Source organism: Geotrypetes seraphini, chromosome 1 (genome assembly GCF_902459505.1).
Source record: "Geotrypetes seraphini chromosome 1, aGeoSer1.1, whole genome shotgun sequence".
Classification (NCBI taxonomy): Eukaryota; Metazoa; Chordata; class Amphibia; order Gymnophiona; family Dermophiidae; genus Geotrypetes; species Geotrypetes seraphini.
Genome location: NC_047084.1, coordinates 245,868,668 through 245,940,756, shown reverse-complemented (window position 1 = coordinate 245,940,756; position 72,089 = coordinate 245,868,668). Strand labels below are relative to the sequence as shown.

The window sequence follows — 72,089 nt, the reverse complement described above, 5'->3', positions numbered from 1 at the left end:
GACTGTGGGTAAATAAAATTCTTTAAACCCGGCAGATGAATAATCTAATAATATAATGAACTGCCAGTAATTTATACTTCACGTAAATTTCATAGCTTCTTTCAAAAAACACTCTTGTTCACTATACAATATATTCAATCATTCATTCAATATAAGCATCTTACATGTCTCAGAAGCGGCAAAGTAACAGTAATAATTTACCCAACAAAATTCATTCAGCCGCAAGCTTCCTCATTGGCTTAGATGCATAATCATAAACTATATACCAAACTCTGAGTCCAATTTTGCTTGTTATGTTCATTCAATCATATGTTTATAAAAGTGTATTCTAATTCACTTATCTTTTCAGTTTATCTTACGAAAACTGTCTTCATCAGGGCTAGATTTGTCAATTTGCTTTCACCATTGCTATCATACTGCTCATACTCTGAAAATGGAGCATAACTATAAGCTATGAAACTTTCCTGAATTATAAATTTTAGTCTATTTATAGACACATAGGTGCCTATGTCATTTTATTTAAAAAAAAAACTAGGGATAAATTGGCAGAATTAGGGCTAGATTCACAAAGAGCATGGATCGGATCCGATCTGTGAGGGATCCGGTCCGATCTGTATCCGGGGGAGCTGATTCACAAATTGCCCTCATGCAAATGAGGGCGATAAGAAACACTCCCACTGTCGGGATCGCTGTCTAGCAATCCCGATGCATGCGCAGACCATCTGTAGATAGTCTGCGCATGCTTAAGAGCAGCATCCGTTTTTAACTTTATTTTTAATCTAGCTGTTTTACTTTTTCTTTGCGAGCCCATGGTTTTAACCTGCTTTAAACCCGTGGGTTAAAACCATGGGCTCGTAGTGTGGGGGAAGGGCAGGAGAGTCAGGGTGAGAGCAGGGCAGCAAGTTGGGGCAGCAGGAGAGATTTGAGACAGGCAGGAGAAAGCAGGAGAGATTGGGAGCAGGCAGGAAAGGAGATTTGGGACAGGCAGGAGAGAGCAAGAGAGATTGGGAGCAGGCAGGAGAGGAGATTCGGAGTAGAGAATGACACGGTGACAAAATTCATCAACGTTCCCGTCCCCTTGGATACCGTGGGAAATAATCCCATGTCATTTCTAGTGTCTAGTTTCAACCTCAGTCCTTCTACACCAGCATTCTTCAAAGCAAAGCTTGCGGGTCAGTGGTTGTGCCCAATTATACTCTGATTCTTCCCTCTCTCCTTAAAGAATGACATGAAGATGGTTTCCCCGCGGATAACCGCGGGGACGGGAACGGTGATGAATTTTGTCACCGTGTCATTCTCTAATTCGGAGCAGGAAGGAGAGGAGAGAAGATTCGGGGCAGGCAGGAGAGAGCAGGAGATTCGGAGCAGGCAGGAGAGGAGATTCGGGGCATGCAGAAGATCGAGGCTGAGAGCAGAGAAGCAGGGCACAGAGCTGGGCGGCAGAAGGCAGGGCAGTCGGAAAGGACCTCAGCGACTGGTCCTCAGCAGTTGCTTATTCTTGGATTGGCCAGCCCAGTCAGTGTTGCTTTTTTATTTTAGTGAATCGTTTCTTGCCTGCATTTGAATGCCGTTCCCCTTCATTTGCATGCGTGGATCGGAGGACGATTGGGACAGTGATCAGGGAAATCGGGTCGTAAAGGGTCGCTAAGTGGTCAAAAGTTGATCGATGGGCTTAGTGAATCTAGCCCTTAGTCACTAGAAATGGAAGCCACGGACAGTCACACCTAATCAGGAGCAAGCATACATGTTAGCACAGGAAGTATGCAGTTATGTGCATATTTTATGAAGAAATTCACCTCTACCCACGCTCCACCCAAATTCCACCTCAGAAAACACTTATACATGGCACTACTACTACTACTATTATTAATTATTTCTAAAGTGCTACCAGACATACACACCGCTGTACATAGTCACAAAGAAGACGGTCCCTGCTCAAAAGAGCTTACAATCTAAACAGACAAGACAGACAGACTGTATATTTTATGCATGTAACCCCAGTATAATTTTGACAGGCCTTTTACATGCTTTGCAAAGGCCTTTTTGTGCCCCCCCAAAAAAAAAATCCTTTATAAAATTACCCCCCAAAATGGGGAAATTACAGGAACACTGTCGGATAGCCGCCACTCATACTTTGCAAATATCTGGCAATTAGACCTTTTCTCTCAAGTAATCACAGGATAAGACTGGGCCTCACCATGTTGCAGGCAGTTCAGAAGTCTGTCTGCCTCTTCTGAAAAAATGAAGCTGAGCCACCTCCCTTCATACACAACCTTCAGCTTTGCTGGGTAAAGCATCACGTTGCTAATTCCTCTCTTCCTCAGAAGAGGAACACGGCTGTTTTAATGTTATATTAAAGCTCTGTTTCATTTGGAGGACTGAGAAAATGTCATGAAAAATCAACTTATTTTTCCCTTTAAAGAGGGTATCTGCAGCCTGGTACGCTACACTTCATTTTATCCTGAAAGCTGTGCACTATAAAAATGAGTGCCCTTGTTTTTCATAATTGCCAACACAGGAGAGTATATTGGGACTGATCTACTCTGACCAACCCTGATCATGCCTTCCATTACCAATTCCTAGGAAAGACAGGTGGAGAAGTTCTTCTGTGCTTTTGATTCTCCTTCCTTTTCATTGAACCCTGATCAGCCATGTATTTCTCCTGCAGTTTCTAGTTTCTTTTTCCTCTTGTTTTTCAGTCAGGTAAATTTTCTCTCTAACATGTCAATTCTTATGTTATTAATAGCCGTGATGTCTTCCAGTTCACTGATTCTGTTCTCTAAGGGGTTCTTTTACTAAGGCTGCATTAAGCAGTTAGGGGGATAGTTATCAAGATACGGTAAAAGGAGAGATTTTACCATATCTTGATTTACCAAACGAGTCATCAGCCTGTGGAGCTCTGTATTGCAGGTTGCTAATTCCTGTGATAACGGATTAATGCTGCTTTCGAGCCACCTTACAGTCACAAACAGTGTTAGTCTATTTACCCGGGAACACCGGGCCACCAAGCCATAGCCTTATGCTCCTGGGCCACATCTTAAAGGGACTGCTGGCTGGTTCCTCTAACCCCTCCTCCCACCAATGAGAACTTGCATCTCAGTCACATCACAACTGTCCTTGACAACCCTCCAATCTGATTTCCCCTGACAAGAAACCCCTCTCCCCCCATCAGAATCCTCCCACCCCAATGTGAACCCCATCCCCCAAAACCCTCCCCTTCTTTGTTCAGGCACTGTACCTCAAAATTGTACCTCCAATGGACGTCATGGGGCTACTGGCAATCTAGCAGTATGGCCTCTGTTCAAATAAAGAATTACCGCATTACATACAAAATACTCTTACTGACTGTTAAAGTCTTAATGATAGATGAACCTCTCTATTTGGTATGTTTCCTGAATTTATATGTACCATCAAGAACACTTAGATTGGAGAATCAGAAACACCTTATACTTCCATCTCATCAAGAAATAGTTCATGAGCACATTAGGGCAGCTACCTTCCCTGTAATAGGTCCACAACTTTGGAATTCTGTACCATTAACACTTCAACTAATACCAAGGAGGGGGCGGGGGGGAGGTCCGCCCCGGGTGCACTCTCCAAGGGGGTGCACAGCTGGCCACCCTCCTATTCTGCCGCTGTTCCCTTTCCTTAACCAGCAGCAGTGGCAGTAAACAGGGGTGTCCACGGGTGCTCACCGGTGTTGCTGAGCTTCTGGCTGGTTCCCCTGCTGAAAGCCACGGGCGTCTGCTCCACGCGCGATCCGTGGCTATGTCAGAGAGAAGGCTTCAGATGCAGCTGTGGATCGGTGAGGTGTAGACACCCGCGGCTTTCAGCAGGGGAATCGGCCAGACATGCTGGGCAGGGAAGGAGGGGAGGGTAGGAATTCTGTACAGGGAAGGGGGGAGGGTAGAAATGCTGGGCAGGGAAGGGGGGAGGGTAGAAATGTTGCACAGGGAAGAGGGAGGGTAGAAATACTGCACAGGGAAAGGGAAGGGTAGAAATGCTGCACAGGGAAGGTGGAGAGTAGAAATACTGCACAGGCAAGGGGGGAGAAATGCTGCAAAGGCAAGGGGAGACATGCTGCTGCTGCACAGGGAAACGGGGAGGGTAGAAATGCTGCACAGGAAAGGGGGATGGAAGAAATGCTGGGCAGGGAAGGGGGAGGGTAGAAATGCTGGGCAGGGGGAGGGGAGAAATGCTGGGCAGGGAAGGGGGAGGGTAGAAATGCTGCACAGGAAAGGGGGAGGGTAGAAATGCTGCACAGGAAAGGGGGAGGGTAGAAATGCTGGGCAGGGAAGGGGGAGGGTAGAAATGCTGGGCAGGGAAGGGGGAGGGTAGAAATGCTGCACAGGGAAGGGAGAGGGTAGAAATACTGCACAGGGAAGGGAGAGGGTAGAAATACTGCACAGGAAGGGGGGAGACATGCTGCTGCTGCACAGGCAAGGGGGAGAGAAATGCTGCACAGGCAAGGGGGAGAGAATGCTACTGCTGCACAGGCAAGGGGGAGAAATGCTGCTGCTGCACAGGGAAGGGGAGAGAGAAAATGCTGCTGGCAGCAGCACCCAATTGAGGAGAGAGAGGGAAGGAAGGGAGAAGGAAGACAAGGGAGAGGAACCAAAGATGACAAGTCCATGGGAGGGAAGGAAAAGAAAAAGGAAAGGGAAGGAGATAGAGATACCACACCCATGGTATGGAGTGGGAAAGAAGGAAGGAAGGAATGGAGAAGAGAAAGAGAGAGATGCCAAAGCATAGGGGAGGGGGTGGAGACAGAAAAATGGAGAGGGGTGAAGCTGAAATGAACCATGTGCAAAGGAGAGAAGGGACCCCAGATATACAGTTTATTGAAGGGACATAGAAAGAGGGAAGATGCCATATGGAAGAGAGAGAGGGTGGACAGTAGATGGAAGGGGCAGAGAGAGTGTGGGTAGTAGATGGAAGGGGTAGAGAGAAAGGGCAGAAGCTGGGTGTAAGGGGCAAAGAGAGGGCAGATGTTGCATGGAAGGGAGAGAGGACAAACGCTGTATAGAAAGAAGAGAGCAAAGAGAAGATGATTAAGCAGAACACAAAAGGTAGAAAGATTTTTTTGTTGCTTTACTTAGAATCAAGTAGTATTGTAACTGTATTGATAAAAGTTTATAAATAGGAAATGGAAATAAGGCAATTTTTTTGGACTAAAATCCCTTTCCTCAGGTCAGGACAAGATACCATAACAGCAGTATACTGTACTGTTCTGAAGAAAGATTTGGCCTCTGAAAGCTAATTGAAAAATGGATTAGTCCAATAAAATGGTATTTTCTTTTTTCTCATTATTTGTTTTATTTGGATTTGTTAATTTGTAAAGTGGTGATTTTTATGTATCAGTTTTTTCAAATTTACATCTACTGTCTTTATATTGTGCATAGTATTAGGGGACATATGTCACTGTTTTTGTGGTGTTGTGGTGTTGCATTGTATGCAGTCCTGGTTTCTTGACGGTTCCATTTAACTTTTTGTCCTACATATTTCTATTTTTTAGTTTGTGATTATTCCATATGGGCGAGGGTGAATCTTTGTTCTGTGTGTATGAAAAGGACATAGTTTAGTTTTACAATGTATGTGTTGGTGTTCTAGTGTTCACCTGCAGTGTTTAAGATGCTGCCTTTTCCTAGGTACACTCTTGTGCGATATGTGATTGTTACTAAAAATCATATTTTTGATATAGAAAGGGTGGTGTCAAAAATGATGGGTCCCGGGTGTCACATATGCTAGGTGCACCACTGCTAATAGGAACACTTGATAAGTTTAAAACTGAATTTAAAACATTCTTTTTTTCTGATGCTTATAAAAATAAATTTTTTTCAGTATTTCAGTACTGAGAGAATCCCGTAAAAACACAAGCTGTTTTGATTTTTTTTAATAAGTTTTTTTGGGAATTAAATTATAGCTTTATTTTATTTCATTTGTGATTTATGTAACTAATTTTTGACAAATTGGATTTTAGATTGTAAGCCGCCCAGAAGGTTTTAACCCTTAGTGCGGGATAGTAAGATTTGATTAAACTTGGAAACTAAGTCATGACAGTATATCTCACCAACCTTTTCACCCCAGATCCAAAGCCCCCAGAGCTAACACTCCACTGATCTGCCCCAAAGAATTGATTCCCCTTCCTCAATCTGATTCCTAACAAAAGTAATCCCAGAGCAGCCCCTCAAAAGTAAACTCCCATACTCTGCTCATCCCCCAGCCTGGGGTTTACTCCCCCCTCTGCTCCCATGGACATGGGACATGGGAGGGGTATCACCCTGGATTCAAAATGGTGCTGATAATCTCTAGCAGTATTGTCATGGTACTGCCATTAAGGGTCATCCTTCCATATCAGTAGCAATTTAGTAAAAAGGCCTCCTGTGATCATCCTATTCTAGTTGAACTATGTTATACAATTTAGAATCTATGAAAATAGTAATTTGTTTTTGCTGATTCCTCAATTATTTAATGAGAGGACACCTATGTCTTAATGTAAAAAAATCACCTATTTTAAGCCTGCCATATAAAGTCTTCATAAACCCAGCCCCAATAGTACATAAAGCACACATTTACACTTGTTCCAAAGATAGTGTAAATCTATGCATGTACTCTACATGTGTACCTACAAATTTTATACATTCTAAGGGCCAGATTATGTAAATAGCGTCTAAATCAGCAGCTGCCTACAAAAATGGTGTGTCATTCATGCTTAGGTACCATTTAAAGAATCGCGGCTAACAGCATCTACCACAAAACTTAGGCATCTGCAATTACATTACATTACATTACATTACAGATTTCTATTCCGCCATTACCTTTCAGTTCAAAGCGGATTACAAAAGAGTTATGGAAGAAGGGTTACAAAGTTAGATCAAAGGTCGTTTCCAGGAGAGGGGTACATAGGATCATGGGTAAGGGAGGGGAAGGTAGGAAGGGGGTATTCGTGGTATTAAGCTTTGTTAAGGGATTTCTTGAAGAGTATAGTTTTTATTTCCTTTCTGAACATCTTGTAGTCTGGGGTTGTTATCAACAATATAGGCCAGGGTTTTACTGGCCTACATTGCAGATGCCTAAGTTCATTTGAGAATCGCATCTAACAGTGCCTAAGGTCATATCTGCCTTTAATCATGCTTATTTTGACCTTAGGTGCCATTAGACGCCTCTTAGATGTGATTACAATACCTATCTTCATAGGCGTCTACTGGTGCATACTTTGTTTAACGAGTTTTTAATAGTTTTTTAAGGGCGCAATCAATTACCATACCAATTATAGCAATTAAGTTAGGCAGTTGTATGGCGCCTACCACCGCCTAACATATGGTGCTGTTTTTAGAATCAGGCCCTAAATGCTCTGGTTATACTACAGTATGTCCCTGAGAACACCTATGCTTGGCACCTATATAACTACACACAGTTTCGTACATTTATGTACATATGCATTTAAATAGCTGCACAATTTTATAAAAGGTCTTTTTCACAGATAAAACTGACTTTATGTGTGGAAGCCTCATTATAAAATTAACCCCTCTGGATTTAATCTTGTTGGCTTGCATCAGTGGATCCTGACTGGATGGTGTGCAGTGGGTTGGTGACAGCGTCGGATGACCTTTCATGGCCTGCCTCTTACTGGATTCTTTGCCTTCTTCTCATGGCCCAGATTGTAGCCGTTGATTCTTTCACCTCTGACAGGGATGGCCCCACAGCTCACCATCACTTCTCTATGTCGATTCTTCCTTGCAGATGTGAAGCTCTATTGGGCCAGATTGATGATTGGACTTAACACCAGATTGAAATTTATTTTGCTCAATCTCCAATCTCTTAAATTTATTTGTATAATGTATTTTAATTTTATTCTTTTTATTTCTTTAATCTTTTTTTTTTCTTATTTGAATTGTACTTTTCCCTCACAGTTCTTGGAATTTTATTATATCTTTTCTATTTTTTTATTTTTTTTTTATATCTTTATCATTTTAAAGCCAAAAATAAGTGGAACATAGTATACAGACATTTTACACTTTAACAGCACTTAAATTCTATCAAATTATATTTTATGACAAATACATATATCCTCCCCCCCCTTTCTAAATATCCAATAATTGCACTCAAATTAAAAGTATCTCTACATCTCCCTCCCCACCACCCAACCTGATTGTGTATGATCAAAGGGCAAAATCAACAATCACTCCTTACAGAATTTTGTCAATGGCTCCCAAACATCCATAAATTTCCTATAATATCCCTGTTGTATGGCCATCATATGTTCCATTTTAAAAGTGTGGCATAGAGATTCCCACCAGAAAGTATAATTTAACCGATCCCAGTTTATCCAATTCCTCAAAATAAGTTGTATGGCAACCCCTGTCATTAATAAAGAGAAGTTTATTATTATGGGAAGATATTTTGCTTTTCGCCCTCATTAAAGTACCAAATAGCACGGTGTCCTATGTTAATGCCACTGGATTTTCCAATAATTCATTCACTTGACCCCAAATGGATCTCCAAAATTTAAGTATCAATGGACAATAAAACAAATGATCCAATGTCCCTACATTGAGATGACAGTGCCAGCATCTATTAGACTTGGAACTATCTAATTTCTGTAAACGAACAGGGGTCCAAAAAGCTCTATGTAACAAGAAAAACCATGTTTGTCTCATAGATGCAGACGCTGTACATCTCATTCTCCAAGTCCAAATTTGTGGCTATTGAGAAGCAGAAATCTTGGAATTTTGTTATATCTTTTCTTTTTTAATAATTGTTTACACAGGTACTTTAACTAGATTATGAGCCTTCGGGACAAATAGGGAAGTTCTAAGTACCTGTATTTTATTGTAAATCGCTTAGATCTGTAATATGCTTAAGTGATATATCAAATGTTAATAAACATATAGATGCTTCTACCTACATCACTTCATTACCAGGTGGACTTGCCCAGAGCTTGTTTACTTCCAGCTGTTTGATCAAACCACATTGCAGCAATCGATCTTTATCTATAGTCTTACAGTTTGTCTTCATTTTGCAAAGCAAATTGTCATAAATACATTTCAGCAACCTTATACTAGGATTTTTGTCTGAATTGCTAAGTAATGTCAAGCACAAGAAAAAAAACTTTAAATATGAATTCTAAAACTATTTGAAATTGTTTTAAATATAAATTGAGACAACATGCAATAAAAGCAACCATTGTCTGTGTGTATGCATGGGCATGTGTGTTTTATAAAGGGGAAAACTCTACAGCTGTCTCATCTCCATGCAGCATCCCATATTCTTAGATGTGATGTTGCTATGGTAACCACAACTTGGTGACCTCATTATTTCAACCTAATCCTGCTTCAAAATTATGGTGGCTCCCACCCTTTTGCTTGGGTAGCCTAATAGCATGATCTTTGTAAATTAGGATAGAAAAAATACCAGCACAATGGCATTCCCCCAGCGACTTAGCACTAGTCATATCCTACTTCTCATTCACATTCTCATTCACAAAGCTTATGTATCTCAAATTCCTGGTTCCAATACCTAGTTTATATCTTGTTCCAAACATATGTATCTTGTTGTAAACATATGTCTCCTGCTGCAAACACTGCACTCTCTCTCGGCATGACCCTCATTGTAAACCGCTTCGAACTTAGGGTATAGCGGTATATAAGAAATAAAATTATTATTATTATTATTATTAGTCTTGCCTCCTCAATGATAATTGAACAGTTACAAAGTAACATAGTAGCATGGTACATGACGGCAGACAAAGACCTGAACAGTCCAACCAGTCTGCCCAATAGTCACACTCATTATTAATTAAACTGCAGTATGTGTGTGTGTGTGTGGTGGTGTGTGTGTGTGTGCGTGTCAGCCTGCCCATCCACAGAATCCACTATCTCCTCCTCTCCCTAAGAGATCCCATGTGCATGACCCATGCTTTCTTGAATTCAGATATAGTATTTGTCTCCACCACCTCTACTGGGAGACTATCCATGCATCTACCACCCTTTCTGTTAAAAAAAAGTATTTCCTTAGATGACTCCTGTGCCTATCACCTCTTAACCTCAATCTATGCCCTCTCACTCTGGAATTTCCTTTCAATTGAAAGAGACTTGCCTTGTGTATTTATGCCACATAGGTATTTAAATCTCTATCAAAACCTCTTCTTTCCTGCCTTTCCTCCAAAGTATACATATAAGATTAAGTCTGTCCCCGTACATCTTATGCTGTAGACCAGGGGTGCCCACACTTTTTTGGCTTGCGAGCTACTTTTAAAATGGCCAAGTCAAAATGATCTACCAACAATAAAAAATTTTTAAAAACTCAAAGCGTACTGTACGCACAGAAAATATTTTGTTTTAAAAAAATCTTTATTAAATTTTCAAGGTTAATACAAAGCGCATAAAATTATACATACATTAATAATCAGAATCAGCACTTACAATCCATCAGTAACAATACAAAATGAATTACACCCTCTCCCTCCCTCCCTTCCAGTACATTCAATCAAGGAATAAAACAAAGGAGATAACCCCCCTCCCCCCCTCCCATCCTTCCCTGGATATGTGTATAAATCTAAAGGAAATTACAGGTAAAAGACAACTATACCGAAGTAGCAAAAGTCGTTAATGGACCCCAAACTAATCTGAATAAATTATTATGCCCCATGTCAGTGTTCATTTTCTCATACTTATAACACAAACATAAATTCATCCACCAAAAGGTAAAACTAAGCCAATCCCAATTTTTCCAATTGTGGATAACTATTTGTATGATATTATAACAAATAAAGTGAATTAAATAATTATGTAAATATTTAAAAATAATTAAAAATAATATTGAGAGTGCTCAGTGTGATATCTTATTCAAAACCAGCAGGTTAATAGAATAAAGATGAATTATCTTTGCATCATTGCACTCACCTACCTACCAGCCCTGAACATCTTGTTAAATATAAGCTACTCAAGCAAATATATAGTAGTGGATATATGTAAATAATTACTTAGCTGAATTCAAAAGATGTCAATTTGATTGATGGATATTCCAAAATTCACCACTATCAGATGTATTTTCTCAAGATGATCAAAGCAATGTTCTTAAGAGTTGCTCGTAAATATAGGAAGTCGTGCAATGAGATTCTCTATTTGCATGGCAATCCCGGTCATGATAATGAAAAACCGGGATTTATACCGGTCCAATGGGGGTTTAATATGCAATAGTGTCCCACAGATGATTACATCATAGGTTAATGGAATCGATGATTCCAGTATGTTATCGATATGTCCCCATATCGACTTCCAAAAATTGAGTATCAAAGGACAATAGAACAACAGATGATCGAGTGTCCCTATTTCAAGATGGTAGAGCCAGCATCTATTAGATTTAGAACTATATAACTTCTGCAAACGAACTGGGGTCCAAAAAGATCTGTGTAACAAAAAAACCCAGGTTTGTCTCATAGATGCTGACTCTGTACATCTCATCCTCCAAGACCAAATCCGTGGCCATGGAGTAGCAGAAATATGCTGCTTTAGCTCAATGCTCCAAATGTCCTTTAGACTAGTTTTTGGTTTCTTATTCAAATACTCAGATATTAATTTATACCACTTGGCTGCCTGATGCCCTAGCATATCTGTCTGGAAGCAAAGGACCGACAAGCTATACTGATTTTTTAAATTTTGCCAATCAGGGAACCCCTTCTGAATGGCTTGCTTCAACTGCAACCATGTATATGCTTGAGACTTTGTAATACCAAATGATTATTGCAGTTGTGAAAAATCAAGCATTTTCCTATTTTATAACACATCATCTAAAATACGTATGCCTGCCTGCAGGCAATGTTTCCAGAGGATGTTAGACTCGCCAATTTGGATCTTAGAGTTCAACCATAAGGATTGACATGTGGATTGTTGTACTGATATAGAAGTTAAATTATCAATAAATTTTAAGGTTTTCCAGGTGGCGAAAAGAATACTATTGTCCTTGTAGATTCGGGGCAACTTGATACTCAAAGGGCTCCTTTTACTAAGCTGCAACAGTGTTTTAAGCGCACGCAGGATTTTAGCGCACGCTAAACCCGTGCTACGTGGCTAGAACTAATGCCAGCTCAATGCCACTATCGCAGCTTAGTAAAAGGAGCCCAAAATATGGCTTAACCGTAATGGGATTCAAACGAACAAAACCACTGAGAGAGATTAAATTCAAAAACATACAAGGATTCAAATCTAGTCCAATATAACAACAAAGAATCCACTCTGTAAAAACACAATCTAAATTCATTCAAAGTTATGTTAGTATGATCTAAATATACCAATATCAATACATAATAAATAATATAAATGCATTCAATACTTTATTTCTAACATCATAAATTCATTAAAAAATATTTTGTTTCTAACATCATAAATTCATTAAAAAACAAGCATATAAACCTACAAACATACGTCAAAGCATTTCAAGCAGAAACAAAAGAAATATTAAAAGAGGCAAAGGAATCCGATAATTCATTAAGAAGTCATTAGATTCAAAAGTCACTGAACTCAAGTAAGTCCAAACTTCAGCTTCAGCTTAAGTGGCCTTCAAAACCGAAGCTACGGTAACGGGACAAATCGGAGTCCTGAGCCATCCAATAGAGGAAAAGTTAAGTAAAGATCAAAAATACAAAAATGCAAAGGTTCATGTGCAAACTTGTGCATCAGAATTAGAAAAGTGCAAGTGCAAAAATCCAGTGAAGTAATCCGAAGGTGTTCAGCAACAAAGAGAATAAAAAGTGAACAGTCTTCCACAAAACTATCCAATTCTATTCTCCTCAACACGAGCCGTGTTTCAATGACATTCTTTATCAAGAGGAAGAAACATACTGGGAAAAGGATAAAACACAAACACACACAAACATAACCGAAATGAACATGCCAACTTTTACAAAACAAACAATGTGAACATAAATAAAAGCAATCATACCGGGCGAGACATCGAAGCTGACTTAGCCAAGAGCAAAGATAGCAACCGCCACACAAACGTTACAGGACACAGTACGGTACTGTGGTTCAAGAAAGGATTGGACAATTTCCTGCTGGAAAAGGGGATAGAGAGGTATAGATAGAGGATTACTGCACAGGTCCTGGACCTGTTGGGCTGCCGCGTGAGCGGACTGCTGGGCACGATGGACCTCAGGTCTGGCCCAGCTGAGGCATTGCTTATGTTCTTATGTGCATAAGTAAGAAACAGCGTGATGACGAAAGCAACAGCTGAATTGACTTAAAGAATAAATCAAATACGGCAATTAAGATGCCGAAAAAGTAACTTTAAATATAATTGTTAATATAACACCAGCCACTCTATCTCTCTGTTCAAACCATTTGAAATCACAGTCTGCCATGCAAAAATCAACCGTTATTCCTGGTAAGTAAGCAGCCAAGAAATATTGCCCCCCCCAGTGGTGGTGACAAACTGTTTAAAGACACAAAACCGCAAATCAGATAAAGAGTGATGAAATTGAACCCAATAGTCAACCAACAGGGCATCACTTTTCTGAGTTCTAATATAGCTAAGGTGTTCGGCAATACGGAGTTTGATGGCTCTCTTAGTTTGTCCGATATAGGGGCCATAAGTTGCCATTCTAAAATCAGCCAATCCGGAAAAAGCTCCAAGACTTCCTTGCCGCATAATAAAAGCTTGATGGTATCTATAGAAATTTGGAAAATTTACCCCATCTGCCACAATTGGTTTTTGCAAAGATACTAAAGCTATTCTAGCAGTTTTACCCAGCCAAATAAATTTCTTATAAAAGGACCCCTGAAAATAAACTGGCAACATACTCATTTTGTAGCAAACTACAGGTAAAATCATCATCTTGACAGTTTGGACTCTCCACCTTCAAGAGAGATGTAATGGGTTCCAACGCTCACACATTTCTTTGACTTTCAGTAATAAAGATTTTTCATTCACTGTCATCATGTCTTCCAACGTTTTTTGAATCATGATACCTAAATATTTTATATCCTCTTCCTTCCAACAGAATGGGAATGGATCAAATAGTCCTTTTGAACAATGCACATTTAACGGAAGAACCTCTGATTTGCTCCAATTTATTTTGTATCCAGAAAATTTACCAAATCTATCAATCAATTCCAGTAAATACAGAATGGTAGATTCAGGATTCGTCAAATGAAACAAAATATCATCTGCATAAGCAGAGATCTTATATTCCTGACCTGCATAAGGAATCCCCTGTATCTCCTTTGCCTGCCAAATGGCCAATAACAAGGGTTCTAGAACAATATCAAAAAGCAAAGGAGACACGGGACACCATTGTCTAACTCCCCTTCTCAGACAAAAATGCTCCGAAAATGTATTATTAATATATAGTCTAGCTGAGGGGGAACTATACAAGGTTTGAATCATTTGTATAAATCCGGATCCTATACGGAAATGCTTAGGGGGAGGGTTCTTTTAAGGGGAGGGTTCTTTGAGTGGGCAGACTTGTTGGGTTATCGGCCCTTTTTTGCCGTCATACTCTATGTAATCTATACCAAACCAATCCATCGCTTGATACATGAAAGTCCATTCCACACGATCAAAGGCCTTCTCTGCATCCAAAGAGACAGACAAAGCCGGATCATGCATTGTTTTTGATAAACTTCGCATATGAAATGCTAATCTAGTATTATTTGAAGAATGTCTTTGAGCAACGAAACCTGTTTGGTGCATACCGATCATACAAGGGAGAGCCTTAGCTAATCTTAGAGCCAATAGCTTAGCCAGGAGTTTTCCATCCACATTAATTAAAGAAATAGGCCTGTAGTTTGAAACCAACATGAGATCTTTTTTATGCTTTGGCAAAACAATAGTTAAAGATTCCGCAATAGTACCTGAAATACAACCTTTAGTTAGTTGTGATTGATATAAATTTAGAAGATGAGGTAAAAGTGTAATTTGAAATGATTTGAAAAACTCCACAGTGCATCCATCACTACCCGGAGCGGATTCCAACTCTGAAGGACTTCAACGCTGCCTGGAGTTCCTTTAGTGTTATAGGTGCTTCAAGATTTCCTTTTATATGCTCGGGAATTTTTGGCCCATGAATTAATTTTAAAAATTCTAAACCCTTAATTTCTTTATTTGCATAAAGCTCAGAGGAATATAAAGCCTTGTAATATTCCAAAAATTGTTTTAAAATATTTCCAATTTGAGTATGAATTTTACTGTTCTCATCTTTAACGGCTGCAATCTTTACTTTTCTTTTTTTAGCTTTAAGATAGTTGGCCAATAATCTTCCTGCTTTATTCGAGTTTCCATAATACAGAGCTTGCTGAGAAAACAAATCTTTCCTAGCCAATTCTGAGGAAATCTCACTATATTTATATTTAACTTTTAACAGGGCCTTTAAAGTATTTTGTTCCCATTTTGAGACCAATTGTGACTCTAAAGTCAAAGTAATTTGTTCCAAATTAGAAAATTCCAATTTTAGTTGTTTCCTAATGTGCGCCAAATATGAAATTATTTGCCCTCTCATTGTAGCTTTGAAAGCATCCCAAATAGTTTCCAAAGAGATTTCCTCTGAGGTATTGAATTGAAAATACTCATCCATTTTTATTTGAATTTCCTCGAGAAAGTTTGAATCTGCAAGCAATGTATTATTAAGGGCTCCTTTTACTAAGCTGCGATAGCGGTTTTAGCGCACACGCTAGACCTTAACGCCAGCATTGAGCTGGCATTAGTTCTAGCCACATAGCGCAGGTTTAGCACATGCTAAAATCCTACGTGCACTAAAAACGCTATCACAGCTTAGTAAAAGGAGCCCTAAATCTCCAAACAGGTCTATTAGAAACTTTTTCAGTAAACTGAAACTCTATCCAAATTCCAGCATGATCCATCAAAAGGATCGGGTCTATGCTGGCTTTTGTAACCTATTGAATTAGATGATCAGACACAAAAATGTAATCAATACTTGAAAATGATTTATGAACATGTGAGCAGGGCAGGATTAACCAATAGGCCCAGTAGGCATGTGCCTAGGGCCCGAAATGGTCAGGGGGGCCCCAATGAAAGAGGGCATCAACATTGTTTTTCCAAACGGCGATGGGCCCCTCCAGCATCGATCAGCAATGTGGGCCCCCCCGATCAGGAATGTGGGCCCCCCCGATCAGTAACATACCCCTCCCCCCATCGACAGAAAGTAAGACAAGCAAGCAATGCGGGTAAGAAAGGCAAAAAATGAAGGAAAAAGCCTCAGAAAGGGCTCTCCCCCCTCACCAAAATTAGATTATTGTAACTCCTTATTAAAAGGGGTTTACCAAAAAGATATAAGGCGTCTTCAACTTGTTCAAAATACTGCAATAAAGATTATTTCAGGTTCAAAAAAGTTCGATCAAAGTGCTCATTGGTTGCCAATATCTTACAGGATTACTTACAAAATAGCTCTTTTAGTCTTTAAGACATTAAAATCTAATACTCCAGCTTTCATAGATAGGCTCTTGATTCCATACAGTTCATCCAGAGCTCTCAGATCAGCTTCACAATGTACTTTAAATGTTCCCTCTTTAAAAGTTATCGGAACCCGCCGTGCTTCCATTTTTTCTGTTACGGCACCAATGTTATGGAACTCTCTTCCTTTATATTTAAGATTAGAACAAGACTTACAAATATTTAAAAAGAACCTAAAGTGTCTTCTTTTTAAAGAAGCCTTTAATTGACAGATTATAAATTCTCTTTCTTCTTGACCTTTTTCGGTCTATCATTTTATCCCCTTATCTCCCTAACATGTTTCCCTTTTATGTAATCTTTTAACAAATATTGTATTTCTTCCCCACCTTCCCATTGTTATCAGTTGTCTTCCTGTTTAATGTTGTTACCCAGTTTGTTTAGAAGAATAGTAATTGTATAAGTGAGTCCATTTTAAACTCTATTTTATTTATGTAAAACGCTCTGAAATTGGAAAAGCGTTTAATCAAACAATTTAATAAACTTGAAACTTGAAACTCAAAGAAGTGTGATAAAGTCTTAGTGTTTTTGCCAGTGAGGTAAACGTTCGACCACCTCTTTGAGCCGTTTTGGTGAGGGGGGGAGGGCCCTTTCTGAGGCTTTTCGTTCATTTTTTGGATTGAGTTAGGTCTATGCTGTTCCTGTATTACATTTTTGGACATCTTCACATTCAGTGTTGAAAGTGTTTACTCTATCATACATTGGTTTTTCATCACATCTGGGTTACCAGCGGCTATTTAAAATATGCAATGTTATCTCTCAGTAACAACTATACAAAAATAGACAAATACTGTATACCCCTCCCCTTTTACTAAACCGCAATAGCGCTGAATGCCCCGCACTGCTCCCAATGCTTATAGGCTCCCTGCGCTAAAAACCGCTAGTGGGGTTTAGTAAAAGGGGGGCATAGTACAAAATATAGATAGGAGATATAAATTCTCAAAACGGACACATTTTGATCACTAAATTGAAAATAAAATCATTTTTCTTACCTTTGTTTTCTGGTGATCTCATAAGTCTCTGGTTGCACTTCTTTCTGACTGCGCATCCAATATTGCTTCCCTTCTTTCTGCCTCCTACATGCTTCCTCTCCTCCAGACCTCATTCCATTCCCCAACCAACATCTCTCTGTCCCTGTATAAGTCCAACTTTTCCTTCCTGTCTTCCTGCCTGCTCCCTGCCACCCGACACACTCCATTCCCTCCCCAAACTTTTTCTTTCTCTCCCCCTGCCCCCTCCCCTTTCTTTCTTTCTTTCTCCCTCCCTGCCCTCCTTTCTTTCTCCCTGCCCCTCTTTCTTTCTTGCTGTCTTTCTTTCTCTCTCCCTGCCCCCTTTCTTTTTTTCTGTCTGTCTCTCTCCCTGCCCCCCTTTCTTTCTTTCTGGCTTTCTTTCTCTCTCCCTTCTCCCCCCCCCCCCCCCGAAGCCACCTCCACCAATGTCAAATGCCCCCAGCAAACACTTCATCCTGTCTGCTCTTACTCTTATTTCCCAAATTATGTATTTTTCTCTCATTTCCCTTCCCCCATTACAGTGCATGCTCCCTCTCTGAGTTCCTGTCACCCTCACAGGCTATTTCTTCTCTACTGCCACAGCTCCACTCCAAGTTTCTGTCTCCATCAGTCTGTCACTCTTCCCTTTCGAACTTTCAGACACTTCTGGCTCTTCATAGCAACATTCTCTGTCCCAGCTATTAACCCTTTCAATTCCCTTCAGCCCTTCATAGTCCCCTTTATTCCTTCCCATGACTTCAGTCCCAACCGTGTGTCGGGCCCACAAGCCTTCCCCCCGACGTCAATTCTGATGTTGGAGAGGAAGTTTCAGGCCAGCCAGGCATCGATTGGTTGGCCCAGAACTTCCTCTCCAACGTTAGAATTGACGTCCGGGGGGTGGGGGTGGAAGGTTTGTGGGCCCAGCGCTTGTGCAGTGGATGCACTCACCTGGCTTTTGAGGCGTTGGGGAAGCAGGGAGAACACAAAGACAACGAGAGTCTATCGCAGAGCCCAGGAACAATGGTGTAGCAAGGGTGAGAGGCACCCAGAGCGGTGGTGCCCCCCTGCCGCTTCCTGCCCCTTCCCCTGTGCCTCTTTAACTTTCCCAATTTGAGCAGCATCTCCAACTTGCTGTCTGCGGCAGCCTGAGCTCTCCCTTTGACACACTTCCTGGTCCTGCGACCCGGAAGTGAAATCAGAGGGAGAGCCAAGTCCATCCTGAGCAGCAGATTGGAGATGCTGCTCACATCGGTGAAGAGGTAAAGGTACTGGGGGTAAGGGAAGGCGCATGTGTGCATGGCGGGAAAAGGATGGGAAGGAGCAGGGGTACAGAGAAGAGGAAAGGCACCAGCACCCTCTGCTAAGATGGTGCCTTGACAGTCTGTACCCTTCACTCCTCTCCTTACTATGCCACTGAAAGGAAGGATCCCATGTTAAGAGTTGCCATAATGGGACAGACTGACGGTCCATCAAGCCCCGTTTCCTACTTCCAACAGTGACCAATCCAGGTCACTGACAAAGTCACTGACAAGGTTCCAAAGAGTAAAACAGATTTTATGCACAATGTGCGGCGGCGGCGGCGAAGAAAGCAAATAGGATGTTGGGCATAATTAAGAAGGGGATCATGAGTAGATCTGAGGATGTCATAATGCCACTTTATAGAACAATGGTCAGACCGCACTTAGAATACTGTGTCCAACACTGGTCTCCATACCTTAAAAAGGATATAACTCTGCTGGAGAAAGTGCAGAGGCGAGCCATGAAGCTTGTCAAAGGAATGGAGCATTTGTGCTATAAAGATCGACTCAGGAAACTGGGACTGTTTACCCTTGAGAAGAGAAGACTGAGAGGGGATTTGATTGAGACTTTTAAAATATTAAAAGGATTTGATAAAATAGACCAAGAAGCAGCATTACTGACATTTTCAGATGTGACACGGACAAGAGGTCATCGCCTGAAACTGAGTGGCAGCAGGTTCAGGACAAATGTCAGGAAATTTTCTTTTACACAGCGCGTGGTGGATGCTTGGAATGCACTCCCGGAGGAGGTTGTGGAGGAGACTACTGTACTGGGATTCAAGCGCAAGTTGGATGCACACCTTCTTGCATATCATATTGAGGGATACGGTAAATCCGGGTCTCCATAAAGGAGTACCTAAATGGGCCGCCGCGTGTGCGGATCGCCAGACTAGATGGACCTCGGTCTGATCCGGTGAAGGCGTTTCTTATGTTCTTATGTTATCCTAAGAATAAGCAGTGAATTTCCCTAAGTCCATCTTAATAATGGCTTATGGACTTTTAGGAAATTATCCAAACTGTTTTTGCTCTGTTGCCTGAATGTGGCCTTCCTAGTGACACATACTGGACAATGCTTTTGCATGTTATTCAAGGTTTAGAAAAGAAAATTGATTAAAAACTTGTCTTAATGGAGAAATGAAAGAATGATTTGTCGGTAATTACCACAAAACTGGAAAAAAATAACCTTTAGAATGCCCAACAGGAACTGGCTGTTGGTAAAGTGCAATTTGAATCACATAAGGCTTCAATCTCATCTTTAATTCATGATAATTATTTTGTTCTGCAGAAGCAAAGTAAGGCCTTAATAAAATAAAAAAAACCAAGAATTTCATGATTATTAGGTAACTTCAGAATGTAGAAGATATTTTTTTCAAGCTCCTCTGGAGGAAAGACTATAACCATGCTGGTACAGATCTGTAAGTGTAAATTACAACATATGCTTAAAATAAATGCATTTTATTGGATTAAGAGAGGTGTAGCCCATCTGAAAATCTTCCTAATATAGTCCAGAGCTGAAGATAACATTTCTTGAACTGATGAAGTGTCGAAATCTGAAAGAAATGAGATGCTTTATTAGTAGTTAATTACCATTTTGAATCAGAAAGAAATCTAAACAGGAAATTTGCAGAGAAGAAATATCTAGTGGTCCTTAGAACATAAGATCATAAGAGTTGCCATACTGGGACAGATCGAAGACCATCAAGCCCAGTATCCTGTTTCCAACAATGTCCAACTCAGGTCACAAGTACTGAGCAAGATCCCAATGAGTAAAACAGATTTTATGGCTGCTTATCCTAAGAATAAACAGTGGATTTCCCCAAGCCATCTTAATAACGGCTTATAGACTTTTGTTTCAGGAAATTATCTAAACCTTTTTTAAACCTTGCCAAGCTAACTGCTTTCACTACATTCTCTGGCAATGAATTCCAGAGTTTGATTACACATTGGATGAAGAAATATTTTCTCTGGTTTGTTTTAAATCTACTACTTTGAAGCTTCATCACATGCCCCCTAGTCCTAGTATTTTTGGAAACAGTAAACAAGCAATTCACATCTACTCATTTCACTCCACTCAGTATTTAATAGGCCTCTGTCATATCTCCCCTTTGCTGATGTTTTATATATCATGCAGAACAGACATGGGACGTTTGTACCACCTGGAGCAGATTTTCCCATTACACTTCTGGACTAAACAAGAGGACTCTCTGGCTAAGTGCTGGAAAAGATATATGCATACAGAAGCATTCTGAATCCAGGTCATGGCATGTGCCATGCCTCTAGTGCCCCCATCCTTCCCACTGTGCTGCAGTCAAACAAGGGAGACAAGGAACAGGAAATGATTTTTGCTTCCCAGTCTCTGTGTGGTCACGCTGCGTACACAGCCCTCGGGATGGCCCTCTATGCATGGGAATGCAGAATGGGAATTTCATTCTGAAAGGAATACTGACAGACTGGAGAAGAAGGTATATTATAGACAACTAGTCTTTAAGCCCGTTACATTAACAGGTGCTAGAAAGCAGCCCCCTTTCCCTCTCCCCCTCCAGTTCCTCCCTAACTGTCTCTCCGTAGCCCCCCTTCTGTCTTTCCCCCCTAAGCAAAATGATCTGCCTCCCAGCACACCCCTCCCCCCGAAGCAGCCCCCTTTCCCTCTACCCCTCCAATTCCTCCCTGACAGTGTCTCCGTGGTCCCTCTTCTGTCTCCCCTCCCAAGCAAAGCTGTCTGCCTCCCAGCACACCCCTCCCCCCCAAAGCAGACCCCTTTCCCTCTACCCCTCCAATTCCTCCCTGACTGTCTCTCCGTGGCCCCCCATTTTGTCTCCCCCCCAAGCAAAGCTATCTACCTCCCAGCACACCCCTCCCCCAAAGCAGACCCCTTTCCCTCTGGCCCTCCAGTTCCTCCCTGACTGTGTCTCCGTGGCCCCCCCTTCTGTCTCCCCCCCCAAGCAAAGCTGTCTGCCTCCAAGCACACCCCTCCCCAAAGCAGGCCCCTTTCCCTCTCCCGCTCCAGTTCCTCCCTGTCTCTCTGTGGTCCCCCTTCTGTCTCCCCCCCAAGCAAAGCTATCTGCCTCCAAGCACAGCCCTTCTCCAAAGCAGGCCCCTTTCCCTCTCCAGCTCCAGTTCCTCCCTGTCTCTCTGTGGCTCCCCTTCTGTCTCCCCCCCCCCCCCCCCCAAGCAAAGCTGTGTGCCTCCAAGCACACCCTTACCCCAAAGCAGGCCCCTTTCTCTCTCCAGCTCCAGTTCCTCCCTGTCTCTCCGTGGCCCCCCTTCTGTCTCCCCCCCCAAGCAAAGTTGTGTGCCTCCAAGCACACCCTTACCCCAAAGTAGGCCCCTTTCCCTCTTCCTTCTTCCCAGTTCCTCCCTGTCTCTTCGTGGCTCACACGATTTTCTCTTCTCGCGGTCTGGCCAGCTCCCCTAGTCCCTTGCCGCCGCCGCCACCCCCTTCCCTTCGCGCAGTCGACAAACCTCTTGCCTCCAGCAGCCGCCGCAGCACTGTAAACACGCTGCTTCGCGGCCTCTACTGCCCCGATTTGCTCTTCCGTGTCCCTGATGACATCATCAGAGAAACGGAAGAGCAAATGAAGGCAGTAGAGGCCGCGAAACAGCGTGTTTAAAGTGCTGCGGCGGCTGCTGGAGGCAAGAGTTTTGTCGACCACGGGCGGCGGCAAAGGACTAAGGTAGCCGGCCAGACTGGGAGAAGGGTGGGCTGAGAGGAACCCGGGACCGTTGCAGAGGCTCGTTGCACAGTGTAAATACAGTTGCTCAGTGTGAGGCTTCCTTCGCTCTTCCGGGTCTGCATTATGACTCCTCAATGTGCCATCTAGCGCATGTGCAGTCGTGCGGCCACATCCCGACAGAAAAGGGATCAGGAAACACGTTTCGCTACTGCGCATGCGCGGGCTAGCATTTTATTATTTAAGATGACAGGAGTACTGTACAAGGAATGGTACCCAGAAGAGCAGGGAGGGGATTAAAAGAATGGATGATTAAGGATGAATAAAGAAAGGGGGGAAAGTAAACCAGGAAGAGTTTAGTCAAAAAATGGGTGCTTAATATGGAAAGCAAATTGTTAATGCTCTATTTGTGCACTAACTAGCTTGTCAAACACACAAAAACTATCACAAGCTAGATCATTTTGCTGCACCTTTTCTGACTTCATGTGCAATTGATCCTTAAATTAATCCAGTTTACTTTTTAACTCCTGTTACACTTTCCTTGTCTTTTAAGTCATAGTTTTGGAGGTAATATTCTGTTGTGGATTAAGAGCTGGTTAAAAGATAGAAAACAGGCAGTAGGGTTGAAAGGTCAGTATTCTCAGTGGCAAAGTGTAACTACCGTGTTTCCCCGAAAATAAGACAGTATCTTATATTTATGTGGGGCCCAAAACAGGCACTAGGTCTTATTTTCAGGGTATGCACATGATCATCTCTCCCTTCCTCTCCTTCACCCCAATTTTTCCTCTTTGCTTTCTCCCCCCCCCTCAACTTGTACAGCATCTTTCCTCCCCTCCCTCCCTCCCATCCCTCGTGCACCATAACCCTTGCCCAGCTTCTTTCCTTCCCATACTCCCAGCCCTCGAGCAGCAGAACCCTTGCACATCTTCTATCCTCCCTCCCTCCCTCCCATCCCTTGTGTAGCAGAACCCTTGAGCACCCCTCATCCCGCCCCCACCGCACAGCTGAACCACTGCTGACCCTCCATTCTTCCCTCCCCATCGACCGTGAGCGAGCCCTAACTTCAACCGAAACAGGGTTGGGCCGACAGCAGTCTAAACTGGCTGCTTCGGCCTTGTCCGTCGGGGAATTCAATCTGCTGCATTATTGCTGACATCATCAGTAATGCGGCAGAGTGAAATCCCCGACGGACAAGGCCAAGCAGCTTGTTTAGAGTGCTGCCGGCCTAACACTGCTTCAGTTGAAGATAGGGTTCACTAGTGGTCGGCGGGGAGGGAAGGATGGAGGTCAGCAGGGATTCGGCTGCGTGGTGGGGGGGCAGCGGTGGCGGGGGGGAGAGGGCCAGGTTGAAGAGTTGCCAGTGAATCCCGGGACTAGGGCCTATTTTTGGGGTAGGGCTTTTATTAAGACCTACCGCGAAAATGATGCTAGGTCTTATTTTCGGGATAGGTCTTATTTTCAGAGAAACACAGTAGTGGGGTTTCTCGGGGGCTGTGCTGGCACTGCTGTTTTTTAACATGTATAAATGAACTAGAGATGGGAATTACTAGTGAGGTAATTATACCCCCCTCCCCCTATTTACTAAGCTACGGTAGAGGTTTGTACTGTGGCCTGGAATGCCAAATGCTTCAACGCTCTATAGGAATTCTATGAGTATTAGAGCAGCGTCGGCTCTGGGCCATGGTAGAAATCTCTACCATGGCTTAGAAAAAGAGGGCCTAAATTTGCTGATGACATAGTGATTCAAAGCTATTAAATTGTAAGAGGATTGTGAAAAATTGCAAGAGGTCCTTATAAGACTAGGAGACGGGGCATCCAAACAGCAAATATTTAATGTGAGTAACTCAAAATGATGCATATGGGAAAGAAGAATCTACATTATAGCTATATGTGATGCAAGGTTCCTCATTAGGAGTCACCACCCAGCAAAAGGATCTAGGTGTCATCATTGATGATATGTTGAAATCGTCAGCTCAGTGTGCAGCAGTGGCTCAGAAAGCAAATAGAATGTTAGGAATGATTAAGAAAGGAATGGACAAACAGATCTGGCATAGAAAACAGCAAGGTTGTATGTTCCCTCTGCAATTGCTAATAAAAACAATATTAAAAAAAAAAAAGAAAGGAATGGAAAACAAAAATGAAAATGTTATAATGCTTTTGTATGTTCAACTCCCTTCAAATATTTTGTGCAAACTGCAATTCTGATCACTGCATCTCAAAAAAGAACAGCAGAATTAGAAAAAGGTACAGAGAAGGGTGACAAAAAATGATAAAGGGGATTGGACAACTCTTATGCGGAAAGGCTTTAGTGGCTAGGGGGCTCATAATCGAAATGGAAATACGTCTAAAATCCCGCCTAAATCAGCGCATGGATGATCAAAAAGACTGGGATAATCGAAACGGGTTTTAAATGTATCTAAAAGCAGCTTAGGCCTTTTCCTTGCCGCTGTACGCCCAGAGTAAAAAGGGGTGTTTTAGGAGGAGTGGAGAGGGCGGGATTTGGGCGGGATATGGGCTGACCTAGACTTAGTCATACTGCAAGTATAACTGAAAGTTTAATGAAATTGTCTAGACGGAGCCTGTACGTAGTGACTTAGGCGATTTAAAAACAGGTCTAAATGCCCAGAAAGTATCCAAAGTGACCAGATTACCACTGCAGACACAAAGTACAGACCCCTCTCCCCCACACACACACACATTCCCCCAGTGATCACTGACCCCTCCCCCATACCATAAAAATCGGAATAAAAACGTACATACCTGCCTCCAGAACACCAGCACCTGGCATAGGAAAGCCTAGTAGAGCTGCACAGAGATTGCTTATGTAGTCTGGGGGGTGGGCTAGTGAACTACAGTTCCAGGCTCATAAGCCACTCTCACCACTGCATTCATGGTGAAACATGTGCACCCACCAAATCCTTACTGTACTACCATATAGATGCCACATGCATTCATAAGGGCTATTGGGGTGGTAGATAGGTAGGTATAGTAGGTTTTGGGGCGTTTGTGGGGTCTCACCATGACCTGCAAGGGAGTTGTGGTGAGATGTTTATATGGCACCCTTTTTGTGAAGTTCACAACAGTGCACTGTAAGGTGCCCCACTACTCTGTTGCCGTGTCTGGGTGTCCAGTCCATTACTTTGCTGACCCCTCCCATATGCAAAAGGTCTTGTTCTAGGCATTTTTTACTTGGATGAATTTTTGGACGAGAATGGGGTATAAAGACAGATGACTTAGCGGTCTGGACGATCAAAAGGCTGGACATAGAAGTAGATGATTCTCAAAAAAAGAAATATTTTGGACATGTTTTTCGAGAAAGGGCTTTTAACATGTCCGACTTTGGGCGACTAGCGACTTAGGCCCAAAACGGACTTAGACATATTTTTTGATTATGCCCCTCAAGGTCTCTTCAGCTTCAAAAAGAGATAGCTGAAGGAAGATATGACAGAGGTCTATAAAATGCCAAGTGGAGTGGAGTGGAATGAGTAGACATTAATCATGTATTTACCGTTTCAAAAAAATACAAGGACTAGGGAGCATGCAATAAAGCTATTAAGTAGTAAATGTAAAATAAATTAGAGAAAATATTTCTTTACTTAGGTCCGGATTCTCTAAACGGCACCAGTTTGTTAGATGCCAGCAGGCGCCCAAACTCAGTGAAAAATGCCTTTTAAATAATTTTTTAACCGAGTTTCAAGACACCTACTGGCACCTAAAAACTGGTGCCAGAATCATGCCTCCATAGATGCTTTAGGTCACCTAATGCCATTCTAAGCATGGCTAATGCCGGAAGTGGCATTAGACAGTCTAAAATGCCTCCATAGGCACAATTCACTTCAAAGGTAGGTGCCGAAAATGTAGGCCTGGAAAACCCTAGCCTATATTTCTAGCACCTACCTTTGCCAGAGGTGCGATTCTATAATCAGTACTGTCACGTGATTGACACGCTATCGGTAGCCACTTTTACGGTGGCTGCTGACAAAAGCGCCAGTTAGAGAATCCAAGCCTTACCCCCCTCTTCTACAAAACCGCACTAGCATTTTTTAGCACAGAGAGCTGCGCTGAATAGCCCGCGCTGCTCCCAACGCTCATAGGAACTCAATGAGCATCGGGAGCAGCGTGGCTCTGTGCTCTCTCTGCACTAAAAACCACTAGCGCGGTTTTGTAGAAGAGGGGGTTAATGTATAATTAAACACTGGAATTTGGTGCCAGAGAATATGGTAAAAGCAGTTAGCTTAGCAGGGTTTAAAAAAGGTTTGGACAATTTCCTGAAAGAAAAGTCTAAATAAATATTTTAAATAAATAGTTTTAATTTTAGAATTGTAATTTTGTCTTGTGTTTATAATTATGTATGTTTATTTTTGTGGAAACCGCTTTGTTTATAAGTGGTATATATATTTTTAAAAATAAAAAATAAAGATGGACTTGGGAAAATTCACTGCTTATTTCTAGGATATAAAAATATAAAATCTGTTTTATTCTTTTGGGATCTTGTCAGGTACTTGTGAACTGGATTGGCTACTGTTGGAAACAGGATACTGGGCCTGATGGGCCACCTCTGCTTACACTTTCCAGTGGTTCCCAATCCTGGCCTGGAGGACCACTATGCCAGTCGGGTTTTCAGGATAGCCCTAATGAATATGCATGAGAGAGATTTGCATATAATGGAGGTGTCAGGCATGCAAATCTGCTCCATGCATATTCATTAGGGCTATCCTGAAAACCCGAATGGCCTAGTGGTCCTCCAGGACAGGATTGGGATCCACTGCTTTATGCTAGTAAGATATTTTTGTATGTTGTTTTGTAAACTGCCTAGACTTTTAGGCAGTATATTATTTTTTTAAATAACTAAGATGTTTTAATGGGGAATTGTATTGATATTGCAAGGAGTTTAATATGCCAGTTCTTTTTAACCCAGCCAGTTGGGTTCTCAGGATATAAACCACAAATGCGCATGAGACAGATTTGCATACCAAAAAGCAGTGTATACAAATGCCTCTCATGCTTATTTATTGTGGATATCCTGGGAACTCGTCTGGCTGGTTGTGTCCCAGGGACTGGGTTCAGGAGCACTTTATTATGCCATAATGTGTACTTTTATTTTGACGGCTGTAATTGTTTATTGCCTATGCTTGGCTTATACTTGTTGTATACCCTTGTGTGAATTTGTTCAAAAATAGGAAAGAAAAAAAATTTCCATGTTAAGAAAAGACCATCTACAATTGCACTTATCCTGCTTAATCAATAAATATTATTTATTTAAAACATGTACTTTCTTATTCCATGCCCTGCCAAGCTGGGTAAAAAGAAAGCTCTCTTCATGGGCTATGGTGGAGTCACATTCTTGGATGCTGGACTGTGAAACCTTAAGGAATGGGTAAAGTTTCTCACTGAACAAACACCCATGCAGCTTCTGATAAATTTTTATTAAAATAATTGATTTAATATGCTTCCAAATAATATGATTTGGTGATAATTTCAATAACAGTTTGTGTCTTTCGAGGTCCTATTCATAGAGTTTTCCCAATTATTCACCTATACAAATAAGGCCCTTTTGTTAGATACTGTATAGAAATATACAGCTTGCAATGAGACTCAATTTAAAGTCTTTTAATACTATCCCTGCCATACAGCTAAATGTAATTTAATGGGTCCTTTTCTCTTCTAATTTTAGCCTTTTTTTCCTCCCTTATTATAGGACTCATTTTTGAATCACAAAGAGCTGCAATGTTATTGGTTCCTGATTGTTCGTTCACTCTTCTGTGCATCTGAAAAGTATTGAAAATGTTAATAAAAAGAAAATAAAGAATTACAAAGCTAGCCTGCAACTCGGTATGAAAAGAGTGCCGCACTGAGTCAGACAAGAACAAAATTACATCAGCTTTGTCATGCGGTATTGCAAGCCCCCTCAAGGATTCTGCATCATTTTTAAACAAAACAAACTGTAGAAGATAAAAAAAATAAAAAGAAAAATACATGAGCAAAGAGAGCAGAAATGAAGCCCAGAGCATGGACTAGCAGGTCTTTGATTCATATCGCCAAGGCTGCAGCAGCTCAAGGATACCACACATTTGGCAGCAAAGGGTAACAGTAGAGGAGTCTGTGACAGTATTTACAAGATTTTCTGGTAAATTGATGCCACATTTGTGCACATTTTCTAACTATACATTTTACCCACTTTCTTTATCTAAAATTGTCACCCCTTTTGTTTTTTCTAGCTTTTATATTGTGAATTGCTTTGTTAGTCCATAAATCATAAACACTAAGTGCTCCTTTTATCAAGCCACGCTAGCGGGGTTAACGCGTGTGACTTTTCATCACGTGCTAACCCCCGCGCTGGCTAAAAACTACCGCCTGCTCAAGAGGAGGTGGTAGCGGCTCGTGTGGCCGGCAGTTTAACACATGCGTTAAACCATTAGCAAGGCTTAATAAAAAGGAGCCCTAAACCTTAAATGACAATGTTTTTATTTTAAAGTCTAAAAACCACACTCTCAAAATGTTTGCAGCACAGTAAACACACCCACCACGTAAAGTAGTGATTCCCAAATAGTTTCCCAAGAGGCTACATAGAAACAAAATAGGGATTAGCAAGCATTAACTAAATGGCTTAATATTGTGAAAATTATCGCGAGGTAGGAAAAAGCCTCATATCCCCTCCTCCAACCCAACAATATGTTAAAATTGTAGATAAATAGGAGGCTTTGTAGGGGTTGATATAATCACTGGCATAAAAAAAAACCTCCTCTATAATCTTTCACTCTATAAAAGCCTTATGCAATGCAGTAGAATCCCTAAGTTGTTTAAACTACATTGAGAGACTACAATGATTGAGCAGCTAATGCTTCATCAGAGCAATACTGATTGTGTCTGAAAGAGATTTACCACCCGTCGACGATGGCCAGCGTTTCGCTTCAAAAAAGCTGCCTCAGAACGTACAGGTAACCAATCTCTGAGTGAAGCTCCGAGTCAAAAAAACATGGTGGCTTCTCAGACATTTTAAATATCTACCATGTAAAAACAAATGAATTTTCCAATCATTGTTGTATGCATCCAGATTTGTTTCGTTCTTTTTCATTTCTTCTTTTCTATTTTTATTTTCACTTTATTTTTTTCTCTACTGTCTTATCCAACCTTCTCATCATAATTTTCTTTCTCCATGGTTTCCTCTGATCTGACAAAGCCAAAGGAAAACAGGGGTCCAATCTTGTCTGCAGTGAAAAACCAACCAGGAGCAAACAAACCAAAACTGCAGACGTGTACAAGAAGCAGGCAATAATTTATTGTGACAATTAAAATATATCTAAAAACCTTTTTACCAAATGTTGGACCCAACACGGTCCGTGTTTCGGACCACCTTCATCAGGGGTCCATGGTAAAAAAGAAAAGAAAATTTTGTCACAAAAAAAGTTTGGTAAAAAGGTTTTTAGATATATTTTAATTGTCACAATAAATTATTGCCTGCTTCTTGTACACGTCTGCAGTTTTGGTTTGTTTGCTCCTGGTACTATTCATAGCAGTCTGTGACCTTTGGCGATATATTCTGTTATTTCTCCAGTTTTTTTGTGACAAAATTTTCTTTTCTTTTTTACCATGGACCCCTGATGAAGGTTGTCCGAAACACAGACCGTGTTGGGTCCAACGTTTGGTAAAAAGGTTTTTAGATATATTTTAATTGTCACAATAAATTATTGCCTGCTTCTTGTACACGTCTGCAGTTTTGGTTTGTTTCCTCTGATCTGACACCACTCTCTCATCCATTCTACCTTCCTGTTTTCCAATCCTTCATTTCATAGGAGCTAATTTTTGAAAATGATTGGGGGTGCTCAACTCATAACTCACAACAAATTTTCCCGTCACTCAGTAAAGGGGGGGAAAAAAAGGAAAAACAAAATACATCTGGTAGCAAATAGTAGTGATGACGAGCCTATATCTAAATGTCAAGAGCAGGAGCAGGGAATGTGGCTAAATCAAAAGCTATGATCCAGACTCTCTCCTCCCCCCCACCCCCCAGCGTGTCACCATCATACTCTCTCACCCTCCCTCCATTCATTTATAACACTTTCTTCCAACCAGTCTCTCTTTTCCTTCAGCCCATCTGCACTATACTCTATTCCCCCCCTTTTTTTTTTTTTTTTTCATTTTTCCCTAATTTCATTTTCTCTCTCCATCCTCCCTCTGTACTTTTTAATTTTTCTCCTCCTGCAAAGGCATAATGTAATGCTTTATATTTGGGGGGGCAGTGAATTGAATTGCTCTTGGCCTGCATGACTCCCTAAATCTTTTTTAACCTGTTCTGCTTCTTATTTTCCCTTTTCCTAGGTGTGGCTCCCTGGTAGAGCTGCTGCCTCTACATCCAGAGGTTGTGAGATCAAATCCCAGTGCTGCTTCTTGTGACCCTAGGCAAGTCACCTAATCTTCCGGTGCCCACCACTTTGAATGTCAGCTTTGAAAAGCCAAAGCCACTAAAAGGTGGTATATAAGTCCAAATTTCCTTTCCCTTCCCTCCACACCCCAGCAAGGTCAAATGCACTTTTCCCTAGTTAGTTGCCATTCCATGCAGGTTTGGCTCACCCATCCCTTTACTGATTCCCACTTCTTACTCTCCTTTACAGGTGAGACTTCCTTACTCATAGAAACATGATGGCAGCTAAAGACCATTCAGTTTGCCAATCTGCAGCACCCATTATCTCCTCTCCCTAAGAGATCCCATATGCCTGTGCCATGCTTTCTTGAATTCATTGAACTCAATCTTCGATTTGTAATTTCTCATTGGCCACAGGCTTGGATCATTTCCTTGCTCTGCTCTCCCTGGCTCCAGGCACATTTCCATTTTTCAGTGGCTGGTTCCTCATGCCCTTTTACATTGCAGAACTTACCCTGACACTCACAGATTCCAGATCAATGGCCACCTTTCTGCCTGCAGAGTCCAGATCAGATTCTTTGCCAAATGCTCACCCTAAGCTTTGGAAGCCCATCAAGTAGGATTATCAGACGTCCGGATTTACCCAGACATGCCCTCTTTTTAGAGGACATGTTCGGGCGTCCGAACAGCTTTTCAAAACCAGGCACTTTGTCCGGGTTTTGAAAAGCTTCCCCTTCAGATCGCTCTGGGACGAGAACAGTCTAAGGGGCGGGGCTAGGTAGAATTGGGTGGGCCTGGGGAGGAGTCAGGATTTTACACAAGTAAAATCTGGTAACCCTACCATCAAGGAGTAAGCACTCATACTAAGCCACTGTGTTCTAGGCAGTTTGCAGGATATTGCTCTGGTAGCCAAGGAACAACCATCCAGCAGAATCGAGATCTGGGAGGTGGTTGCAAATTTATACCAAGAGCAAATGGTATATTGAGTTTTCAGGTTATGCATGTATTTCTACTGTAAAATATGGACTGCACATACATTTTAAAAGACCCCATTAAAACTTATAACCTCATTGCTTCTTTTTTTTTTAAGTTCAATAAATTTTTATTTGAATTTTCAATTAATAACAAATTTTGAATAAGCGGTTCATAAAAGTGATTAACAAACAATTTGTTTACAACAATCAATATATATAAGCCAATACATATTAACACAAGAAACTATAGAAGTGCGCACGCCGACTGGGCACGAAGCAAGCACTGGCGAGCAGGCCAAGGGTGGTGATTTTAAAGCTGTTAAACTATGCCCCCAAGCCGGAGACTTTGAGAGCTATCCGAACCAAAGGCCCACCTCACCTACGACAACAAGCCAGTGCTCTGCTTTCAGGATTATTCGAGCAGAGTCTCCTTGTTACGGAAGGCTTCTGCACCATTGAGTGCTGAATTGCATACTAAACACGGGCAAGTTGCATTATTGTACCCTGCAAAAATAAAAATCTTTTATGAGGGCAAGAACCAACTTTTTGAGACCACGGAAGCGGCCGCGACCCTTATTCATCAGATGCCTGGCCCCTCTCCCCAGTCTACCTGAGAGATTTGGTGTTTCAGGTCTCCCATGTTCAGTTATCGTCGGCACCTTTCCTTATAGCTGACTCGGCCACTTTCCTGCTTGGTACATGGGCTTCTGATGCCCTGTGACTGTATCACTGATCTCTCAAAAGACCTAGCACTCTGTTTGCCACTTGAAATTGGGAAAATGCTGGTGTCCTGGATGTCTGGAAAGGACCTTTCCTTGTTCTACTTCAGATCATTTTGAGGTGTTCCAGGTTCATCCAGTAGGAGGGCAGTTGTGGCTGAGATTATGGCCTGCGTGTGCAATGTTGGATTACATCGCCTGGAGAGTTGGATGGACCATGAAGGCAGCCAGTGCGGGCTTTTCCTGAACATGGACTTTCTCTGACTGTGCGAGTTCTCAAAAGTCTCCCTATTTTAGTCTCTGAAGGGTTTGGGGTTTTTTTTTTTAGCCCTGTTAAACAGGATTAGGCTTCTTTAATGAATCCTCTCTGATTTCTTCTGTTTCTGTTTTTTTGAGGGAGACAGTGTTGGGTTTGGTATAAATTTATTACTGGTGTATATTCTATTCTCAGTTTTGTGGGGTGACCTTGGGGTGGGGATAAGTGGGGTAATCGTTATCTGTGTCTCTTGTGGGGCATCTTCCATTGCTTTTTGGTTTGTTTGTTGTTGTTTTTTTTTGGGGGGGGGGTTCTCCTGGTTATCACAGGTGGTTTTTGACCTGTTGTCTATGGAAGGACATTTCAGGTGTTAATACATAGAATGGTGGAATTTAGTAAGTCTAACTGCAAAGTATGAAAGAGCGTTTGCGGGGGGAAAAAAAGGATGTTTGCACATTTTTAAAAAAAATTTAGAATCCTCTCATAAAATATAGTGACATCTCACATTTTAAATGAATATTTTTCTTAATGGTAATGTGCATCCATGCTGTTAGTTTCTTGTGTTAATAACCTCATTGCTTCTGATGGAAAAGAATGTACCTCCTCTGCCCTGTTCTCTTTTCAAATCATAAATGAAACATTTACCCAAATTCTGAGTTTAGCCAACTTCAAAATAAATGCCCTCAGAGCAGACTGTGCATAATATGTAGAGTTCAGGACTGAGAACCTACTGAGTAGGGAAATAATCCCATGTCATTTTCTAGTGTCTACTTCAACCTCAGTCCTTCTACACCAGCATTCTTCAAAGCAAAGCTTGTGGGTTAGTGGCTTTGGCCATTCATACTCTGATTCTTATGTGAGCCAAGGATGATGAAGCCATTGTGACATCACTGATGTGATTGGCTCTTAGGCACTGGTGGAATGAGGCATTATGACATCACAATCTCAGCTCTGGAATGTTGCTGCTCAATCTCAGCATTCTTCAAAGCAAAGCTTGAGGGTCAGTGGTTGTGGCCATTCATACTCTGATTCTTCCCTCTTTCCTTAAAGAATGACATGAAGATGGTTTTCCCACGGTTATCTGCGGGGACGGGAACGGTGATGAATTTTGTCACCGTGTCATTCTTACAGACTTCAGGTCCATTCTGCTTACCACTGATGAGTGTCTCGAAGCGAGCTTCCAAACCTTTCGGTACTCAGACTGTAAGCTCTGGGAGACAGGACGTTAGGGTTATGCATATAAGCTTGCCTACAGTGTGAAACAAATAATAAAGCCTGTTATTCTTTCTTCCATGCTCCCATTCACATTTTTTCTTCTCTACAAACTTTAATATTTCATTACATTCATCGCTGTGATTAAATGAAGTTGCCATACGATATAGTTTTGTATTTTGTTTTATGTTTAATGTATGTATAGCTGAGGTTAGACATCTGTCTCCACTGAAATATTCTTGCAGAGCCACCAAATCCCAGGAGCCAAGACAAAAAATGTTTATCTAGGAGTGCAGCAGTTCTCTCTGACACGTTAAGGCCAAAGGTCATTTTACTACAGCAGCAAACATTCCAAAACACTGATTTGCAATTGTGTTGTAAAGTGTGGTAATAAAAATACTCTGCAGCAAGGACCATTGGACTATAAACAATATGTAGTGATTTGATTTTGTAACTTAGAACATAACAACAGAATAGCCTTACTGGGTCAGACCAATGGTCCATCAAGCCCACTATCCTGTTCCCATACTGGCCAATCCAGGTCACGAGTATCTGTCAAAATCCCAAATAGTGGTAACATTACATGCTACCAATCCCAGGGCAAGCAGTGGTTTCCCCTATGTCTGTCTAAATAGCAGACTATGGACTTTTTCTCCAGGAACTTGTCCAAACCTTTTTTTAAAACAAGCTACTTTAACCACTGTTACCACATCCTCTGGCAATGCATTCCAATAGAAGGAAAAAAATATTTCCCTGTAACTTTGAATGTTCCCTAATCTTTGTAATTTTTGATTATTTATATACCACATGTAGAGCATATCCTAAGGGGATCCTAAGCAGTTTACATTGAATAGTGATCAGGTACTCTATAAGTATTTTCCCTCTCTGTCTTGGCAGGCTCACAATTTAGCTATAGTAAGAACATAAAAACATAAGAATAGCCTTACTGGGTCAGACCATTGGTCCATCAAGCCCAGAAGCCCGTTCTCACAGTGGCCAATCCAGGTCCCTAGTACGTGGCCAAAACCCAAGGAGTAGCAATATTTCATACAGAATCTCAAAGAATAGCAAGATTACAGAATCCCAGAGACTAACAAGATTCTAGAATCCTAAATACCAGCAACATTCCAAGCTACCGATCCAGGGCAAGCAGTGGCTTCCCCCATGTCTTTCTCAATAACAGACTATGGACTTTTCCTCCAGGAACTTGTCCAAATCTTTCTTAAAACCAGCTACGCCATCCACTCTTACCACAACCTCTGCCAACGCGTTCCAGAGCTTAACTATTCTCCGAGTGAAAAAATATTTCCTCCTATTGGTTTTAAAATGTCACTCCACTGAGACAATATTAAAATCTTTACTGAATGACAGGGTAAGGCGGTGTTGTTACTATCCCTTGACTTCACAGCAGCTTTTGACTTAGTCAGTCATTCTCTTTTACTATTGCGCCTTAAATCACTAGGATTATCTGGTATAGTTCTCAATTGGTTTCGATTATTTCTAACAGAAAGAACATTTAGGGCTCCTTTTACGAAGCTGTGTTAGCGGCTTTATCGCACGCACCTTGTTAGCGCGTGCTAACCCCCGCGCTAGCCGAAAAACTACCGCCTGCTCAAGAGGAGGTAGTAGCAGCTGCAAATTAGCACGCGCTATTACGCGCATTAAACCGCTAACGCGGCTTCGTAAAAGGAGCACTTAGTATCATTTTCATCTTCCAGTAAACTTTCTTGTGGAGTACCTCAGGGTTATGTTATCTCTCCTCTGTTGTTTAACATCTTTCTAAGTCCTTTGGCTTTAAAGATTCAAGAAATTCAAATTAAGAGTTATTTCTATACAGATGACATTTTATTAGTTTTCCCTCAAAGATTGGATAATTTATTATTTATTTATTTATTTATTTTTAAAATGTATGAATCGCTGAAATCTAAGCAATGGACAACAACATCCACAGTTTCAAACACAAACAAACATTATAAAATACAGTAAACAAATTCTGCCTCACAAAATTTCCCTAATACAGAATTATTAAAATCTGAGACAAATAATAACCACAGAGTTAGAGAAAGGTGTCCACAAACAATTGTGTTTTTAACAATTTCTTGAAAGACATACGAACTTTGCATAATCTCATTATATCTGGAATTGAATTACCGGCAATCGAGAAAATAGGTATTCTAGATTTTACATAGCGAATCCCATTCTCTTTTAAACTGATGAGCAACATCCCTCCCTCAGATCTCAAACATCTTGCAGGTTGATAGATTTCCCACAAGCTTTGAAAGCAAGTAGGAGAAGTGGAGTATAATATTTGATGATCAACTGGTAGAGCTTTGTAGCAAATTCTCTGCTGAACAGGTAACCAGTGTAGAGCTTTTAAGAGCGGAGTAATATGGGCAATCGTAGGAATACAGATATCTATTATCTAAATAATCCCATATATCTAAAAAGAAGAAGGTGTATGACACAAATTGTTAAAGTATATTTAGGAAGAGACCTCAGTAACGGAGCCCACGCACAGTCGTTTTTCATAGACCGAAAAGTTCAACGTGGTCACATGCTCCTTTGCTCCAATCATCGGTCTCCTTCCAAAATGTGTTCTATCCTATATTCTAAATGTGCTATAAATATTTTAAAGAGAATTTATTCTAATTTATTTCTTTGTATTTATTCTCTATAATAAAGCATCATCCTACTTCCTTATGTTAAAAAATGATCATAATTCCTCTGATGCAATATCTCAAGTGTCTACACTCATTCATTAAAGACCTTTAAAACGTCATTGTTAAGCACCTATACTTTTATCTGAACACTTAATAATGATTTAGAATTAGAAGTGCATAAGCTCTGTCAGTTGGGTCTTTAATGAATGAGTGTAGACACTTGAGATATTGCATCAGAGGAATTATGATCATTTTTTAACATAAGGAAGTAGGATGATGCTTTATTATAGAGAATAAATACAAAGAAATAAATTAGAATAAATTCTCTTTAAAATATTTATAGCACATTTAGAATATAGGATAGAACACATTTTGGAAGGAGACCGATGATTGGAGCAAAGGAGCATGTGACCACGTTGAACTTTTCGGTCTATGAAAAACGACTGTGCGTGGGCTCCGTTACTGAGGTCTCTTCCTAAATATAGTTTAACAATTTGTGTCATACACCTTCTTCTTTTTAGATATATGGGATTATTTAGATAATAGATATCTGTGGTTTATTCCCATTAGGGGACTCTATTATAGTGCAATCGTAGGAATACCCATTATCAATCTAGCCACTGAATTACGAAGTTGCACAGGTTTACATATTTTCTTTGACAATCCAAGATACAAAAGATTGCAGTAATCAATTTGAGATAGCAATAACTCTTGAACGACAGGGCAAAAATCCACAGGCTGGAGCATCGATTTTAATCTAAATAAGATGTGAAGTTGTGCAGATCCTCCTTATACCACTCTATGGGCTCCTTTTACTAAGGTGCACTAGCGTTTTTAGTGCACGCAGGATTTTAGCATTGCTAAACCCGCGCTACGCATCTAGAACTAACACCAGCTCAATTTAGCGCATGCTATTCTGCGCGTTAAGGCCCTAACGCACCTTTGTAAAAGGAGCCCTATGTGTTGTTTCATAGAGAGCTAAGAATCTAACCATACCCCAAGAACCAACATCTGCGTATGTACCAGTAATCTCATTTTAGTCCCTTTACAATCATGCCTCGACATGATTGATGAATGGGCTACAAACAATAAATTAGTTTTGAACCCTCAAAAAACTACAGGATCACAGGCACTGCAAGTTCTCCGTCAATTGCTCCATTTTTACATTCTCAGCCTATTAAATTTTTGAATTCCATGAGGTATTTAGGAGTTCAACTAGATGTTTCATTGTCATTTGGTTTACAATTAACTTCTGTGATTAAGTCTTGTTTTGCATCAGTGCGTCAAATTCGATTAATTTGATAAGTCCTATTGTGAATCTTTGATTTAGGCTTTGGATATCTCTAAGTTGGACTATTGTAATATAATTTATTCTGGTCTTCCAAAAATAGCTCGTAAAAGTTACAAACAGTGCAAAATACTATTGTTAGAATTTTAACTAATGCTCGTAGATATGACCACATGACCCCACGTTTGAAAGAGTCTCATTGGCTTCCTGTAAAATGCCAACTAATGCATAAAGCTTTGACTTTATCCTTTAAAGCAGGGGTGTCCAACCTTTTGGCTTCCCTGGGCCGCATTGGCCGAAAAAAATGTTTTTGGGGCCGCACAAATGTGCAAATTCTGCAGCAAGACAGAGGAGGGAGCCGGCAAGACGGTAAACACCTGGGGGCAGCAGATGAAAACACTGCATCGCCCTCGACCGGGGCCACACAAAATACTTCACGGGGCCGCAGGTTGGACACCCCTGCTTTAAAGCATTATAATCCGGCCACCCTGATTATTTAGCAATGCTCTTGATACCATATAGGCCAGTTCGAAATCTGCATTCTTCTAATGCTCATCAGTTGTCGTTACCCTCAGTTTATTTAGGGGTCCTTTTACTAAGGCGCACTCGCCATATTAGCGTGCGCTAAACGCTAGCATGCCCATAGACTATAATGGACGTGTTAGCGTTTAGTGCGTGCTAATATTTAGCATGCGCTAAAACGGCCTAGCGTGTCTTAGTAAAAGGGCCCCTTAGTTAGGCTGGCTTCCACACCTAATTCTGCCTTTTTTGCTTTTGCTTTGTGTCTATGCAATTCCCTTCCTATTGAATTATGTAGTGAACTTTCATATATTAATTTTAGAAGCCTATTGGAAACTTATCTTTTCGGTTTAGCATTTTCTTAGATAAAATTTTATTTTTTGAGGAAAATCTACATCTCTCTGGATTGGAACCTAGGGAGGGATTCCTGGATGCAGCTTTTATATATTATATTTCATACTTTACATTTTATTTTTACACTCTTCTACTTACATATTTTTGTCTTTTCTTGTAATAATGGAGTTCTTTTCTTTTTTGTTTTTAATTCTTGTAAACCACTTTGATGTTATAGTAAAGACCGGTCTATCAATACAAATAGACATAAAACATAGCATGATCATGTCCTCTTTTTAGAGGACTGTCAGGGTGTCCAGAGGGATTTCCAAAACCCAGCAGTTTGTCCAGTTTTAGGATGGCCCCGAGCTTGGGGCCACATCTGGAGGGCCTCTGAGCATTTGCAGACGTTGGCATGCATGTGACATTATCATGCCGACATCCATGCATGTGCGAAGGTCCTCCAGACGCGGCCCCCGAGCTCGGGGAAAGAGATACAAGCTTCATGTGGGGTGGGGCTGGTGGCTGAATGGGGTGCGGCCAGGTGTCCTCTTTTTTCAAGGGGAAATCTGGTAACCCTAAATGTATGTAAAAGCATGGCATGGACATACTGCCCCCATCAGTAATTCCATGGGAGCATCGCAGGGAAGCCTGTAAATCAGGAATATACTAGTTGATATTCAAAATGATTTAACCAGTCAGAAATGGCTATTGTCCAGTTAAATAGCTTGTTCGGGGCTATCTGCTAATTGTCAGCAGCACTTAACCAGTTATTGCCTCTGAAAAATTATAGTTTGCGCCGAACCGGCTATTTTGGAGATGTTCCTGGGTGGAGTCAGCACTTGGCTGGCTAAGTGCTGATATTGGTACATGTGGGTACCAAATGACATAGGGAAATGCGGTAGGGGGTTTCTGGAAACCAAATTTAGGTACTTAGTAAGTTAAACTCTAGAACCCCCAGGGTTCCATTTTCAGAAGTGCTTCCTGTTCCACACACAGGTCCCAAAAGACAGGTAGGACTCCAGAATCTCAATGCATGGATGAGACGATGGTGCAGGGAGGAGGGTTTTAGATTTGATAGGAACTGGGCAACATACTAGGGAAGGGGGAGCCTATTCCACTAGGATGGGCTCCACCTTAACCAGGGCAGAACCAGGCTGCTAGCATCAACATTTAAAAAGAAGATAAAGCAGCTTTTAAACTAGAAACGGGGGAAGGCCGACAGTTGCTCAAAAGAGCATGGTTTGGGACAAGGTATCTTTAAAAGATATCATCATAAAAAGGAAGACAGAGCATCCTAATAGTGAGATTGCAATACAAACCGCAGTAGACCAGGTTTCCTTAAATTTAGAGCAGGCAGATTTTAAAGATTGCAAATTATCTATGCCAACTGCTGAGCAAATTGTAAATAGATATGACAAACACTGTTTGAAATGTCTGTCTGCAAATGCCAGAAGCCTAAGAAATAAGATGGGAGAGTTAGAACATATTGCACTAAATAAAAAGATAGCTATAATAGGCATCTCTGAAACCTGGTGGAAGGAAGATAACCAATGGGACACTATCATACTAGAATATGTGATAGGCTGTATTGAATCAGTGGAGGCGTAGCAATATATGTTAAGGAAGGCCTTGAATCAAATGGACTGAAAATTCAACAGGAGCAGAAACACACCTTGGAATCCCTATGGGTAGAAATTCCGTGTGTAAATGGGAAAAGGATAGTGATAGGAGTGGACTACTGTCCGCCTGACCAGGATGAACGGATAGACGCTGAAATGTTATCAGAAATTAGGGAGGCTAACAAACTGGGTAGCACAGTAATAATGGATGATTTCAACAACCCTGATATTGATTGGATAAATGTATCATTAGCCCATGCTAGGGAGATGAACTTCCTTGATGAAATAAAGGACTGCTTTATGGAGCAGCTGGCTCAGGAACCAAGAGGTGAAGCAATTCTAGATCTAGGGAAGTAATGGTGCTGGGGCCGCTTGATAACACTGATCATTACATGATCAGATTTGATATAATCCCTGGAATAAGTTTACACAGAAAATCTAATACACCACTTAACTTTAAAAAAGGAAACTATGATGACATGAGGAAAATGGTTAAAAAGAAACTTAAAGGTGCAGCTGCAAAGGTCAAAAATATATATCAGGCATGGATGTTATTTAAAAATAGTAATTATATAAAACTAGTGTGTGTTTTATTCTTTTCCTTTCCTGCTGAGGGTGTGACATATATTTATAACAATATAGAAAAACAGCTTCAAAGATTCAACAAGGATAGAGAGCAGGACAACTGTCCAAATTAACTATGCTTTTCTGGAGCACAGAAAACTATCAGTGGCTGGTGTTGTCAGAAAAAAAGAGCACAACTAAAAAGCCACTTTCATTTAGGAAAAAATTGGAGTGCTCTAAAAAAAACCTGGCAGATACTCTAACTGATTTAATATGCGCTAATCAATTTAGCGTGCGCTAAAGATTATCACACGCTAAATACTATGGCACCCATAGAATATAATGGGTGCCTTAGCATTTAGCGCACGCTAAGTTGGTTAGTGCGTTTTAGTAAAAGGACCCCTGGCAGCACTATTTAAGTAATTTATCAAAAGCAGTCACCCCTCAGCCAGGAAAGAAAAATTATATATAAGAAAGGGTTCTCTAAATTATAAAATGCAGGGATATTAAAAAGCAACAACAAACCAAAAACCAAAAGAGATCATGCACATACAGGGAGAGTGGGAGGGAATGGAGGTATGAAAATATTTTTAATGCTTTAATTTGAGTGCAATTTTTGAATATGAGTATGGGGGGAGGTGATATATCTATGTGTCATAGGTTACAATTTTGATTGAATTAAAGTGCTTTTGTAGTGTAATATGATTGTATAATATGTTGCACTTATTATGGCTTCAAAATGAATAAAAATATTTTCAAAAAACCAAAAGAGAAGACTCATCTTTATAGAAAAAAACTAAACTAAAAGAGAGAACTTATCTTAAATATATGTATGGAGGATTTGTTTTTTTTTTCTTTTTTTGTCATTTTCTTTTTTTTTTTTCTTTTTTTTAATTTATTTATAGAATTTTACAATATTACCAAGCATATACATCTTGTACAGTAAAGTGAGATCATACAACGTACTGAACTAAATTTCCAAAATTAAGATATACCACAATCATAATTCAGTTTGAAAATAAAAATAGATAAATAAAGTAATAATGATCTAGATGATCACACACTAGTCCTCCATATATTTGGATCCAAGATTTAAAGAGTAGGACAAATATAAATCAAATTAATTTAAAGAAAATCCATGTCTTACTACAGTGCGGGGAGCTAACCTTCCATGGGCGCTGTTATTCCTTTTTCAAGACGTTTCGCTGAGAGAAAACTAATCAGTTGAGACGGCTCTGTAAAAATATACTTCAATGATAAATATCTAACCACACATTTACATGGATATCTCAGAAAGAAAATACCCCCTATTTGAGTCACTCCAGGTTTTAGAAATAGAAATTCTTTCCTTCTTTTTTGAGTCTCTCTGGAGACATCGGGGAAAATCTGAATATGATGTCCCAGGAAGTCTTTGGACCTATTTTTAAAGAAAAGTTTTAATATCCAATCCTTGTCTGGAGCCAAAGCAACAGACAACAAGAGAGTGGCTGGAACAGCCAATTCTCTATCCGATTGTTCCAGTATTGCGGAAATGTCCAATGATCTCTCCCGGGGTTCCTCAATTTTTCCTTCTTCTTTGGATTGGGGCTTGGCAGGAAGGTAATACACTCTTGTAAGAGGAGGCAAGGAGCTCTCAGGAATTTCCAATATTTCCATAAAATACCTTTTCACAATTTCTCTAGGAGAAGTTGACAAGATCTTTGGAAAATTTATAAATCTCAAATTGTTAATTCGACCATTATTCTCCTGAGCTTCCAACTTCCTCCTGAGTATTATATTATCTTTAACCAGCAAATCTTGATTTTGTTTTAAAGATATTAGCTCCTTACTTGTATTTTATGACTCTGTTTTTAATTGAGAAATATCCTGCTTTAACACATTTATTTCTTCTTTTTGTTCTTTTAATTCTTTGTCCTAACTTTTTATTTGAGGATTTAAAGAATTCCCCAAATTCACTACCAAGTCCCATAATGCATCAAGTGTAACCTTAGGGGGTTTTGTAGGTGAAAAAAGTTGTAATGGTGTAGTATCTAAATGTTCTGAAGTTAGCTTTACCTCAGTGGCATCTTGTATTCCCCCAGCCTCTGTTGTCCCGGTCGCAAGTCCTTGCAGAGAGAGCATGTCACTCTGCGTTGTTGTGTTCGGCGAGCCCTCCATGCTAGCCTCTGGGAACGAAGAAGAAGCTACCTCCTCGGGTGCATTCTGGTCCTGTGGAGAGCTAGTTGCTTGCGGCGTCGGTTGAAGAGGTGGCGTCCTAACGTCGGGGCTGAGAGTGACATCAAGCCCAGGGGATCTCACCACCGCACTACTCTCCGGCGGCGTCCCCAGCGAGCTGGCACCCGATTCTTCTTGCTCCCGTTGTAGGCGTCGGAGAAAATCATCAATAGTAACCGCTGGAGTTAAGGGTCGCCGGGAGGCTCCTCCGACGTTCCTTCCCCATCTTTTCGGCATGGTTAGAGGAAACTTTTGACGGCGTCCTCACTGCAGCAGACATGCAGCGGCCATCTTGGATCTCAGGCTGAAGCCTTTTGTCATTTTCTTATCTCTCTTTTCTTTTTCTTTTGATTCATTCTTCTTTCTTCCTTTTTTTCCCTTGTTCCCCCTTTTTTCTCTTTTTTCCTTCTTCCTCCATTTTTCTTTCTTTTCTTCCCTTTTTTTCTTCTTTGTTCCCTTTTTTGTTTATTTTTGGACACAATTTATTTTTGTTACAAATTATATACACGCCTTTGTTCTTTATTTAGGGGTCCTTTTATCAAGCTGCGCTAGCAGGGTTAGTGCGTCGAACATTTCATCACACACTAACCCCCACGGCCGGCTAAAAAACTAATGCCTGCTCAATGCAGGCGTTAGCGGCTAGCGCGGCAGGCAGTTTAACACGTGGTATTACGTGCATTAAACCCCTATCGTGGCTTGATAAAAGAACCCCTTAGTTAATATCAGTTCATAGCTGAGATCAAATCAGCTTGGAACACTCTTAATCATCTGCATGCTTTGGTAATGTTGCTTTTCTTCATTTATGATATTCATAATAATCTATGCTTTTTTTTCCTCCATTTTTATATATGTATTCCCTCATTTTATATACATGCATTTTTCATTTTTGTAAGCTATTTGAATTTATTTATTTTTTCGTAAGTACTTTTCTGTATTAACATTCTTATGTTATTCATGTCGCAGTTAGTCATTAGGTTTTATTAATTATTAATTTGTATTTTGATTTTAGACTCCTGATGCAGGCCTTTGGCCGAAACATGACTCATGTCAAGTCATTTTGTGTCATTGAATAAAATTGATCCTATACAACTCCATTGGTTCTTGTGTTCTTCGCTGTGATATTGTTGGTTAGTACTCTGCATTGGATTTGTTGTCTTCTGTTTTCATCCGACTTTGAATGCCATTTATAGAATGGCACTTAGGCCCAGATTCTCAAAAAGCCACCACTGGTTAATCACTGGCAGGCGCCTAGATCGTGCCTACTGGTGACTAACTTAAAGGTTTTAATTGGTTCTAAATGGTGCAATAATTAGTCATGTTAAAGCAAACACTTTCACTAGAAATATGAACAGGATGTCATGAATAATTAGTGCTGCTATAGTTCCAATTAGGGGAGTTTCAAATTGCTGGAGGAAAAAGCCTCAGATAGGAACCCTTCCACCACCACAATGGTGGTCCAAGGTGGTCGGGCGAACACCTCACTGGCAAAAAACCTCCAGACCAGCTCCCACAATAGTGAACTTAAAGCAGGACTTCTTATGGTATAAAGATAGAGGAAAATTTCCACTTATCAATAGATAGATCGGTACACCGATCTATCTATTGATAAGTGGAAATTTTCCTCTATCTTTATACCATAAGAAGTCCTGCTTTAAGTTCACTATTGTGGGAGCTGGTCTGGAGGTTTTTTGCCAGTGAGGTGTTCGCCCGACCACCTTGGACCACCATTGTGGTGGTGGAAGGGTTCCTATCTGAGGCTTTTTCCTCCAGCAATTTGAAACTCCCCTAATTGGAACTATAGCAGCACTAATTATTCATGACATCCTGTTCATATTTCTAGTGAAAGTGTTTGCTTTAACATTATTGATTTTTCACTTTTCCGTGTGTTTTTTTGCAATAATTAGTCATGCCATTATAAACCAATTAAACCTAAAACAAAAAAATTAGGCGATACTAGGCGGCCTCCCAGACCAGCACTTAGGTACATGGCACTTACCCCCTATTTTACTAAAGGTGCGCTAAGCGTTTTAGCGCATGTTTAGTGTACACTAAATCTACACATGTGCTAACCGCTAATGCGTCCATAGACTAACATGCACGCATTAGCATTTAGCGAGTGGTTAGTGCACACTAATGTTTAGTGCGCACTATAAAGCATAGCGCACCTTAGTAAAAGGAGCCCTTAGTGTCACATAGTGACGTTGAAGCCCAGAGGTGAGCATGTTTAGAGGCAGTGCTGGACTTTGGAGTCACTAGATGACACTAGCTGCAATTCAGGAAGGACCCTAGGCACTGAATATGTAGGCTTATAAAACCCTGACCTACATTTCTGGCGCCGAGAGTCCTTGAGAGTCACGATTCTGGAAGCAGGCCTGTTGGTGATTGACATGCAGCGGACACCCGTTTTGTAGGCACTTGCTGCGGCAGGTGCCACTTACAGAATCTGAGCCTTAGTGCTCATTTTTTTTGGGGGGGGGGTACAGAATTTAGTCCTATCTGTATCATCCGCTGAAAATTCTTGGATAGGAGCAGTGGCGTAGTAAGGGGGTGGTGAGGAAGGCAGACCACCCCAGACACCAACTTGGTGGGGGGCCCCCTGCTCATACTCATTGTCCTGATATTGCCACATCCCCATACATCTGTACAACTTCACCAGCAGTGGGCTGGCTGTCCTACATGCTGCTTGCACCGGCCTCGTCCCTCCTATGATGTCACTTCCTGCACATGAGGCCATGAAGTGATGTCAAAAGGAAGCCTTCGCTGGCGCAAGCAGTGGCTATTCCAGCTTGCTTGCTGCTAGCTAAGATGGGAAAGAGGTACGAGGGGAGGGTGCAATACGGTCATTTGGGGCAGCAGGAAACAGCAGGGGAAGTGCGGCGATGTCAGGGTGGTGTGGGAAGAGTGCATGAGGGGTACGTGGGGTAGTGATGCTGAGTGCCTCTGCCCTAGGCACCAACTTCCCTCACTATGCCACTGGATAGAAGACTTATGTAAACATATAAGCCCCATTGAATATGGGTCTTCTATTTATTAAATTAGTCCTAAAAAGGAGACCTATGAATACAATCAAGAGAAGCAGGAAGTGAGCCAAGGTACAAATGCTGCCTAACTAATGCTGCCTGAAGGGAAAATTCTATTAAAAAGAATTAGTGAGAAAGCATGTTGCTTTTCACATTAAAAGGAACACACATTGTAAAAAGCTCATTTGTTGCTTTACAGTACATGAAAATTCAATACAAGGCTGACAGCATTATATACTACTGCAGTTCAAGGATTTACAAACTATACTGCAGTAACTTCAGCATAATGATAGATTTCTGAAAGCGCTACCATCTGAAACACACAGGGCATCCAAGAATATTCATGGGTGATTGGTAGATGTTTGTTAATTGTGTGTGATGTTCAAATTAAATGCAACTTTTTTTTTTTGTCAATGTAGATAAACCAGTAACAAATGCAAAATGGTTTCTTAAAGAGTGGTTTGCATGAAAAAATTTTACAGATATAGTTTTATCCTTAGATCAAGAGTGACCCCATGTGGTGAGAAGTGATAAACGCATGTATGAAAACAGACACAATCTGCTATCAGATGAGCAAAAGGCTCCCAGATTACCAGGGAGAGAATGCTATGTTTTATTGTAACTAACAATGACATATGGAACCGTAACGCCCAGGTAACATGCCTGAATTTAAACCTAAAATACTTAAGAGGCATAGGCCAGCAAGGGCAAACACTAGCAGGAAATTGCTAAATTGTGCATTAATCCATTAGAGGAATAGATCCTCATCCACTGCTATCCCACTATCTCTAGGCTCTGTCTTGGGACCTCTCCTTCTCTACATCTTCCATGGTACACTGATCTCCTCCTCCTATGGTTTTCAGTATTACCTCTATGCTGCCAACTCCCAGATCTACCTCTCCACACCAGATAGTTCTACAGGAATCCAAGTCTCATCCAACATTGGCACCTGGATGTCTCACCGCCATCTAAAACTGAATATGGCTAAGACTGAGCTCCTTATTTTCCTGCCTAAATCTACCTCCCTCCCCCATTCTCTATTTCTGTTAATTACACTCTCTTCCTCCCTGTCTTGTCAGCTTGCAACCTCAGGGTCATCTTCAGCTCCCCTCTCTCTCTCTTTCCTCGCTCAGCTCCAACAAACCGCTAAAGCCTGTCACTTCTTCCTTTATAAAATTACCAAAATCCAACCTCTCCTTTCTGAGCACACTACCAAAACCCTTAGCCACACTCTCATCACTTCTTACCTAGATTAATGCAACTTGCGTCTCTCAAGTCTTCCACTCAACCATCTCTCTTCCCTTCAGTCTGTTCAAAATTATTCTGCACGACTCTTATTCTGTGAGAGCTATCATACTCACATTACCCCTCTCTTCAGGCCACTTCATTGGTTCCCCGTCCTTTTCCAAATACAGTTCAAACTCCTCTTACTGAACTACAAGGGCATTCACTCTACAGCCCCTCAATATCTTTCCTCACTTATCTCCCCCTATGCTCCCCCCTCCCCGTGAACTCCGTTCATTCGGTAAGTCATAGAAACAAATACACATGATGACAAATAAAGGTCACATGACCTATCCAGTCTGCCCATCCGCAGCATCCACTATCTTCTCTCCCTAAGAGATCCCATCTGCCTGTCCCACGCTTTCTTGATTTCAGATACAGTCTTTGTCTCCACCACCCTTTCTGTAAAATAGTATTTATTTAGATTACTCCTGAGATTATCACCTCTTAACTTCATCCTATGCCCTCTCATTCCAGATCTTCCTTTGAAACTCGCCTCATGCGCGTTTATGCCACATAGGTATTTAAACGTCTCTACCATATCTCCCCCTCTCCTGCCCTTTCTATAAAGTAACAAAATAAACAGTCCCTGGTTGTCCAAAAGTTATAGACATTGTGTCATCTTCATAAGTGCTCAGAAAAAAGTGTTTTAAAGAGACCAGACTTTAGGCCCCAGCTCCAGCGGTCTATTTCTCTTCTTTTTTCAATCAAAACACTTTTTGTAACTTCATATTATAAGCAAAATGTCAGCTTTTGACAAAGCATTTATCAAGATTTTAAAAAAGAAACTTATGCTGGAGCCGGGCAGCCATATGGATTTTGACACATTTCGCAACAAGGCTGCTTCAGAAAACCCGACGTAGATTTTATATGCGCTGATCTGTGAAAACAAACATTCATATTAATATATTTACTATAAACCATGTTTAAAATCACATCTTCACAAAAGCATTTGAAAAACATAAGGTACCTCGCTGTAAACGTGTGCTCTTCATCAAACACTCACTGTAAACGTACCCTTTCATCAAACACTGTCCACTGAAAAGAATGCTTTTATCATGACCCGGAAGTGACATCATTCACCTGGGAAAGGAAGATGGTTGAACATAGCAATAATTTAAAGTGACAACACTGATTTAAGGGAGTAACAGGATGGGTTCAACCCCCTATCTATGCAAAAACGCCCACCATTCAATCTCCTTATTTAAGCCATGAGGCTGCACAGTTTGACCCTTAAAAATCCACTCCTGTTCCTTCTTCCATAACATGGCTTGGAGGTTGCCACCCTGGGGGAGTTCAGGCACTTCCAAAACCCAAAACTTCAAATCCAGAACATCATGGAACCGCTCCAGTGCTGTGTAAGATGGGCTGTCAACTCCCCCCCCAGCAGATCTTACTGAGGTGCTCTTTGATTCTTGTGCACACTGCTCTCATCGTATGATCGAAGAACAAAAGCTGACGGGGGCATACAATCACATATACAGCCCTGACAGTAGGTACATGATCTCAAACAGTATTCTTTCCCCGTTTGAGGATGGACGAAGGATTTAGTGACAATAGCAAGCTTACACATTGAGCAGTGTCCACAAGCGAAATGTCCCACTTCTGACTGGTCCCTTATCAACGGGTTCAAATAAAGTGAAGAAGTAACCCGATCTTTAATATTTCTTCCCCGTGAGAATGCAAAACAGGGCAGCTGCTGAAAAGGGTGATGATATTGTAAAATATGCCAAAACATTTTGATGATCCCTTTGATCCTGAATGCATGGTGTGAATATGGCAATACACACATCATGGGGTTTTCATCTAGCCTGCTTGTAGGTTGCAGTAAAAGGATACGCTGTGCATAAAGTGCCCATTTATAAGCCTTTCTGATTACCCCTGCTGGGTAACCTCTTTCTGCATATCTGACACACACATCCCTCGCTTGTTCCTCATATTCAGCCATTGAGGAATATAATCACCGAAGTCGTAAAAATTGGCCAACAAGTAGGTTTTGTCTCAGATGCCTGGATGGTGACTACTAAAATGTAACAGGTTGTTCCAGTCTGTTTCCGTGCGGTATATGATAGTATGAAAAGCTGTCCAATCAGGGACTGTTTATCAACTTTTCCTTGGTGATTATTTAGTAATTCATTTCCCCATTGAGTGTTGTTTTCTCCAAAGTATACATATTGAGATCTTTAAGTCTGTCCCCATATGCCTTATAATGAAGATCATTGAACATTTTAGTTGCCTTCCTCTGGACTGCCTCAATCCTGTTTATATCTTTTTGAAGGTGTAGTCGACAAAATGTTCTAAATGAGGTCTCACCAGAGTCTTATATAGGGGGTATAAATACCTCCTGTTCCCTACTGGCCATACCTGATCATGAAGGGCTTGTGAATATTATTAGTAACTGTATTCATATTAGGCCTTTTCTTTAAAAAAAATATTGCCTTGAATCTCTTCAATTTAAATATTTGACTCTCTTTGTAATGTTGTGGTCTAAGAAAAGGGTATGGTTTTTCCTTAAAGGGAGGTTGTGCTTTTTCCCTTATTGTTTAAATATTTTTTCTTTCCCTGTATTTCCGTAGCAAGAAGTATTCTTGTGATTTGTATATGAAAATCTAATAAAGAAAGAAAGGTAACTGACAAGGAAAAATTGCATGTGGGGTCAGAAAAAGGGCATAAAAATGATCTCAGCTAGAGTACTTGTGATAAGCAAGTCCTGCTACAGTATATTCAGCCACTAGTCCTTATATGTGTGACTAGCTAATTAGTTGCTTCTTCCATTAAAGGCTTAAGAAAAGAGCCAAACTTTTGCATGCTACCTAAAATAAAGATAGTCTTGTGTTAAAGCAAAGTATTTCTTGGAGTGCATTCCAAAGGGTGGGAGCAACTCTAGAGAAGGCTTGTTGGCAGAAGTCATATTGCATAATTTCCTATGGAGAGGGTATGTTTAGGGATATTCCTTTGAAAAATCGTAGCAATCTTGAAATATATAGAGGGGGATCTTGATCAAGAACGCTAGCCCAAGAAGTGTTAAATAGTAGTAGTCATAGGCGTCAGAACGGGGGGGAACCACAGGGGGCATGGCCTCCCCAAAAATTGCCGATAATTGCAGTGATCCTGCAGGGAAAGAAGCAGGCCCCTCGCTGACTTCTACTCCTTCCCTCTGCGCACACGTATACCTTTAATTTCTCTTAAACTTGTAGCACTGTCCTGACATCGGCCCTGGCATCTTCCCTCCACTGAGGCCCGCCCTCTCTGACAACTTCCTGTTTCCGCTAGGGCAGACTGCAGTGGAGGGAAGATGCAGGGGCCGACATCAGGAGAAATTAAAGGTATATGCGCGCGCGTTGGGAAGGAGTAGAAGTCTGCGAGGAGACGCAGCCGAGAGAGTCGACCAGCAGGCACGCTGGCTGGTAGACAGGTGATATTTCAGATTCGGGGGAGAGAGGGAGCATATAGGACTTGGGAGAGGGAGTGAGGGAAGAGATGTTAGGACTCAAATGAGGGCAGGAGGGAGAGATGTGAGGGAGGGAGAGAGGTGCATTGGGTCACTGGAGGGAGGGAGAGGGGCGCATCGAGACACGGAAGAAAGGAAGGGTGCATGAACTGGGTACAAAAGAAGGAAGGAGGGAGGGGGAAATAAATTCTGAGGAAGGGAATAGAAAGGGAGAATTGTTGAGCCATGAGTATGAGGGAAAGGAAGAAAGAGAAGAATTGTTGTGCATAGGGAGGGAAACAATTGTTGGACATGGTGGTGGGAGAGGAGTGAGGTAGAGAGAGATGAGAGGAAGAAATGTTGAATGTGGTGCTGGAGAGAGAACAGTGGGACAAATGAAAGGGATGCAAGACGGAGGAATATTGAACATATTGGTGGAGGGAATGGAGGAAGAGATGTGCCATGGAACTGGAGAGGGGTAATAAAAGGAGGAATGTTGGGCATGGGGCTGGTGGGCAGGGGTGAAAGATGCTGCACACAGTCTGTGGAATAAGAGAGGGAGAAATGTTGGATGTGGCAATAGAGGGGGTGGGAGAGATGCACCCTGGATCCCTTTCTCTCTCTCTTTTTCCCCACTCCCTTTGCAGCAAGGGAGGGAATGAGAGAAAGAGAGAGAAAGATGGTGGACAGTGAGAGAGAGGGAGATGTTGCACAGTGCAGTGGTGGGGAGGGAAAAGGAATGTGCTCTGTGTAGTTTCAATTTGTGGTTACCATTATGTATTGTTAATAAGATTATATTGGGTGTATATGAAAAATGAATGGGAGAAATGGCATTTTCAATTGGTACTATTATTATGGAGGTGGGGTCTGGGGCAGGGCATGGGTAGATTTGGGGCAGGGCTTGGGCAGGTCTGGGGTGGAGCTTTTGCCCCCCCCCCCCCCAATAAAAAAGTGTTTCGCTGCCTATGGTAGTAGTAGTAGTAGCCCATTTTGTTTAAGGGCCTTGAAGATCAGATATGAGAGTTTTACAATCTTCTATCAGTCATGCTGTGACATTCTGAATCATATGGAGTAGGTGCAAACCCTTTGCAGTCACAGCCTTATAATCCAGCCTTGATGTTATCATGGCATTAACCATTGTAACAAGACTTGCCTTCATGATGTATGGAGAGATACAGTGTACTTTCTGCAGATGATATAGACTGCTCCTGAAGGTTGTTTGGATTTTGGGGATCATTTTAACTGTTGAATTTAGCTGGACCCCAAAGTTCCTATCCTGTGATCTAAGGGGGCATTCCCAAAAGGGATTTTGATGTCAAGTATGCAACCACTTGTGTTAGATGCAATACAATACAACATAGGCATTGGAATGGGGGGGGAAGAGAGCCATGCCAACCCCCCCCCCAAAAAAAAAAATTGTAGATGCAGAAGCAAAGCTTTTTACCACTCCGTGGGATGGTAAAAAGCCTTGCTCTGGCGGAGGGGGGGGGGAGAAAACCCCCATGGTTACCACTTTCCAAGCCTTCTTTCCTCTCTACCTGTTGCCATAAATATCTTTCAGAGTCAACCAATCCCATACAGGCCTGCTTGTGGCCTTCCCTCTGCTGGGTTCCGTCCTTATGATGCACCTTCCTGTTTATGTGAAGACAGGAAGTTGTGTTACATGGAGGTACCCAGCAGAGGAAAGGCCACAAGCAGGCCTGTGTGGGATTGACCAACTTAAAAGGTATGTGCTGTAGCAGGGAAGAAGGAAAGAAGACTTTTGGCATGGAGAGAAGGCAGTGCAGTCCAGTGCTGGAAGTAGGAAACAGGTGCTGAACCCCAGGGTAGAGGGCTCTGGAGGTGCCAGACATCGGGGGGCTGGAGTTGTCAGATCTGTGAGGGAGGCAGCTGGAAATCAGACATACTGGACTCGCAGGAAAAGGGGATGGAAGAGAAGAGAAAGCAATGTAAGGCAAGGCAGAGATAGGCTAGGGCTGGGGCTGGAAGGAAGAGAACTGGAGGGGGAATGGTGCTGGGGGGAAGGGAGAATGATGTTAGACCTAAAGGGGAGCGGGGAATGGAACTGAAGGGAAGGGAGAGAACTCTGAAAATGACAAGAATTACAAGGAGACTCAAACCTCTCCCAACACACTATTACAACAGTAATGAAAGTGCTGGGCCTACTTTTGACTACAAGTATACAAAAGGAAGCCACTGGCAAAACAGTAATCTCACTGGCTGGAAAGTGCGATGTGGGGTTGTTCCATAACAAGTTGAACCAACTCCTCGTGACAGTGTTGAGCGGCCTCTTGGCTTGAACACCAGATGTTTTGGTTGGCCCTTATCACAGCCCAGAGATCTTCCGGCAGTTGCTGGAATTCCGCGTCCATCACCACTGCGAGCCAAGCCGGCTCCATCTAACCACCTGGAAGGCAAATAGAGAGAGGCTCCAAGTGTGGCACTTCATTTAGCAGATCCTCACCCCCCCAGTTACTGGGAGCCTCTCACCACGTCCCCTAGGAACCCTTACCAGATGACATGATGATTCTCAACATTTAACTCCCACCAATCTGAGGTTACAGCTTCCATGCCACTCCCTTCACTCGGTCCTATGGCTCCTTCCTGGTTCTGCTACTCCACCATGCTCCAACTCTCCTTGGACTCAGGATACAAACAATAGTAATGAAAACAAAATAGTTCATCAGTCCTTTCTTTTGTCAAGACCAATAGGAGGCAGTAAATCTCACAAATGACACCACAGTCATGTGACAGGGTCCTGCAACAGGTAAAGGCTAAACCTGTTCAAGGTCACAAGGCAAGTAAGTTAATTTGGTCTTCAACAGGATTTCCTTTTCACACAGTGTCTCCCATGCACACCGAGTCTTTTGAAAAGGTAAAAAGGCTGGTTTTATTAGAGAATTCAAAACAAACAATCTTTCTCGCCATCCTTTCCCCAGGAAAAGAAAACAAAAACAGGCACGAGTGGTCTTGCAGGAAACAATATTATTGCCCAGTTTGACTTTTAAAGAAAACTAGGACTCTTCCTTTCTCTTTAACAGTCTGTCTGTCCTGCTCAGGGCAACATGTTCATTCTCCTTAAAGTTCAATCAATAAGCAAGAAAAAAATGTTCCAGTCAATTCAACTCCTTCTACTAATTCTGGTAACAGCACAGTACACACAGCCCCTCCCCTCCTCTCCCGAGGAGCACAGCTTCCCCAAAAAATGTAGCATAGTACTTTCTCTTCTCTGATAGCACAAACTTAGAAGGGCAGGGCTTTGTGTCAGGTCAGAACAGATTGCCGATGGTTCTTCGCCTGTTTTCACCCCAACACTTAAGTCATCTAAGTCCAACTTCCTCATGATTACTTCTGCATAGAGGCTGAAAAGAAAAGGAGAGAGGATGCATCCTTGTCTTGTACTCTTTTTGATCTTGAACCATTCTGTCTCTCCATACTTGGTTCACACTGTAGCTTCTTGATTGTAGTAGAGCGATCTGATTAACCTGATCAGGTGCACTGGCATTCCTACCTCACTCAGTGCTTCCCAAAGCTTGTCATGCTCAACAAAGTCAAAAGCCTCACCTTTGCTAAGATCCACCTCAAGTTTGCGATATGATCGCGGGTCCCTCTGCCCTTATGGAATCCAGCTTGGGCATCAGGAAGTTTTCAATCAAGGATGTTGCCCAAGCGCCCCTGGATGATCTTTAGAAGCACCTTGCTGGTGTGGGGGATCAGGGTGATTGTATAGTCCAATGTCTCACAAACTTTTCCAGCCGGCAGCACACTAAAACCAGTGCCCCGGCCGGAAGGCACCCGGAAGTTGACACGATGATGTCACGCGCATGCATAATGTCATCGTGCCAATGTCCACACATGCGTGGAGTCCCGTCTGGCCATGACCCTGCCGTTACTGGGATCCGGGAGGTGCGGGGAGAAGAGGAAAGACGCCGGCCAGGAGGAGAGTCAGCTGCATAAGCTGACTTCCTACAAGGCGTGCCTCTCGCTGCGTGAGGTACCTCCTTTAGGCAGGCAGCCGGTGTGGACGTCTCTCCTCCTCACCAGTGTGTCACAGCACACCAGAAATCTCAGGAGGCACATTGGTGTGTCTCGGCACACAGTTTGCAATACACTAGCGTAAATACCATCATACATATCTTGAAATAACAATGGGTGTAAATAGGGTTCTAATGTAGTTTTATCAACAGAGGAATTACTCAATAAAACATTTGGCACTTGTTCAATCTTACAACCATGTTCTGCAATGTTCATATTTGTTTTCCCAATTTTTCTGTACATTCAAAATAAATAAGATTTCAATTAGCTAAATGAGATAATATAATTGTCTAAGAAATTATCTTAAATTGATCAGGTCAAAGGTATTTTCTGATGTCTCAAAATTGTCTCAATGTATTGAATTTTTTTTATTAGCCTGTTAAAATTGACCACGGATGTTCAGTTCGAGTCCAGGACAACTCCTAGCTTCCTTAAGATTCAAAACATTTTCTATCACCAATTTATCTCAAAAGAATGCTAAAGAAGAGGGGCCTAGCCAAAATATTTTGGTGTTATGTCTTTTATTTAATTTAAAAAAATAAAAATCTCTCCAGTTTCCAACACCTATCAAAGCTTTCTTGGTTCTTAGCCTTTACATCATTCTAAAAGAACAGAACTTGGAAAAAAAGGGTTATGTTATCGTTATCCACATAAGTATAAAAACTGACCCCCAATTGTATCAATTGCTGGTTTCTGCCAGGTATTTGTGACCTGGAGCAGCCATTGTTCGAAACAGGATACTGGGCTAGATAGACCATTTTAAGATGTTAGAAAGAACTGGGGAGAACGGTGATCCCTGTGGAATTCCACATTCTACTTTCCAAGGTTCTAAGATTACATTAGATATTTTCACTTTATAAGTTCTGATTCATAAAAACCCCTCATGCCAACTAATCATTCTTCCAGAAATACCTATGCCATTCAGTAATTGAAATAAGAAGTTATGATCTACAAGATCAAATGCTGAGAATAAATCAAATTATAGCAGTATGGCCTGATGGTCCCTAGTTAGTAGAGTTCTAATCTCAGCTGTCAGAGAACCTAAAAGGGTTTCAGAATTGAAGCCTTTACAGAAAGCTGATTGAGATTCGTAAAGTATATTGTATAACTCTAAATAGCTAGTTGCTTAGCAACTATTCCTTCAGCACATTTAGTAAAGACTGGAATGTTTGCAATTGCTCTATAGTTAGATAAATCTCAGTTACCAAAAGATGGATTTTTTAAGGATTGGCATCAATAATATATCCCCCCATGAAATCTGGAAACTGACCAAGTTTCCCCCCCCCCCTTTTACAAAACTGCAAAAGCTGTGTTTAGCGCAGGCCAGTGCACTGAATGCTCTGTTCTGCTCCCAACGCTCATAGAGGTCCTGCGTTAAAAACCGCTTTTACGGTTCTGTAAAAGGACCGGGGGGTTAAAGAGCTCTAACAAATTATGAAAGCAGGGTGGCAGTTTTAAACTTTATTTAGCTTTTAATGCCAACAAAAAGTGCAATACAATTTACATACAAATAATAATAATCAAATAAGCACTTATAAACAATCAGAATCTATACAAAAGATAAAAATTCCCTTCCCCCTCCCACTCCCACCCCCCTGGATGCGTGGGTGCAATACAATGGAAAATAAAGATAAAGGGCAACTATAACAAATCTACAAAAGACGTCAATGGACCCCAAACCAATATGAATATCTTATTATGCCCCAGCAAGTCAGCATTCATTTCCTCATACTTATAAGTTAAGCATAAGCTCACCTACCAGAAAGGAAAACTAAGGTGATCCCAATTCTTCCAATTGCGAGTAATCATTTGCATGGCTATCCCAGTCATAATTAGGAAAAGCTGGCATTTATACCGGTCCATGGGGGGCTTAATATGCAATAATGTTCCACATATAACTACCTCAATGGAATTAATGCCTCCAGTATGGTACTACCGTATTTTCGCGGATATAACGCGCGCGTTATACGTGATTTTACGTACCGCGCATACCCCTCGCGCGTTATATGCCTGAGCGCGGTATAGAAAAGTTTTTAAACATAGTTCCCACCCCGCCCGACGCCCGATTCACCCCCCCAGCAGGACCGCTCGCACCCCCACCCCGAACGACCGCTCGCACGCGCTCCCACCCGCACCCGCATCCACGATCGGAGCAAGAGGGAGCCCAAGCCCTCTTGCCTGGCCGACTCCCCGACGTCCGATACATCCCCCCCCCCGGCAGGACCACTCGCACCCCCACCCCGAAGGACCGCCGACTTCCCGACAATATCGGGCCAGGAGGGAGCCCAAACCCTCCTGGCCACGGCGACCCCCTACCCCCACCCCGCACTACATTACGGGCAGGAGGGATCCCAGGCCCTCCTGCCCTCGACGCAAACCCCCCCCCCTCCAACGACCGCCCCCCCCCAAGAACCTCCGCCCGTCCCCCAGCCGACCCGCGACCCCCCTGGCCGACCCCCACGACACCCCCACCCGCCTTCCCCGTACCTTTGTGTAGTTGGGCCAGAAGGGAGCCCAAACCCTCCTGGCCACGGCGACCCCCTAACCCCACCCCGCACTACATTACGGGCAGGAGGGATCCCAGGCCCTCCTGCCCTCGACGCAAACCCCCCTCCCTCCAACGACCGCCCCCCCCAAGAACCTCCGCCCGTCCCCCAGCCGACCCGCGACCCCCCTGGCCGACCCCCACGACCCCCCCACCCCCCTTCCCCGTACCTTTGGAAGTTGGCCGGACAGACGGGAGCCAAACCCGCCTGTCCGGCAGGCAGCCAACGAAGAAATGAGGCCGGATTGGCCCATCCGTCCTAAAGCTCCGCCTACTGGTGGGGCCTAAGGCGCGTGGGCCAATCAGAATAGGCCCTGGAGCCTTAGGTCCCACCTGGGGGCGCGGCCTGAGGCACATGGGCCAAACCCGACCATGTGTCTCAGGCCGCGCCCCCAGGTGGGACCTAAGGCTCCAGGGCCTATTCTGATTGGCCCACGCGCCTTAGGCCCCACCAGTAGGCGGAGCTTTAGGACGGATGGGCCAATCCGGCCTCATTTCTTCGTTGGCTGCCTGCCGGACAGGCGGGTTTGGCTCCCGTCTGTCCGGCCAACTTCCAAAGGTACGGGGAAGGGGGGTGGGGGGGTCGTGGGGGTCGGCCAGGGGGGTCGCGGGTCGGCTGGGGGACGGGCGGAGGTTCTTGGGGGGGGCGGTCGTTGGAGGGAGGGGGGTTTGCGTCGAGGGCAGGAGGGCCTGGGATCCCTCCTGCCCGTAATGTAGTGCGGGGTGGGGTTAGGGGGTCGCCGTGGCCAGGAGGGTTTGGGCTCCCTTCTGGCCCAACTACACAAAGGTACGGGGAAGGCGGGTGGGGGTATCGTGGGGGTCGGCCAGGGGGGTCGCGGGTCGGCTGGGGGACGGGCGGAGGTTCTTGGGGGGGGCGGTCGTTGGGGGGAGGGGGTTTGCGTCGAGGGCAGGAGGGCCTGGGATCCCTCCTGCCCGTAATGTAGTGCGGGGTGGGGTTAGGGGGTCGCCGTGGCCAGGAGGGTTTGGGCTCCCTCCTGGCCCGATATTGTTGGGGAGTCGGCGGTCCTTCGGGGTGAGGGTGCGAGTGGTCCTGCCGGGGGGGGAGGATGTATCGGACGTCGGAGGGGGGGCATCAGGCTTTCAGGATGGGGACAGACCTTCAAGGGGGGACAGGACTTCAAGGGGGGACAGTGCACGGAAAGTCAGGGGGGGTGAACGGAGAGTCGGGACAGCGCACGGAAAGTCAGGGCAGTGCACGGAAGTCAGGGGCGTCGGGACAGCGCACGGAAAGTCAGGGCGGGCGAAAGGAGCGTCGGGCATCATGCGCGTTATATGCCTGAGCGCGGTATAGAAAAGTTTTGGTACATATCATCGTGATTTCTGCGCGCTATACCCCTGTGCGCGTTTTACACAGGTGCGCGTTATATCCGCGAAAATACGGTAATCTGTCCCCATATTGACTTCCAAAAGTTAAGTATCAAAGGACAATAGAACAGCAGATTATCCAGTGTCCCTACATCAAAATGACAGTGCCAGCATCTATTAGATTTAGAATTGTCTAATTTTTGTAAACGAACAGGGGTCCAGAAACTTCTATGTAACAAAAAAAAACCCATGTTTGTCTCATAGATGCTAATGCTGTACATCTCATCCTCCAAGTCCAAATTCGTGGCCATTGAGATGCAGAAATATGCTACTTTATCTCAATGCTACAAATGTCTCTAAGACAAGTTTTTGGCTTTTTATTCAAGAATTCAGATATTAATTTGTACTACCGGGCAGCCTGATGTCCTAGCAAATCTGTCTGGAAGCATAGAACCTGCAAGCTAATTTTGTAAATTTCGCTATTCAGGGAACCCCTTCTGAATGGCTTGCTTCAACTGCAACCACTTATAAATTTGAGACTTTGAAATACCAAAAGATTATTGCAGTCATGAAAAATCAAGCATTTTCCCATGTGATATAACATCATCTAGTGCAGTGTTCTTCAACCTTTTTACACCCGTGGACCGGCAGAAAAAAAAGAATTATTTTGTGGACCGGCAAACTACTAGGACTAAAATTTAAAAACTCCGTTTACGCCCCATCTCCGCGAGCTCGGTCCCCACAAATCATCTGATCCCATCCACACAAGCCTCAATTATGATTTTATATTGAATGTATTTTATTAAAGTATAAAAAGAAACAATATTCTGTACAATTGTCATTTTATAAATAAAAATAATTCAGAGCAAGGATCAACAAAACACCTGTCTCCCCTCCCCTTCACATACATCCCCTCTGCTATCAAGAAAACTGAACAAGCCAAATTATTACAGAATGCTACACAGAAATATCATGCTAACAGAATACTGCAGTCAAACATGACAGGAATAGTTTTAGGGAAGTGCAACTAGGGCAACTGCCCCCTGGTCAGAGAGCGCCCTAAGCCAGCTGGAAGCTAAAGAAGCACTTCCTGGGTTTTGCAGTCCCCAGTTATGTCTAACACCAGCTCTAGCAGGATATATATTTCAAATCTGATATATTCTAATCACAAAATAGAAATAAAATTATTTTTTTCTACCTTTTGTTATCTCTGGTTTCTGCTTTCAATCTTCTTTTCACTCTCTTCCTTCCAGCGTCTGCCCTCTCTGTCTCTTCAATCCAGCATCTGCCCCTTCCATCCACTGTCTGTCCTCTCCCCCTTCCATATGATATCTGTCTTCTTTCTATGCCCCTCTCCCCTTTCCATCCAGCTTGTACCCCTCTCTCCTTTTTACATGATTCATTCCAGCTTCATTGCTCTCTTCATTTTTATCTCTCCTACACCAGATCTATCATCGTTGTCCCTCTCTGCTTATTTTTCTACTGACTCCTTCTATCATCAATCTCTCTACTTTCTCATGCCTGTGTCTCCCCTTCCCCTCCTCTAATCTCTCTGCCAGCTGTTTCCTTCCTTTTTTCATTCTCCCTTCCCTCCTCCTCCTGACCAGCAGTAACTCTCTTCCCTTCCTTCCCTCCCAGCAGCATCTATCCTTCTCCCTCTTCTGTAGCAGCTGTCCCTTTTTTCCCTTGCCCAGCAGCTTCCCAAACTCCTTTCCCTCCTCCTCTCCCAGCAGCATCTCTCCTTCTCCTTCCCTCCGGGTCTAGTAGCAGCTGTCCCTTTTTTTCCCTTGCCCAGCAGCTTCCCAGATTCATTTCCCTCCTCCCCTCCCAGCAGAATCACTCCTTCTCCCTCTCCAGTAGCAGCTGTCCCTTTTTTTCCTTGCCCATCAGCTTCCTAGATACCTTTCCCTCCTCCCCTCCCAGAAGCATCTCTCTTTCTCCCTCTCCATTAGCAGCTGTCCCTTTTTTCCCTTGCCCAGCAGCTTCCCAGATTCCTTTCCCTCCTCCCCTCCCAGCAGCATCTCTCCTTCTCCCTCTCCAGTAGCAGCTGTCCCTTTTTTCCCTTGCCCAGCAGCTTCCCATATTCCTTTCCCTCCTCCCCTCCCAGCAGCATCTCTCCTTCTCCCTCTCCAGTAGCAGCTGTCCCTTTTTTCCCTTGCCCAGCAGCTTCCCAGATTCATTTCCCTCCTCCCCTCCCAGCAGAATCACTCCTTCTCCCTCTCCAGTAGCACCTGTCCCTTTTTTTCCTTGCCCATCAGCTTCCTAGATACCTTTCCCTCCTCCCCTCCCAGAAGCATCTCTCTTTCTCCCTCTCCAGTAGCAGCTGTCCCTTTTTTTCCCTTGCCCAGCAGCTTCCCAGATTCCTTTCCCTCCTCCCCTCCCAGCAGCATCTCTCCTTCTCCCTCTCCAGTAGCAGCTGTCCCTTTTTTCCCTTGCCCAGCAGCTTCCCAGATTCCTTTCCCTCCTCCCCTCCCAGCAGCATCTCTCCTTCTCCTTCCCTCTGGGTCCAGTAGCAGCTGTCCCTTTTTTTCCCTTGCCCAGCAGCTTCCTATATTCATTTCCCTCCTCCCCTCCCAGCAGAATCACTCCTTCTCCCTCTCCAGTAGCAGCTGTCCCTTTTTTTCCTTGCCCAGCAGCTTCCTAGATACCTTTCCCTCCTCCCCTCCCAGAAGCATCTCTCTTTCTCCCTCTCCAGTAGCAGCTGTCCCTTTTTTCCCTTGCCCAGCAGCTTCCCAGATTCCTTTCCCTCCTCCCCTCCCAGAATTATCTCTCTTTCTCCTTCCCTCCGGGTCCAGTAGCAGCTGTCCCTTTTTTTCCCTTGCCCAGCAGCTTCCCAGATTCATTTCCCTCCTCCCCTCCCAGCAGAATCACTCCTTCTCCCTCTCCAGTAGCAGCTGTCCCTTTTTTTCCTTGCCCATCAGCTTCCTAGATACCTTTCCCTCCTCCCCTCCCAGAAGCATCTCTCTTTCTCCCTCTCCAGTAGCAGCTGTCCCTTTTTTCCCTTGCCCAGCAGCTTCCCAGATTCCTTTCCCTCCTCCCCTCCCAGCAGCATCTCTCCTTCTCCCTCTCCAGTAGCAGCTGTCCCTTTTTTTCCCTTGCCCAGCAGCTTCCCATATTCCTTTCCCTCCTCCCCTCCCAGCAGAATCACTCCTTCTCCCTCTCCAGTAGCAGCTGTCCCTTTTTTTCCTTGCCCAGCAGCTTCCCAGATTCCTTTCCCTTCTCCCCTCCCAGCAGCATCTCTCCTCCCTCTCCAGTAGCAGCTGTCCTTTTTTTTCCCTTGCCCAGCAGCTTCCCAGATTCCTTTCCCTCCTCCCCTCCCAGCAGCATCTCTCCTTCTCCCTCTCCAGTAGCAGCTGTCCCTTTTTTTCCCTTGCCCAGCAGCTTCCCAGATTCCTTTCCCTCCTCCCCTCCCAGCAGCATCTCTCCTTCTCCCTCTCCAGGAGCAGCTGTCCCTTTTTTTCCTTGCCCAGCAGCTTCCCATATTCCTTTCCCTCCTCCCCTCCCAGAAGCATTTCTCCTTCTCCTTCTCCAGTAGCAGCTGTCCCTTTTTTTCCCTTGCCCAGCAGCTTCTGATAGTGGCTTTCTCCCCTCCCAGCAGCTCTTCTTACTTCCCAGTGCAGCGATTCAGGAAGGCAGCCTCAGGTCCTTTGTTGGGTCGCGCCGCCTCTGAGGAAAGAGGAAGTTGCATCATCAGAGGCAGCCGCGATTCAGCAAAAGCCCCGAGGCTGCCTTCGTGAATTGCTGCACTTGGAAGTAAAGGACAGCTGCAGAGAGTGGAGAAAGCCACTGTCGGAGGCTCCCCAAGATCTCTCCGGCCCAGCGCAGACTTCAGATGTTGATCTTGCCGGCCCTGCGCAGACCGGCAGGAAGTTGAAGTAAGTCAATCTTGCTGGCCCTGCGTGGACCGGCAAAAATTTCCTGCGGACCGACACCGGTCCGCGGACCAGCGGTTGAAGAACTGTGATCTAGTGTATGTATGCCTGCATCCAGTGCTTCCAAGCGATCTTAGACTCGCCAATTTGAATCTTGGAGTTTAGCCATAAGGATTGACACGTGGAATTCTCTACTGGCATTTCTGTTAAATTGTTAATAAATTTCAAAGTTTTCCAGGTGTCAAATATAATACTATTGTCCTTAACATAACTAGGTAACTTGATACTCAACACATGAGACAGCCGTAATGGGGACATAATTTGCCACTCTAAGTGCAGCCAATCAGGAAGATGTTCCATGAGCTCAGGAAGGACCCAATACATACCCTGACGAGGTATATAGGCTTGATGATACCTATAAAAGTTTGGGAAATTTACCCCATTCGCCGTAATTGGTTTTGTAAAGATACTAAAGCAATTCTAGCAGTTTACCTAGTCAAATAGATTTGGTAAGAATGCTATTCAGCATCTTGTAAAAGGACCCCTGAAAATAAACTGGCAACATACCCATTTGGTGGCAAACCACAGGCAAAATCATCATCTTAACCATTTGGACTGTCCCCCACCAAGACAGATGTAGTGGGTTCCATTGCTCACACAATTCTGAGACCTTTATCAATAAGGATTTTTCATTTACTTTCATAGTCTCTTCCAACGTTTTCTGAATCCAAATACCTAAATATTTTATATCCTCTTCCTTCTAAAGAAAAGGGAATGTGTCAAATAATTCTTTTGGACAGTGTACGTTAAGTGGAAGAACCTCCGATTTACTCCAATTTATTTTATATCCTGAAAATTTTCCAAATCTAGTAAATGTGGGATGGTAGATTCAGGATTCCTCAAATGAAGCAAAATATCATCTGCATAAGCAGAGACCTTATATTCCCAACCTGCATAAGGAATACCCTGTATCTCCTCTGCCTGTTGAATAGCCAAAAGCAAGGTTTCCAGAACAATATCAAATAGCAAAGGAGATAATGGACACCCTTGTCTAATTCCCCTCTCCAGACAAAAACATTCTGAAAAGTATTATTTATATATAATCTGGCAGAAGGGGAACTATACAAGGTTTGAATCATTTGTATAAATCCAGAACCAATACCAAAACAATCCATTGCTTGATACATGAAGGTCCACTCCACATGATCAAAGGCCTTCTCTGCATCCAAGGACACAGAGAAGGCCGGATCATCCATGACTTTCATCAAATTTAACATATGAAAAGCCAGTCTGGTGTTATTTGAAGAATGTCTTTGAGTAACGAACCACGTTTGGTGCATACCAATGATATAAGGGAGAGCCTTGGCCAAGTGTAAAGCCAATAATTTAGCCAGAAGTTTTCCATCATCATTAATCAAAGAAATGGGCCTGTAATTTGAAACCAACATGGGATCTTTATTTGGATTTGGTAAAACTATAGTTAAAGATTCTGCCATAGTACCTGTAATACAACCTTTAGATAGTTGTACTTGATATAAATTTAATAGATGAGGTAATATTGTAATTTGGAATGACTTATAGAACTCTACTGTGAAACCATCACCATCTGGAGCGGATCCAACTCTAAGGGACTTCAATGCTGTTTGAAGTTCTTTCAGTGATATAGGCGCCTCAAGACTTCCTTTTATATGCTCGGGAATTTTTGGTCCCTTGATTAACTTTCTAAACTCTAAACCCTCAAGTTCTTTATTTGAATAAAGCTCAAAAGAATATAAAGCTTTATAAAAGTTCAAAAATTGTTTTAAAATAGATCCAATTTGAGAATGAGTATCACCCGCTTTATTTGAGTTTCCAAAATACAGAGCCTGTTGAGAAAATAAATCTTTCCTAGCCAGTTGAGAGGAAATCTCATTGTATTTATATTTAGCTTTTAAGAGGGCCTGTAAAGTAATCTGTTCCCATTTGAGGCCAATTATGACTCCAAATCTTTAATATTTTGTTCTAAATTAGAAAATTCCATTTTAAGTTGTTTCCTAACGTATGCCAAATATGATATAATTTGCCCCCTCATTGTAGCTTTAAAAGCATTCCACAAAGTTTCTAAAGACATTTCTCCTGTGGAATTCATTTGAAAGCATTCATTCATTTTTAATTGAAATTTCTCAAGAAAGTTTGAATCTGCAAGCAATGTATTATTAAATCTCCAGACAGGTCTATTACAATCTTGTTCAGCAAGTTTGAATTCAATCCACACTCCAGCATGATCTGATAAAACAATTGAATCTATGCTGGCTTTTGTAACCTGCTGAGTTAGTTGATCTGAAACAAAAATATAATTTATACTATACTAAATACTATACTAAAGAACCTAACAGCTCATTTCAGAACACAGAACCAACAGATAAAAAGTTTACTTATCTTTAGAAAGTGCACTGGTGCTTTTAAGTGCTATATTGAAAAGTGCATTTGTGCTGTAAACGGCTTCAATTCATTTCCAGCTTTTGTATTTAGCACTTTAAGCTTCAAAAGCTGGAAATGAATTGAAGCAGTTTACAGCACAAATGCACTTTTCAATGTAGCACTTAAAAGCACCAGTGCACTTTCTCAAGATAAGTAAACTTTTTATCCATCGGTTCTGTGTTCTGAAATGAGCTGTTAGATTCTTTAGTATAGTATTTAAATGGTTTAGTCTAGTATGAATTGAGAGATTTAATTTAGATGAATTTTATTATAAATTAAAGAGTAATGAATTAAAGAAATAAATTAAAGAGGATGGGTTCAAGCCAGTGATGCAAGCAGGACTAAGAGAACAGATGTGTTTGTCTCTTTGAGAAAACCCAGAATGGGTAAAACTCCATGATCTGAGGCTTGTTCCCTTACAAAAAATACCTTCAGTGTTATTTTGGTGTTTTTTTAATGTATTTTGGTGTTATTTATATGTTACATGTATGTTTTCTTGACTTGGCAGCTATTGTTTTGTTTAGTGTTTATTCATTATGTATCTTTACTTTTCTACCCAAAACTGAGAAGAGGCAGGATACAAGTGTTTTATACAGATACAATTTTCATTTGTGTCATAAGGCTAGCTAGTGTTAATCACTTGGGAAGGTATGCAGCTGAGTCGCATTCAGGAGTCTGGTTTGGGCAATCTTGTTGCCTCCAGAATGTAAAGAGTTGAAGGGCTATTTATATCAGTGTTATAACTGCAGGTATCAGTTTAACTTAAATCATTGAATATTTAAAAAATGTTTGTTTACCCGACAGGTGAAGATGTGATAAGTCTTTGCTGATTTGCTCAGCATTTTTTCTTCTTCAGTGGCTTCTTCTTTGATGTCCTTTGGCATTGGATTCCTTATGAATTGCAATTTAAAACCATTATCTTTGCATGGCGCTCTTTAGTCTATACTGGTCTAGTCTTTGATTTCCAATGACTGCTTAAGATTAATATATTCAAACATTCTCTGGGGTATTTTTAGGTGACTGTTCAAGTTTTCAAATGAAACATTGAACAGCGTGCATTTCACTTTCTGTGCATCCTTGTCCATACCATTTTGTCTCCTGATTTTTTTGACATTGTGACATTTTGTCCATGCCAGTTTCTCCTTTGTCTGAGGACATTTTGTCATGAAAGACACAGTCAGTATGTCTCACTCTCATACACACAGCCAGCAAATCATTCTCGCTCTCTGTCTCACTCTTTGCCCATTTGGTGCGCATAAAGCCAGCACATCACTATTTTCCCGGCCCCTGCAGCATTTTTCTTTCTCTGCCACATCAAACAGTCCGTACTTTTTTTTGCCCTCCCTCCTCAGCCAGTTTTTTTTTCCCCCTTTTCTCCCACTCCCAGCCAGCCTGCTTTTTTCCTGCCTCCCAGGAGAGCACGGAACGGATTACGTTTGCATACATAACAAAGCATGATAAAATATAACATGACAAACGTGGCACAGTGTGACACAGCATGATGAGCATTGCACGACAAAACATAGGATGGCAGCTTAGCATGGCAGTCATCTTTCTGTTCCCCCTCCATGCCTATCAGCACAGCTTTATGCCCATACGTCTTTCTTTTTGCCATTCCACATTCAGCATTTAACTCTCAGCTATTTTTACCTATTGTGCTGATTTCATTTGACATAAGGGAGGCAACAGCAGGAGCAATGGAAGATGGGGGTGGGGAAGCTCCTCCTGCACAGTTTGTTAGTAATGCAGAAACTGCGCTAGCAGTGGCAGGCGGCTCCTCCGACATAGGGTTACCAGATTTGTTCGTTCAAAAAGAGAGGACCCTTGGCCTCACCCCTTTCTGTCTCCAGCCCCGCCCCATTCCACCCCCAGCCCCATCCACACACAGACCTCATTGCTTCTTCCCCCAAGTCCAGACCACATCTGGAGAGCCTCCAAGCATGCGTGGATATGATGCCAGGTTTTGGAAAGTCCATCCGGGCACCTGGACAGTCATCTAAAAAGAGGCCCTGTCCGGGTTTTCCCAGACATCTGGTAACCCTAGTCATGGGGCACACCAAGGAATTCCTGGCAGCACATTGGTTTAGAAGTACAGTATTAGACAGTCACACTGTGGGCTCCTTTTATCAAGCCGTGATAGCGGTTTAACGCACGTAATAGCGTGCGTAAAACCGCCGGCCGCGCTAGCCGCTACCGCCTCCTCTTGAGCAGGCGGTAGTTTTTAGGCCAGCGTGGGGGTTAGCGCGTGATGAAAAATTGCGTGCGTTAACCCCGCTAGCGCGGCTTTGTAAAAGGAGCCCTGTGTGATTCATACAGTCATGTGAAAAAATTAGGACACCCCATGAAATATTCAGTTCTTTCTTAAGAAATGTTCACATATTGACGTCAAATCTTTTTTTTTTTAATCTCTTTTGTGGATATCTTTTGTTTCAGGAAAATTTTAGGTGTTTACCTGCAATTACATCACTTTCTTTTCCAAAGATAAATAAAAAAAGATTTGACGTCGATATGTGAACATTTCTTAAGAAAGAACTGATTTCATGGGGTATCCTAATTTTTTCACATGACTGTAGGAACATCTCTTGAGATGGCATTACTGCTCTGTATTATTTGTCACATTAACAGTTAATTTGTGGTAATGACCTCTGTGCACCCAAAATAGCATCCACCATAAGAGTTTAATATAATAGTTAGCACACACTAACACTTACCATATTCCACTGTTAACATGGTGCAATGCTATCTCTTTGTGCTAAAAGCAAGCCATCATAAACATCCTAATGCAGAATACGGATCATCTACCCCCCCTCATTATGTAACTTGGTGCCCAAATTTATTTCCCAATTATGCACATACATTTATAGAATACCAGCACTTACAGTGGTGCCTCACACAACGAACTTAATCCGTTCCAGGAGCAAGTTTGTTATGTGAAACGTTCGTTGTGTGAAACGCGTTTTCCCATAAGAATACATGTAAAACAAAATAATTCGTTCTGCAGCCCTACATTTCCCTCCCTCCACCTCACCTTATATGCAGAGTTTGCCAGCTTTCTTTTTCACCCAGCCGCACGCTTTCAAAAAGCTGTGCACGCGCAGCTGCTGAAGTTGATCAATGTTCTCCTCTCCTGCAACTTCCGGTTTCCGGTTGCGTCAGAGGAGAAGATTGAACAACAGAGCATGCGCGCATGTGCTGCTCTTTGAAAGTGTGTGGCTGGCCGAAAAAGAAAGCCGGAAAACTCGGCATCTAAGGTAAGGTGGAGGGAGATGATGGAACACTACATTCAGACAGGAGGGTGCTGCTGTTCCCGGCTCACATTAGGAAGCGGCGAGAGTAGTTCCGCCCCCCCCCCCGGGCCCCTCGGGTGACTTCGTTGTGTGAAACGAAGTTCGTTATAGGGAGCAAGACAAAAAGTTCGTTATGCGCAGCGTTCGCTGTGCGAGGCGTCCATTATGCGAGGCACCACTGTACTTGCATACATGCTAGTTGAGTGATAAGCGCTATTCTATATATTACATATTGTGATGGGGCCGAGGGTATGCCTAGCGCCTGCAACCCAGCTTCCGCCCAAGGCACATGGACCAGCATGCCATGGAGGACCACTCTGAAATGACCACAGAGGAGAAAAGAAAAAAACTATCTACCAGTTCCAGAGTTTACTATCCATTCAAATTGCACTGGTTCTGGTTGCAGCTCACACTGATTTGAAAATGTACTGAATTCAGACACAGTTCACTTTTATAGCAAATATTTCCCTTTTAAACAAGGTTTCTTTTCCACAGTCTGGACAGTGGAGCTGGGAACCAACCACCTTTTGATTTAATGGTCTAAGATTCCCTCCCAAATGTTCCCTATGTCAGAGATCTGTAATGTCAGGTCACTGAAGTAACTTAAGGCTTCTCCCCTCTTTCACATTAGTCAGCCGTAGCCCATCTCCCACTCACTATGCTTTACTTGCACACATCAATCACTCATTCTTTAAACAGTCCTTCATAAGGACAATGTTTTTTACAGTACATTAGACCATCATTTGTTATACAACAAACTTTCATTCCCTTCCCCCACACAGTACCTTACTGACTCATGCTTAATTCAGATATATCATCCACAGCTTCTGGGCTGCAATCTATTTCCATCCCCTCAAAGGCATCTCCCTATATCTCCATAAGGGGCTCCTCACCCTCTGAAGCAGCATTTGGCCAGCTCTGCTCAGAGAGCCCTCTCCTCCCAGCTAGCTTCTGCCAGGGAAGTAAAGTTCTATCAGCATGGCTGTGCTTTGGGCCAGGTTTGCCTGGTGAAGGCAGTGAGGCTGGGCTCTAATCCTCCTGCTCCCAACTCTAAGAGGTTCTTACTTCCCTCCAAGTTCCTGATTGCTTTTGTGTGTTCTTAGCCGGGTTTGATTTATCCCCTGTGAAACCTTCAGTTGTGCTCTGAGCAGGTTCTGCCTTCCAGCCACGCCCCTTTCCTTAACCCTTGCTGTGTCAGATTGTCTGACCTGAGATCTAACCTGAGAGCTAGTAGATTTGTAAAAGGAATTATAGGAGACTGGAACAGGCATTCTTTTCTTCTCTGCCATGCTCTCTCTGTTCTGCCCTGCCTGTCTGACCTTTGCTCTGGAAACAGAGTTAATGGGCAAGTTCCTTAGCTTAGGAACAGGCACATTTTCTCTAGTGGCAGGAGTTAAAGCAGGCTTTGAGGCAGTGACGGGGGTTTCACCGTCACAATACACAACTCACTTAATGCAAAAATGCAAGGACGCATTCACAGCAGAGAATATGAGCATGTCAAACATTTAGGCACACAACTTACATAATACTGTAAGTTTTGCCCTAAGTGCTGCATTTTGGTGCGCCCACATACACTTGCTATTGATATGAGTGCACCTAAATCAGGGATCTCAAAGTCCCTCCTTGAGGGCCGCAATCCAGTCGGGTTTTCAGGATTTCCCCAATGAATATGCATTGAAAGCAGTGCATGCACATAGATCTCATGCATATTCATTGGGGAAATCCTGAAAACCCAACTGGATTGCGGCCCTCAAGGAGGGACTTTGAGGCTCATAGACCTTAATTTACGCTAGTGTTCCATAATAGTATCTTGGCACAACAATGCCATCACAGAATAAGAACTCAGCATACTGCTTCTAGGCGCCCAACTTGTGGTGCTCAGTTATAGAATTGCTACTACTATTAATTATTTATAGAGCGCTACCAGATTGTGGCAGGGCCGGGCCCCAGGTGAGTAGGCAAACCCAGCTCAGACCGCAGGTAAGATTTATTTGTGCGCCTTTTATATGGTGGGTGGAAGGAAAACCCGGACACTGGATTTCTTAACCAAAACTTAACCGGATTTATTAAGGCAAAATAAAAAAATCCTCAAATAAACAATTGCTTCTCCTAGGCATTGATTATGCAGTTCCTTCTCACATAAGTCCAGTGCACTTTCTCTGTGCCTCAGTCCAGGGACTGGACAGGCCTTGTCCACAAAAAGGATAAATCAAAATCAAATATGCTTTTCAGTCCCTTCAATGTCCAATATTCTCCCTTCTCAGGGTAGCTGGCTTCTATTAGCCACAGTTCTTGACAGCACGGCTGAGCACTACAAGTGCCAGCCGTCCTTTCAAATGTCTTTCCAGTCAGAGAAAAAAAAAATGTTTTCTCTACCTCTGTTTCCCTCTCCAACCCTTTGTCCCCTTTTAAGGACATTCACAGCCCTGCCTTGTAGGCTGTGTGGAGCAAGCTTCCCTTTACCAAGGTCTTCAAGCCCACCCGATATGCCCCCTATCGTCCTTTAGCTTTAGTCCCTTGGAGACTGGGTGAAATGAGGTTTAAAGAACCACTGTCTTAATTAGGCACTGCTGCCTTACCACTACCTGTAGCCTCACTCTAGCTTAGGTTTCTTTGGCAGAGACTTGTCTCATTACTGGGAAGAAGAAAACAACCACACACTGCTCAATTATAGGTCCATGTCTTCCTCCAGCACACTTTCTCCTGGGTCAGCTTCACTATACATTTCCCATTCTGTATACCTGGGACTGGAGGTTTCCATGAAGTCTTCCACTTCCTGCTTTACCTCCCATCCCCCTCTCTGAGTGCTTGAAAGCTTTTCTGAGCAGTTTTCTTCATCATAATAAACTTCCAGCCCTTCACCCCAAGGCTTAATTGGAAAGTTACTGTACCTCCTTGCTGGCTGACCTCCTGAAAACCCTTTTTCCTGGTAGATATGAGAAGTTTGGAAACTGCCCTCCTTGTGTGGTCCGCTGCTTCCCCAATTGAGATCAGCTGGGTCCTCCTGATCTCTCTCCAGTCTTGCTACTTGAGGCTTACGAGCCTGCAGACCACAGTGGCTGACTCCACCCCCTTCTGGGTTGGTTTCATGTTTCTCTCTAGATCTGGGAAAGGAGTAATAGGGGATAGGCTCTGTTTCCTGTGCCCTCCCTGCCTGAATTCCTGGCTGTGACATCACCTGGCTTTTCTCCCTTCTTTTTGGCTGTACTGAACTACGGCTGTTAGCAGGGTGTCCAGGCTTTATTCTAGGTATTACAGGTTTAAGGGCTGCACTTTTGACTGGGCTAGCAGTCTTTTTAACCGTGACAGGAGCTTCCCTGTCACAAGATGTACACAGCGCTGAATTGCACCCACACATTCCTATGCTATACACCCGGCCACTTAAACATTTTGTAATCTGTTCCCTGCTTGGAAGAGACTCTCACTCTAAATATCTGTTTGTAGTCGTTTCACATGATTTCCTTAGATGTTTCTGGGGCTTTTGACATTGTAAACTTGGAGTTACTGACGTTGAAGTTAGCAAATCTAGTATCTGTGGAGAGGTGTTAGCATGGTTTTCTTCTTATTTGTTGGGACGATCCTTCTACATAAGAAAGGGTCAAATGGTATCTGAAAGAAGTATAGTGAAGAATGGTGTTCCTTAAGGATCAGAGCTAACTGTGTTGCTATTTAATATCTATATGGC

At 42.6% G+C, this 72,089-nt stretch overlaps 1 long non-coding RNA gene across 1 annotated transcript; it reads right to left on the bottom strand.

The window, feature by feature from the left end:
- Positions 1-20,190: 20,190 nt before the first annotated feature.
- LOC117353790 lies at positions 20,191-71,401 on the bottom strand. The gene is made up of 3 exons (XR_004538030.1): positions 71,296-71,401; positions 33,887-33,982; positions 20,191-20,301 (listed from the first exon to the last, which is right to left on the bottom strand). It is a non-coding gene; the product is annotated as an uncharacterized LOC117353790 (long non-coding RNA).
- Between the last annotated feature and the right edge of the window lie 688 nt (positions 71,402-72,089).